The sequence below is a fragment of the Medicago truncatula genome, chromosome 7 (genome assembly GCF_003473485.1).
Source record: "Medicago truncatula cultivar Jemalong A17 chromosome 7, MtrunA17r5.0-ANR, whole genome shotgun sequence".
Classification (NCBI taxonomy): Eukaryota; Viridiplantae; Streptophyta; class Magnoliopsida; order Fabales; family Fabaceae; genus Medicago; species Medicago truncatula.
Window position 1 is genome coordinate 32,822,447 of NC_053048.1, and position 72,089 is coordinate 32,894,535.

General features: G+C 34.9%; 3 protein-coding genes and 2 long non-coding RNA genes across 5 annotated transcripts in view; 4 read left to right on the forward strand and 1 right to left on the reverse strand.

Annotated features, from left to right (window-relative positions):
- The window catches only part of LOC11405654 (uncharacterized), a 2,152-nt gene extending 1,391 nt beyond the window's left edge, over positions 1-761 (reverse strand). The window contains exon 1 of the mRNA XM_003623368.4: positions 1-761. This exon is cut by the window's left edge and continues 1,391 nt beyond it. Coding sequence (XP_003623416.1) covers positions 1-366 — 366 coding nt within the window. The 5' untranslated portion in view covers positions 367-761.
- Positions 762-17,320: 16,559 nt separating this feature from the next.
- On the forward strand, positions 17,321-18,183 carry LOC11412162 (uncharacterized). The gene is made up of 2 exons (XR_003006743.2): positions 17,321-17,500; positions 17,584-18,183. It is a non-coding gene; the product is annotated as an uncharacterized lncRNA (long non-coding RNA).
- A 7,038-nt stretch (positions 18,184-25,221) lies between these two features.
- Positions 25,222-40,567, forward strand: LOC25499962 (soyasapogenol B glucuronide galactosyltransferase). Its single transcript, XM_013593747.2, is given in 5 exon segments — positions 25,222-25,590; position 27,360; positions 30,641-30,840; positions 30,842-31,573; positions 40,317-40,567. Coding segments are annotated over 5 exon segments (1,497 nt in total). The 3' UTR covers positions 40,512-40,567.
- A 6,649-nt stretch (positions 40,568-47,216) lies between these two features.
- On the forward strand, positions 47,217-48,967 carry LOC11426461 (soyasapogenol B glucuronide galactosyltransferase). Its single transcript, XM_003623374.3, has one exon. The coding sequence runs from the start codon at positions 47,266-47,268 to the stop codon at positions 48,766-48,768; it is 1,503 nt and encodes a 500-aa protein (XP_003623422.1). The 5' UTR covers positions 47,217-47,265; the 3' UTR covers positions 48,769-48,967.
- A 17,626-nt stretch (positions 48,968-66,593) lies between these two features.
- LOC11410089 (uncharacterized) lies at positions 66,594-69,711 on the forward strand. Its single transcript, XR_003006862.2, has 3 exons — positions 66,594-66,814; positions 66,912-67,031; positions 69,393-69,711. It is a non-coding gene; the product is annotated as an uncharacterized lncRNA (long non-coding RNA).
- Positions 69,712-72,089: the final 2,378 nt, after the last annotated feature.

Below are 72,089 nucleotides of genomic sequence, written 5' to 3' on the forward strand. Positions count from 1 at the left end.
ATCACGTCCGGTAACGGTTTCAACACAAAGCGACTTCGACTCCGTCGTCAAGTAACCTCCGCCAATCAAGTCACGAAAAACTGACGAGTAAAAAGCCACGGCCGGCGATGAAGTATTTGCGCCGCCGGAAGATGATTCATCGGAGAGAGGTTCATTACCTGAGATAGCGAGACTGATTGTTTCCGGCAACGAGAAGAAGCAGAAATCGGCGACATTGCAAGACTCGCCGGCGATGGAGATGACGTAAGCAAATCGAACAGCGATGACGAAAACGCCGGTGAGAAGTAACCGTATCAGAAGATTCTGGAAAGAGCTAGGTTTCGCTGCGGCGTGTTCCATTGTAGCCACCGTGCACTTCTTTTTCATATATAACAAAAATTAAAAATAAAAATGGAAATAATTTGAATATTTTTTATCGAGAGCAGAATCTTGATGAAGTATGGTTAGCTCCGATTAAGGGTTTTGGTTCAGTGGCAGAGATTGGGAAATGGAGAAGAAAGCGAGGGTTAAAACGGGAATAATGCATGGTTTGGTATGTTTTCTGAGTCCGTGACCCGGTGATGGTGGTGTTTAGTTTAGAAGCAGGAGAATAATAAAAGGGATTGGTGAGTGGTGACCAGTTACCGGAAGGAGCGGTGGTGAATAGCGAAAGTGGAAAGTGGAAAGTGAAAAGTGAAGCGGATTGTGATGCGTGGATGAAGGAGTCTAATCTCTTTCTTATTCTAACAAAGTTTCCTAATTTACGAGGTGATATCTCTTGCAGAGTTTGAGGAAATATATCAATTTCTATCTTTTATTTATTAAAAGATTACTGTATTTGCATCTAAAAGATATATTACTACTATATGTTGATCTTAATTAAATAATTTTATACTGTTATAATGTTAAATTAATTAAGTAACTATTGGTCAGGAAACGGCTTATAATGGTAATCAATTGCATAATACATGTTGGTACACCAAATAAAAATAGAATTAATTACACTTTTGATTCTACCATTTCGACCAACTCACGAAAATGGTCATATCTTTTTTAAATCGAATAAAATTGTCCTTAAACTATATGTTTTGTTGCCTATGTCCCTATTTCCAACTCCAGAAACGCACAGAAATGACAGTTTTAGTCCAACCACCTATGCTCAACCATGAAATAAACAAAGAATAAAACATGTGGTACAAGAAATCTACTTTATTCAGCACACTAAGCTAATTTTCGAGACATGTTACAAACCTGAAACATGTCTTAGAAATTAGGGTTTTTCTTGGTTTGTGTGCTAAACAAAGTAGATTCTTTGTACCCATATGATTTATTCCTTGTTTATTTCATGGTTGAACATAGGTGGTTGGACTAAAACTGTCATTTATGTGCATTTTTGGAGTTGGAAATAGGGAGATATGACTAAAACTGCAAAAACATATAGTTTAAGGACAATTTTGTTTGATTTAAAAGAGGTAGGACCAATTTCGTGAGTTGGTCAAAACGCAAGGAACAAAAGTGTAATTAAGCCATAAAAATATGGAAAATGTTAACGAGTGCCCCGGGGCACTCGTTAAGGATTATAAGTAGTAACTATTCATGAAAAAATGTGTAATCAAAATGCATTGAAAATCGAAAAATTTAACTTTTTTTTTTAAATAATTTCTTCTTTTAGCATACTCGTTATCAAAGACCTCATTGTTTCAGCATGCTTAAAGAGTGAATTAGAGATGTGACTATTTTTGCTAAAGTATGAGTGACCTCATTGTATCTTCTTCGACTAAACTCAATAAGATAGTTTGTAAAATAAGAAACATAATTACGCTTACAATGTAACTAAACATGGTGTCGTTTTCGGTAGGAGACTTGAATGGGTCTCCTACGGTATGAGACATTATAAAAGGTTGTTTTTTTTTTTTTTTTTTAACAAAAATGACATATGTTACTATTAGATTGATGAAGAACATTGGTCTTACTATAATCCCTCCACACTAGAATTTTTTTCACACTTTCTTCAACCTCTCAACCAAAACAAAACAACACCACGAAAAAAAATACTTTCGTCTCTTTCCATTCTTTCCTCTCTTCCACCGCCGACAACATCCTCCGTCGCTTACTTCCACCTCTCCCTCCCTTTCTCTTTCCCCCACATCCACCCCCACCACAGGCCGTGTTCTTAGTTGCAAATGTGTTATTTTTTTTGCAGATGTAATCTTTTCATTTTAATGGTTATGAAAGTGAGAATCCTGTTTGATTTATTACTTATTATATGTCAAAGATTTGTTCTTTTACTTTTAATGAATATGAAAGTGTGAATTTGAGGATTAATTTATTGAGACATATGGACAGTTATTTGAATATAACAACACAGAATGGTGAAAGAACAAATTGTTTTCTACATGATTGAGAAATTTGCACCGAAAAGTGTTTATAGCTTGCTACTGTGAAAGAAAGAAAAATAGTGTAGGGGAATGAGATTGCAAAAGGGAAGGGATTGGAAGCATGGATGTGGTGATTGAGGATTTATATAGCTAATTGATGGTATTGATTGGTTGAATTTCTGATCCAAATATTACATTTGGGAGACTGTTGTTGGACGTTGGTGGTGGGTAGGTAAGTAAGCAGAGCCATGGAGGAGGGGGGGAGAGAATGATGATGGAACATGTGTAAAAAGAATCTAGTGTTGAGAGAGTGTGATAATACTATGGTCTTTAAAATTTTTCAAGTTCATCCTATGGTGGATATCCATTTTACAAAAAAAAAAAAAAAAAAAAAGCTAAGTCTCCCACGGTATGAGACCTAAAGAGGTCTCCTACCGTAGCCTTTGCCACTAAACATAACCAAATTATGTGATAAGATTTCCTCCATTATTAAAGTGGTCAACGATTTTTCTGAATCAATAACAAAATCAACGTTATCAAGATGTAAGTCGTGGAACTATTAGAAAGCATGAAATAGGTTTGGAGCTTCCACTAAATCCATATTACAAACAGGTGATGCCCAGATGGTCTTGGCAAGAACAAATGCACTTTCATCATCTCTAATAAATATACTAATTTCAATACGATTTTGTTGCGATGAAAATTATGCATCAATGTTACAATTGCTTATACATCTTTACATGGGCGGATCCAGACATTTAATATATGTGGGGCTAAAATTTTGAAGAAACAATAATGCAAATTATATTAAAAATAAGAAGAGTTTTTTCTAGGGTTAATAGGTCTTTACCCCCTCTAATATAGGTCATTTTCGGTTTTTCTTCCTTAAATTTTTTGTTTTGATTTACCCCTGTAAAATATTTTTGTTTTGATTTACCCCCTAATAGGCAAAACAAAAACGAAAATTTCTTGAAAAAAAAATAAAATTGGTTTTTGTTTGGCCTATTAGGGGGGTAATTCAAAACAAAAGTATTTTACAGGGGGTTGAATCAAAATAAAAATTTTACAGGGGAAAACCAAAAAGACCTATATTACAGGGGTTAAAGACCTATTAACCCTTTTTTCTATCATGTGCAAATTTGCACATGTTAAGAAATTTAAAATGGTAAATTTGTCTTGTAACTTTATAATAAACAATTGGTGTTTTTTCAATGAAAAGTTACTTCCTTTGCGCATATAGTGCATCCATATCACGCACATCAATATCATGCTTATTGCAAATTTTAATAACTTTAGATATAAGTTCTTCTCATCGCTCATTTCTTATAATTATTTTTTGGCATCATTAACAAGTGACAAAACATTCAAAAGATCTTATTTTTAACATGTTTTATTTATAAAAAAAAAAGGAAAATTTAATGTGGAACTTTAGCTCGACATTGTTGTTATATATCTTGTTTGTTGGGAAGAGGCTGCTGCACTTGAAACCTGAAATGTTTAATGATCATGCATGTAAAACTCAAAGCGTATGGGGTTGCCACACTAACCTTTAGGTTCGATTCGCCCCCACCAATAAATGTATATTGGATGCAATAGGAATGACCGGCGAATCCCCTTCAGGATACTATGAGTTCCTTGACGTGTATTGCACAACCACACCAAGCGTATCTCCTAACAGTATTTTACAGATTTATGGTTCCAGCAATTCACTCATGCATTAGAGAATTGATGGATGATTTAGAATAATAGAATGGTGAAGAATTATGTTGTTAATGTAACAAAATTCTGTCCAAATTGTGTGTAGTTGTGTGGTTTTTGTATATTCAACTAATGCCTAAATGTCAAGCATTTATAGTGCATTATATGACTCTTCACATGAGAGAAAGCACCTCTTTAACTTGAATCAATGCCATGATTCATTAAGCACCCTTTTGCCAAAGGTTATAACCATATATACTTGAATCAATGTCATGGTTCATTATTAATAATAAATAATAATGTTCCAATGTATATGAATGGTTCCCATGAAGAGTTACAACTTTTGGTTCTAAAGTGATTCCATTATTTTGGAAATCACCAACAATCCCCCACCATTTTCAAAATACTAAATCACATAAATCCGGAAATTCCATGCCTTCAGATAATGGTATCTCGCGATTTGAACCATTACTTAGTAAGTTAAGTTTTCGCTCATTCCCAAATAGTATGGTAGGCAAGCTTTGAACCAACTATCCATTAGAACAAGTGTGCATAACTTACACATAGAATCTCGGTACCATTGATAAAGAGACTTGTAAGATGACACATTAAGATGGCCTTGTGTCATATATCCCTTTTCATGAGAATTTAAGAGTCAAGCCCTTGAACTCCGTGAAGCGGCCAAACTTCATTCTCACATAGGTAGACTATATCGGGAATGCCCCATAAGTATGCATTCCAGCAAATATATGCTATATGTCCATTAAGAGGAAAACCTCATCCTACCTTTTTTCTTCTTATGGTCCAAGTACTTTTACCTTTGGGATGTATCTATTGTCAAGTACTACAATTACTCTAATAGTGTACTTTCACCATTGAACCCAAGACTTGATGCTACTCAAGTGTGGGTTGAGTTTCCACTATTGGTAATCAATTAGATATGGGCTTGAGTCCCATCCCCAATGATGTCTTCAACACCATATCCTTTGTCAGACCTTTCGTCAAAGGATCTGCAAGATTCTTCTCTGTTCTTACGAACATGATGGAAATTATTCCATTAGAAATCAAGTCTCTTACATAGCTATGTCTTAAACCAATATGCCTTGATTTCCCATTATAAACTTGGCTATAAGCTTTTGATAGTGTGGATTGACTATCACAATGTATGGATACTGGCGCCATTGGCTTTTGCCAAACTGGTATGTCATACAATAAATTTCTTAGCCATTCTGCCTCTTTACTCCCTGCAGCCAATGCAATAAATTCTGCAGCCATGGTGGAGTCGGTAATGCATGTTTGTTTCTTTGAACCCCAAGAAACTGCACCTCCACCAAGGTTGAAGATCCATCCACTTGTGGAAGCATGATCTTCAACATACGTTACCCAACTAGCATCTGTGTATCCTTCCAAAACAGAAGGGTCTCCACTATATGTTAAACAATAATTCATTGTTCCCTTTAAGTATTTTAATACTCTTTTCACAGCGTGCCAGTGTTCTTTACTTGGATTGCTAGTATACCGACTTAACCTTCCAACAGCATATGCTATGTCAGGTCTAGTACAAGTCATAGCATACATCAAGCATCCGATTACTTTAGAATATTCAAGTTGTGCCACAGGACAACCTTTGTTTGGTTGCAAACTGACAGTTTGGTCAAATGGGGTAGAGATCGGTTTACAATCTAAATGATTGAATTTCTGAAGCACCTTTTCTATGTAATGAGATTGGGATAAACCAATATGGTTACCATCTCTTATGATTTTAATTCCTAAAATCACATCAGCTTCTCCTAAATCTTTCATATCAAAATTGTTGGATAAGAAAGCTTTAGTTTCTTCAACCTCATTTATACTTGTACCAAAGATCAACATGTCATCTACATATAAGCAAATCATGACACCTTTTCCATTTTGGAATTTACTGTAAATACACTTGTCAGATTCATTTATGATGTATCCGTTGGCTAACACAACTTGGTCAAACTTTTGGTGCCATTGTTTGGGTGCTTGTTTCAACCCATATAAAGACTTAGTTAATTTACACACTTTATCTTCTTGACCTTTGATCACAAACCCTTCCGGTTGTTTCATATATACCTCTTCATCCAACTCTCCATTTAGGAAAGCAGTTTTAACATCCATTTGATGGATTACAAACTTATGGATGGATGCCAGTGCAATTAGCATTCTGATTGATGCAATTCTTGCAACAGGTGCATATGTATCAAAATAATCAATGCCTTCTTTTTGCGTAAACCCTTTAGCAACTAGTCTAGCCTTGAATTTATCAATGGTACCATCCACTTTCATTTTCCTTTTAAAGATCCATTTACAGCCTATCGGTTTGGATCCGGGTGGGAGATCTACCACTTTCCAAGTTTTATTACCCATAATTGAATCCATTTCTTCTTGAATAGCTTCTTTCCAAAAAGCTGAATCTTGAGATTTTATAGCCTCTTCATATGTTACCGGATCACTCTCAAGGTTAAAGCAAATTGGTCCATAACTATTTATGGATTTACCTGTTCCTTCTACAAGAAACATGAAGAAATCAGATCCAAAATCTTTCTCTTTCCGGATCCTCTTACTTCTTCTAAGTTCTGAACCATCCAATGTATCTATATCAGATTCATTGTTTTCTAAATTTTGAACATTAGAATGAACAATATTCTTGGGATAAGAAATTGAGTTAAATCTATCTTCTTGAAAAATTGCATCTCTTGACTCAATTACTGTATTAACAGAATATGAGTCATTCGATTCAATAGTCAAGAATCTGTATGCTTTGCTATTTTCTGCATAGCCTAAAAATACACATTCAATTCCTCTTTCACCCAATTTCTTTCTTTTTGGTTCAGGCACTTTCACAATTGCTCTACAACCCCAAACTTTCAAATAATTAAGAGTAAGCTTTCTTTGTTTCCAAAGTTCATATGGGGTTATTTTGTTCCTTTTGTTTGGAACCCTATTGAGGATGTAACATGATGTTAGCATTGCTTCACCCCAATATCCTTTAGATAATCCAGAATAGGACAACATGGCATTAACCATTTCTACCAAAGTTCTATTCTTCCTTTCTGCTATTCCATTTTGTTGTGGGGTGTATGGTGCAGTTACTTGATGCACAATACCAGTGGATTCAAAATAACTCGGATGATAGAACTCTCCTCCCCTATCACTTCTAAAGCATTTAATGAAAGTTTCATGTTGAAGTTCTACTTGTGCTTTAAATATTTTGAATTTATCTAAAACTTCATCTTTTGAATGCATTAAATAAACATAACAAAATCGAGTGCAATCATCAATGAAAGTAACAAAATACTTTTTACCACCAATGGTGGGCCAACCATGTAAATCACATACATCTGAATGAATTAAATCTAGCACCTTAGAACTTCTTTTAACACTTTTAAAAGGTTATCTTGTAATTTTAGTCAGCATGCAAGTAGTACATGAATCAAAATTTTTATCAAAATTAGGAATTAGATTTGATTTCATCATATCCTCCAATTTTTTAAAATTAACATGTCCCAATCGCATATGCCATAAATCACAAGACTCAACAATATAAGCAGAAATCATATTATTATTATTATTAATATTTGCAACATTACATTTGAACATATTCTCACACAAATATCCCTTTCCTACAAACACACCCCCCTTTGAGAGGATAAATTTATCTACCTCAAATACAGATTTGAACCCATTCTTATTAAGTAATGGTACAGAAATCAAGTTCTTGCTAACTTTAGGAACATAAAATACATCTTTAAGAGTAAGTGTTTTTTCAGAAGTGAATTCAATCTCTATGGTCCCTTTTCCTTGGACTTGCACAGTTGAATCATTTCCCATGTACAAAACACTCACATCTTTATTGATGGTCTTGAACATTTTCTTGTTTTTGCACACATGGCGAGTAGCACCAGAGTCTATCCACCATGAATCAACATCTTCAATCATGTTGATTTCAGAAATGACCGCAACAAAATCATCATTTGTTTCCCTTGAATTCTTTTCTTTGTTCTTCTTTTTAAAGAACCTGCATTCATTCTTAAAGTGTCCTTCTTTCCCACAAAAGTAACATTCACCTTTCCTTTTCTTTTTGTTGTTATTACCATTGTGGTTATGATGAGACTTATCATTTTCATGATTTCTCTTTTTGGAAGATTTGCTTGAATTTCCTTCTTCCATAACATGAACCTTCTCTTGAGTAACATGCTTCTTAATACCTTCTTGTTTTCGGTATTCTTCTTCTAAATGAAGGTGATTGCCAAGTTGCTCAAGAGAAATGGCTTCCTTTTTATGTTTCATGGTTCGTTTGAAATCTTTCCAAGAAGGAGGAAGTTTGTCAATTATGGATGATACAATAATTGTTTCATCCATATTCATGTTATGTTGTTTGTAGTTGTTAAGAATACGTTCAATCTCATATAATTGTTCCATAACAGACTTATTATCTACCATTTTGTAATTATTAAAATGAGAGACAAGGAATTTCTTACTTGTTGCATCTTCACGCATGTATCTGGTTTCCAATTTGTCCCATAAGTCTTTTGCAGAAGGGCTGCTCTGGTAGATATCGAACAAAGAGTCAGACATACCATTCAGGATGTGTCCTAAGCAGATGTAATCATCGTTGTCCCATTTCTGTCTGTCTCTTGTCTCAGCAACGGTTTCATCATCCTTCTCCTCAGGCCTTGCCATGTTCAGAACGTATGCCACTTTCAATGTTGTAAGAAGAAACTTCATCTTCTTTTGCCAGCGGATGAAATTTCCCCCATCAAACTTTTCCAACTTAACAAAGTCAGAAGTCATTTCTTTCAATGAAGCAGCCATAGAAATCGAACCTAAAGATTGTTATATATCTTGTTTGTTGGGAAGAGGCTGCTGCACTTGAAACCTGAAATGTTTAATGATCATGCATGTAAAACTCAAAGCGTATGAGGTTGCCACACTAACCTTTAGGTTCGATTCGCCCCCACCAATAAATGTATATTGGATGCAATAGGAATGACCGGCGAATCCCCTTCAGGATACTATGAGTTCCTTGACGTGTATTGCACAACCACACCAAGCGTATCTCCTAACAGTATTTTACAGATTTATGGTTCCAGCAATTCACTCATGCATTAGAGAATTGATGGATGATTTAGAATAATAGAATGGTGAAGAATTATGTTGTTAATGTAACAAAATTCTGTCCAAATTGTGTGTAGTTGTGTGGTTTTTGTATATTCAACTAATGCCTAAATGTCAAGCATTTATAGTGCATTATATGACTCTTCACATGAGAGAAAGCACCTCTTTAACTTGAATCAATGCCATGATTCATTAAGCACCCTTTTGCCAAAGGTTATAACCATATATACTTGAATCAATGTCATGGTTCATTATCAATAATAAATAATAATGTTCCAATGTATATGAATGGTTCCCATGAAGAGTTACAACTTTTGGTTCTAAAGTGATTCCATTATTTTGGAAATCACCAACAATTGCTCTCAAATGCATCCGCCCTTGCCTCTTTATGGTCTGTGCCAATGCACTTTGTTTGATCTTATTGTTGTACCTCTGGTATTCACAACATCAAGAGCTGCATTCGTTGTGGGTGCATTTATGTAGTTTCAATTATTGGTGCAATTTGTCAAAGTCCAATCCTCGAGTAAACTCATGACTCAGTCTAAAATATGTTTGGCTGTTTCGACTACATCTTGTTATAACTTCAGGTTTCTATGCTTCCAAATGCTTCACATGATAACGACTACATGATTTGCATTAAACTATGATAGGTGCTGGAGTAGTGAAAAAATTGCAGTAACTACATTTTTTTATCCCTATCACTGCAACCTTTGTATCATTCCACATACCACTAACACACCATATTGAATAGATAACGAGCATTCAAAAATAATGTGTGCAAGATCTTCATATTTAGCATTGCACAACTCACACAATTAGATGAGCATTGTAAACCTTTAGATTGGAGTCGTGCTCTTGCTGGGAGACACCCGCGACACATACGTCAAATAAGATTCTTGACTTTCAAAGAAACTCCCACCCTCAAAATCTCAAACCAGTATCTGAGTCTTCGAAGATAGAGGTGTCGATAAATTCTTCAACACAAAGTATATAGCAAAATTTTTATTGAATAGCACCCATTCATTTGTGTTTCTGCATATTCTAGTGTCAAGGATGTCTCCGCAATCCTCAACTCGATGAATGAGAGACGAGAGTACTTCAACACAAATGATGAACATGTACAAAAATAATAGGGGTCTCACTGTCTTAGACCTCTGCTTTGAATAACATGTACAACCATATCTTTATTTACAATCACTAAATAGTCAACTAATTCCACACACATCATTATCCACTCGACATATTGTTGTGAGAATCCCATTTGTCCATGACATCTTTCAGATGATATTTCATATTGTTGGGTGGGGGTTTGTTGCCTCCTCCTTTCCCGACCTGATTCCCTGGGTTTTCCTTGTGCTTCGCTTGAGTGGGGCGGTTTCCTTTGGGTGGCCTCTCCTTGGGGCTGTTATCTTTCTTTTTGTTGTTAGGTGCTTGTGGTGGTGCCTTTCCGGGATTTTGGCTGTAGGTGTTTTCTTTTTTTTTTTTGGACATTTTTGGATGACCTTGTGGTGTATCTTGTACAATGATCTTTTTCTTTCTATTTTATATATATGTATATTCTGCTATTAAAAAAAAAATCATAATAATGATATAAATACTATAGATTAATAGTTTTTATTTTTATTTTTATTATTAACAAGTACTATGGATTAATAGATGTAACATCGTTCATCTAGAAAAGGAATTTAAGTGTACTTTGCGATTAAGAAAGAACTGAACTACATAACCATTATTTTGTGGTTGGTAGCAGGGTAAAAAACAAAGAGTGGGGACACTGGGTTGTGCTTTTGGTAGCTTTCCAATCCAAAAGACATCATATGATATAAATGACCTGAGGTTATGAAAGTGACACATGAGTTTTTGCTACTATACTTAGATGTTTTAAAAGATTTAATTTTTGGAGTACATATTTTATTTTTGAAGTCTCTCATCCATTACAAAGAAGGGAGAAAGAGGACTTAACTCCAAAACTTGGTCTAGAGGTAAAAATACATATGTTGAACCACAAAGTAATGAGTTTAAGTCTTCTAATGTTTTTGGAGAGAGAATCTAAATAATTTTATAGGCGTTTTTTGAGTCCTAAGGTCTTCACTACGTTGGATAGGAGCATCATCCTCTCATTCTAAACAGTGGTGTTGTCAGGACCTTGAGTCAGCGGGTTCAGAATTTTAAATTTTAATTAATAATTATAATAATATAAGTAAAAATAATATGTATTTAAAACATTACACCGCACTTAAAAAATTATATATATACTCTACAATTGTCCTATTCACAGTTTTATATTTTGAAATCGTCCAATAATCAACTCATTACTAATGTCGTCGAACACATCTCTTCTTGCAAATTGTTTAATTTTTTTTAGGAATTTATTTTTTTGGTAAAGAAATGATTAAGTGAGTTGGATATCCAGGAGCTCATCGTTACCATAATACTAGGTTTTAAGACTCTAAGGCCCCTAACATATGTATTTAGAGATTATCCACCAACAAGATCTTTACGTTGTTAACTTGAGTTAACTCATACCTGTAGGATGTCAGTTTCTTTTATACTAATTGAATCAATCTCAACAACGATTGTTTCATCATATCATTTTACTTTTACATATGATTTTGATGTTATTCTAAAATAATGCTTAGAATATGCTATTTTTCTACTATCTCTAGATGAGATAAAGAAGAATGACTTCCTATGTATGACTTAAAATTAGAGTGCCATTAGGTGAAAGTTATGTCGTGGAGGTAGATTCTTGGTCGAACCAACATTCCGGCATGCATGTTTTATGAGTGGAGTTGGAGCCCTTGGGAGTGTATGGTACGTTAGTGTGCTGATGGCCTGTGGTGTGCTCACAGCATCAGCGTGTAGGGATTTGGTAGCAGCGCTGCACTACTGCTGTCTTGACAGTCGAGCACCTGTTGCTGCTGTTTTTGGCGCGGATGGTAGAGGTTTTTGGGCTCTCTTTTCACTACCGGAGCTTGGATTTTGGTGGTTCTTGGCTAGTTTGTTTGGAGGCTTAGCTATGGGTCTGAATTTTGTTGATCCGCACTAGATTTCAGGGTCATAGCTTTCGTCTTGGTGGTTTTGGCTGGCAGCTGTTTTGTGTTTTTAGCCTTCCACCTTTTGTCTTTGGTTTCGAATTGGGGGGGGGGGGGGGGGGGGGGGGGGGGGGGAGGGGGGTGTTACTAGGCATGGCAATGGGGCGGGGTGGGGATGAGTTTTGTCTTCCCCATCCCCTACTCCCATATACTTACCCGTTACCCTAAGCATATCTGTAACAGCCCGATTTTTCGTTAGATTTATTTTAATTACTTTTATTACGTGTTATATGTGTTTGTGTGTGATTATTCATCATTGACTGCATTTTCATGGGTTTTCGTGTTAGAAGGGTATTTTAGTCATTTTGGACTTAGGGGTATTTTGGTCATTTTATGAGAACGAGTAAAATTATAAGTTCGATGAGAATTACTTTTAGAAAGTGGTTAGTGAGAATAGTTGTTTTACTAAGTACTAGAGTAAAATTAAGATTTTACCGTTTGGTGACCGTTAGTGATATTCTACCGTTATTAGTGATTTATCGTTTGGAGTGTAGAAACATTTTTGGTTTGAATAGAAATGGGTTAAATCTATTAAGTTGAGGGTTAGGCCCATTTATGGGACTTACTACAAAAATCTAGTCTTATGAGAAATTTCCTCACACTTTCATTCATAAGATATTTTTGAGAGGGTTAGAGAGAGAAAGTGGGAGCAAAAGGAGAAAAGGGTTAGAGAGAAGAGGACTTGAAGAATCAAGGGTTGGGAGAAGAGCTAGGAGCAAAATTGAAGTCTAAGCTAGAGAGATTAACCTAACTAAGGTAAGGGGTTAGAATTCATCATAATCATTATTGCAATTTTTCAATTATGGTATGAATAAGTGCTTAATTGTGTAATTGATTAATTGTTCATAAATGATGAAATTCGTGCTCTAATTATGATGACATGTTTGGATGTATGAAGTTATGGATAATTGAATTGTTGTTAGTTGAATTACATGTTCAAAGTATGAGAAAATGGTATATGTTGAAAATATGCTTAATTGGTGAATTATGTTATGTTGTTGATGAATTGTGATAAGTTTCATGATCAATTGATGTTGTTGTTGCTAAGTGATGTTGTGGATGATTATTCATGGCTTGGGTATGCATGATTCATGATTTGTTGTTGAGAAATAAGTTGTTGTTGTTAGTTTGGTGAAAATGGGTACTTATGAGTTTTGCTCAAATTGTTGGATTGAGATATTGTGTTGTTGAATTATGGTTGAATTCATGTCTAAATGAAGTATTGTTGATTTAGATATGTTTTTGTTGTTGAATGATACCATGGGTATTCCATTTTATGAAGTTGTTGTTTGTATTGGTGAAGTTGTGCTAGATGTTCATGTGAAGGACCCAAAGTGAAATTTGATATACAAAGTTGTTGACTGAGTTGTCTATGTGGTTGGATGAGTTAAACTTGATGGAATTTCTGTTTTTATGTTGTAGTTGTGATAGTCGAGTCGTTTGGGAAAAATCGGGGGTTTCGGGTGAAAATTCAATTGTTAACCGTTTTGGAAAAATGAGTGTTGGGTAAGGCTTTGGAAAATGAATTTGGGAATGTTGAAACTTGAATTTTTCTGTACATTAAGATAGGGCTAAGTGTCATGAACACGTAGGTGAAAATGGCATCGAAAACAGATTAACGGTTTGATTTTTATGCGCGAAAACGTTGAGGTTGAAAATCTGGTGCTGTCTGTCAAACTATGAACGTGCCACGATTTTGATCAGGATTTCAGTCTTTCTGATCTTGAAAAAATCGTGTCACGATGGGAAACCAACGTGCCACGATGCTGTCTTTCTAAAAACCTTAAAAATGCAATTTTCTTTGATCCAATTGTTTCCAAACTTATTTCTAAGTATAGGGACTTTATCCTAATCATCTAGGGGTGTTTTTATGAAAGAATTAACCTTGTGTAAAGGGTCTAGTGAGTCCTTGTGTTGCTTTGTTGTGAGAATTATCAACGTCGGCCGTTTGCCACTTGATACAATATTGTCGGAAATGGTTCTTTCAAGTCAATTACCTTATGAATTATTGTGATTACTCTTATATGACTAAGTGAAGTTGTATGAATGAATGATTGTATTGGATATGATGTTTATCATGTGATGTGTATGCTATCTTGATTAGAATGTAAGAAATGCTTGAAACGGTGAAACTATATGAGATAGTTAATGTTGAATGACATTGTTGATTATTGATAATCATGTGATGTGTGATGATGAATACTATGAATTGATTGTGTATGGACATGTTTTCTTGATAATGCAAATGTTGTGGAGATAATCAATATAATTGGGCGTGGTCCTATATATTGAGGTGAAAATTGTGGATTGTTGTCGCATTATCGAGTCCTTGTACATGTCCATGCATCATAGTCGTGTTGAGATTGTAGTTGTAAAAGGGTTGAACTCTTTTACTTCAGAGATTATGTAAGACGGGTGTGAAATCTTACATACGATGTTTTTGTTGCATCGAAGGTGACGACCTTGAGGTGATCCGATACCACATGCATATATGTGTCGATAGGTGCATATCATGACATGAGTCTTATTGATATATGTGATTGGTGATTGTGTATGAATAATTGTGAATTGATATTTGTTCAAGACACATGTGATTGGTGATTATTGATGTGAGATATTGGGGTCTTGATGTAAGTATATGTATGAGAATATTATTATTGATCAAGTGCATGATGTTTAAATTGAAATATCCATGTTAACTGTTATTTGGATTATGATGATGTAATACTTACCCACAGTCGTTTTAATCGCCTACCTGTTTGTATGGATGGGTAGACGTTGTGCAGGGTTAGTTGCTCGGTGAGTTTTAATGCTTGGTGGATATCGGGAGCTTTCTCCGATATCGGTGTTTAGAGTTTAGTCGGCTTTGATCTAGGCTTCGTTGTGTCGGTCTAGATTATCTTTTACTTTGGATTTTGTTATGATTGGAGACTTACCCGTATGTTGGGATTTTTTGAGATTCATCTATGTTGATGTAATAATTGATTCATGACATGTATATGTTGAGTACTCTGGTTTATATTCCGCTGCGATTGTTGAAGTTTATATACATGTTTATTGGTTTTGAATTTTTGTATGATGGCGTAGCCTCTATTTCTTGAATAAATGTATTATTCGCATGTTTAATTGCTTTAATAGAAATAGGAGTGTTACAATATCCAATGGGGATGAGAAATTGAATCTCATCCCCGTCTCCAATGGGTTCGGGTAATCCCGCCTCATCCCCTTCCCCGCAGTGAATCAATTTTTTTTTAATAGAATATAATATAGCTATAAATAGTACAAAATTCATGGTGACATCATTAGAGACATCCATTGCATGAATAGAGGCGACTAATTCATTTTTGGGAAGTTGTGTTGAACTGGATGGAATATTAGTAGACTAATTACTTAGACACCCACTCTTACTCTTTCCGGTTGGACATGATAACTTGGATTGTGAAACTGGTGCATCTGAATGCAAAAATTTTAAATTATCAAAGAAAGACGGTGATCACTTGATTGACCGTTCAAAATGATCATCTTGAGTAGATTATCCCTCTTTAGTGAACCTTTGTATATATTTTTTTTGGAGTTGGACACATTGAGTTTTTTTTTGGGAAAGCAAATTGACGAAATTGCATTTGCATATGTACCTTCATATTGTAATCATAAACGTTAAATTGGACATGCAGAGTATAATCATGTGTTAAAATTCATAAAAAAAAAAACCAGAATTTGGTTATTTCAAATTGAGTAAACCACCAAATTGGTTCATGTCTTTGTACCAAATTTTCAAATTGACCTCTAACTCTATTAATAACTCAAAATGGTCACTTTCTTTGTCAAACGTTTCTCAGATTGGTCCCTGCCTCTATTAGTTGTTTTGCATTTTAAGCCATTAACGTACCAAATAAGATCCAAAAGGCATTATTCCATAAACCAGTAAATAATATCCAAAACACGTTGAATCGATAACACTCAAAATACAAAACAATTAATAAAGGCAGAGACCAATCTAAGAAACATTTGACAAAGACAGAGACCATTTTGAATTATTAATAGAGTCAGGGACCAAATTGAAAATTTGGTACAAAGACAGTGACCAATTTGATGGTTTACTCATTTCAAATTCTATAATCTGAAAAACCGCATAACAAAAACATATGAGAAACGAAGTCTTCACTTATTGGACTTCATTTGGACATCTTTAATTTTAGATATGATTTAAATACCACATCAAATCTAAGTTGATTTGACAATAAATCTCAGCACTGCGATAAACTAAAGAAAGAAAACAAAACTACATATGAAAAATTTCTAATTAGTAACGACAACATACATCTTAATAAATTCAAAAAATAAAAATAAATAAACTATATCAAATAAATCTCAAAATTGACCAATGAGTAAAGACAATTAAAATAAGTAAAGACAAAAACAATAAAAAAAAATACACATATGAGGGATAATTATCAAGATTTTCAATTAATACATAAAGATATTATCATCTTATATTATTCCTAAAACAAATTTTATTACCATTATACACTTATATTTACTATTTTGTGATTTTCGTTGTATTTCTTTACCATATTACAGATGCAGAGTATCCATTGGTAATGAATAACTAATCTCAACACGAAAATCTTATTGGTCATCTTTAATAGAGTCTCCCTTTCTCATATGTAACCCTGAAATTTGAACATGCTACTTTATTTCAGACATGTGAGTCTAGTTACAGCCATACCAACATATATAATGTTGGGTGTCCTCTCCCTATTACGAAAGTCTAGACATGAAATAAAAAAATTGAAAAATAAAAGGTTTGTAAAAAAATAAATAATGAACTATAATTACAACCAATATTTTCATGTGAGATCTATTCGATGAGTTAAAAGGACAAACATGATACATCAATATACCAAAGAGATATTTGATCATTATTCTAAATATAATGAACGCTTTCTTGCAACAACATAACTATCAAAAACTATTTTTCCTAAAAAAAAACTATCAAAAACTATTTAAGTAATTTAGATTTTTTTTTTACCAAAAGTAATTTAGTTAAATATATTACGAGGGTTTTTACTATATAAAGTAATAAAACACATTTATATTTGTTACATTGTAAAGTTGAAAAGCAAAATATGGCTGACGTTCTCAAATTTGTGTATATTGTGTTCTTATTTGTTTCTCAATTTTGTGCTGAACCCGACGACAATCAAAGTACGCTCTTTATCATTTTTTAGATTAATGCACAATATTTCACCCCTTTTCAATAATATTTATTTTTCTTATTTATGTTACAGAAAATTGTGTTTCTGACTCCGATTGTTATAAAAAATTTCATCTTCCCCGTCATTTTATTATGAAGTGCATTAAAAATCGATGTACTTTTGTTTGAATTTAAGGTAAAATCTATTTATCTATTATGTCTTAGCCTTTCATTCTTTTTGTTCATCATAATATTATTAATCTTACTATTTCTCTCACACTTTCATATATTTCTATGAGCTTGCAATTTCTTTGATAGCCTTCAGTGGCGGATCTTAAGTAAATTTTTTGGGATGTCAAATTCCTATGGAATATATATTAAATGGTTTCAAGAAGTATCAATAATTTATAACCGGCCTAGTGGTATAAATCCTTTTAAAGGAGCAAGAGGGTGTGGGTTTGAATCACTTCAAAAATGTTTTTTTTTTTTAATACAAATATATAATCGTAGAAGATTGAATATGTAATAAGAAGACGAAGGTGTTGAACCACACTAAATCTCATCCCTTCAATTTGATTACCTTAAAGACTTGAAAGCAATCACCAAAATGATTAATAAGGTCACATATTTCTTGATTTATCTTGCTATATGTTTCCTTTAATAGTTGATTTTACACTCTGAATTTATTTTCTCATATATGCTCATTCATTTCTATATCAAAATATTCGTCTTTATCTGTTCCATTGATCATTTCTATATTGCTACCACTTCTTAATTTTTTGAAATTGATATTTGCAGCAATGCTAATGTTTCTTTTGTATAATGATAGACTATTAGCAAATGTATTAGAAAAGAATCGAAATAATAAAATTTATAAGTTCGTATCCATGGTGAATAGTTAGCTTAACAATCATAAAACAAATAGCGAAAATGTAAATAAGTGGTAAAGAATTAAGGAGAAAAATGATGAGGTCTTTCGAATCCTCTGTTCATCAGTGATTGCTAAATTGCATCTATTCTCTAAAAGTGCTCACCTAATTTAACGATTAATTAACAAAATGGTTCTAATCAATCTCTTGACTCAGAACCCTCTTATAAAGTTACAATACATTAATCTCTTAAGTGCATCCGTAACCGTTAAAGGTTATAGTTGTGCGTTAATTCCTATATCATAACTCAATAATTTTCTATCTCTAACTTAATATGTTAAGCTAAACAAATTTACTACGTCAGATTTAACTGCTATGACTAGTAGTCAATTAAATTCTAAGATCAATTTATATAATTAAGAAGTTAGGTCTAGTAGTCATACATAAACATATAAAAATCTAGACATAATTACCAGAATAAACAACATAGGAAAAAAATTAAACCTATAGAGTTTTGTCGTATCGACGTTGTTCCTCAATTTCATTGTTGAATGTTGAGTTTCCAAGTGCCCAACCGTGATCACTCATGTATCCAAAGCGTGATAGCCCCTTTTATCTTCTCCCCAAAACGTCCCCTTGATAAAACGGGAATCTCTTCCTTTTATATGTGAGGGGCAACGAAGACGGTACCTGATTGAAATTTCTTCTCTTTTCCGGTCAGCATGTCCATGTTATCTCCTTGGCCCATTATTTAGAAGACAATAACTTTTCACTTACCAAATAATGCATAAAACCATGATTTTGTCTTATTCTTTTTGAGTAATAATAGATAATTACTCACTATTTGACTCAATAAACAAAAGTGACAATTTATTCAAATCGACTCTAAATTAAATACTAAACTAATATAATTAGACCAAAAATTTAATTTAAAATATTCTAAAAATATGACATGACAACTGTCATAAAATAGTACAAGCTATTGTTGTTGTTGGATAAATTTATTGAAGTTTAATTATCATTTAATCTAATTTTACTTTTCATTGTTTTCATTCACTATCAAGTAATGGACTGATTTTCAAACAAATATAAAAATATCGAAATTGAAAAAAAATCAAGGGAAATACATAAGAAATTTCATCACTGTTGTTGCAGTTGCTAAATCCAAAAATAGGGGAAACTTGATCACCTAAAACGAACATGACATAGTAGAAGAGTAATACCACTTCGACAAATGAAATAGTAACTGAGTTAATCAGGAGACAAAGATAATGCACGAAAAATTAGCAGGGAGAAATTTTTGGTAAGTAGAGAAGATGGAATAAATCATTTCTAAAAGTACAATGTGGGTCATTTGATCAAGCACATGAGCGATCAATGAATTAAAAAGTGACGTTGGATTAAAGTTGTATTAGTGGTCAGAATTTGGTGTCAATTTTAATTTAACACCTTGATGTCATTTGATTATATATATATATATATATATAAGTTGGGATATGTTGACTCCATAAATACTTTTGAGATGATTTCATTGATAACTCATTGTAGACAATGAATTTTACTAATCTAACCCTTGATCATTGCCATTATATATTGATGATCAAGCACACGATGTTTTATATAAAACTTAAATTTGTATCTATGCAGCTATCGTAGTGAGGGTATACAAATCCCAACATAAAAAAAAGGATGTTTCCTGCAATAGCTCCCGACTCATTTACAACCTTACCCTTAGGAATCCCCTCCTCAAGTAACTCATGTGATATAATTAGTAGATCATTAATATTAGGCCAACAAAATATGTTTTCTCAAACTCTTAGAATTATCCAATGGTTCCTATACAAGAAACACATAAACACATTTCACTTATACTAAAGTTCGTAATACGATATTTTTCTCCTTGGAGGCTTAAGTCACTTATGATAATACAGAACAATCATTGGTTAGGGATAGGACTAAAACTCTTCAAATATATGACACAATGCATATTTTTCACAACAAACACACTATTCAAACCTCAAGGTTCACATAATTCACGGTTCAAGACGCACAAAATTCTACACATCATATTATTCACATTAAGATATCACATTGGACAATTAGAATACATATCACCAATGACCAATTACATATATGTCACATCAATTTCACAATATAACATCATTCAATTCACCATATATCACATAATTAGCGACATAGGTGTATATTTAATGTAAAACTCAGAACAAGTAAATATTTATTATAAACTAATATTTTATTCATCACTTGTCAATTATCATATTTAAACATCTAATCTACTCTATGGAATCAATAGCTGGTCAAATCCTATATAATGTGAGAAATTAGACAATAACTATTTGTCACCATTTATCATTATATATCTAATTCAATCGAAAGTCATCTCACCCTTACCTAAAATTAGAGATTTAACACTTAGTTGACTTTGATCTTAAAGGATAGGCTTCAAAGGAACACTTGTTAGAACTCCCAAAGTATAGTGTTGTTTTTGTGTTTTTTGATATAATAAATAATTGTTGATATACCAACAAAGATGATTGTTAGTCTTATTGTGTGATATTCTTGAAAGATGTAGGGTGATTGTTAGTCTTTTGGTATGAACTTTATATATAGACCATATGTGATAACTACATTTTCTATATTGATATGACAATTTTATATTACGTTCATGGATTCTTGCATGAGCATGCATGTTAACCTTATGTGTAATTTTTTTGATATTTGATATGCGAGGATTGTGTTATTTAATGAAACAACATAACTAATTATCTAGACTATCATTTAAGGTGCCATATTTCGATATTAGACAATATAGAAATTTAGTCTACAATACAAGTTGAAACCAAAACCTTGTCTTAAAATCAAGTGCAAGGTACAAATTTTAGGGAATACATGACACAGTTGAATGTACACATTCTATAAGATATTATATTTCATTCAATTATCTATTAAGTTCAACCTCAATTGTCATTTAACATTAACATCAAATTCCTAACCACATGCTATTCACTATAATAAACACTTCAATTCAATTTACTAACAAATCACATGATAGCTTGATGCAACAGGATGCAATCCAGTTTACATTAAAGTAGAAACATAGAAATATCTGAAACAGTAAAATTCCAATGGGTTCACATTTGTAGCGCACGCAAGTTCCGAACCAAATCAATTTTTCTCTTTCTTGCACATCTTATGCGTCATTATAGGAGCAGGTGCGGCTCTGAATTGGCAAAGCTAAAAGTTCGTGTCTACAGTTAATCTGACTATTGTGTACCTGGGTGATGTGGAATGATCCTAATAACCGTATGTTTAATAATGTTGTAACTGATATCCCTAGGTTGTTTGATAAGATTAAACTGTTATTGTTAGCGTGGCTGAAAGCTAAAAAAACCACATTTGTTTTTGGTACTCAGAGGTGGTGGTCAAGTCATATGACTTGTCTGGGCATTGGCTAACCACTATTGGTTTTGTTTTGTTTTTGCTATTGTTCCTCTGTAAATTGGTAGTGGTCTCCTAAGCACACCTTATGTTTGGGAACTGCTATTGGTATGGTAATAAAATTCCATTTTAGTTTGTTAAAAAAAAAAAAATTCTTTAAATAAAACTACACCAATGAAGGTTAAATGAACGATTTCTAAGGCATAACTCCTAACTCAACTAATCAAAATAAATTATGGGATGTTACATTTAATGTGATATTTTCTTGATGTTATTATTTATCTTGATTGTATTTTTATGTGAAAATAAGTGTGTTGATCATCTTTATGTAGAGTCCATGTTCTTAGCTTTGTAAAACTTTTCATAAACTGACCCTTGTACAACATTTTAGGTGCAACTTATTTAGAAGGATTTCAAGAATAATGGGAAGATAACAGGGATTTAGAACTTCCTCTGTTTATTTTTGGACCATCGTGATACTTTTATTTTCAGTTTGTATAACTTGGTTTAAAAGAAAAAATTCTATTCAGAAATGGGTTTGTTTGCTTAATAAAATCTATTGTTGTAAATGCAATCATTTTTTTTTTTGGTGAATTAAATTCAATCATTTCAACTCCGCAAATTTTCTCCTGAAATTAATTTATATTGCGCATTTATTATTTTTCTAACAAAAATAATAAATAATATTTTAATTTCATTAGTAAGTCCTGCACTGTTTATGAAAGCAAAGAATAATTTTTTCAGCATAAAATAGAGTCTTAGGTAATAGGTACAAAGATCTTTGAGGAAAAAACAATTTTTGTGTTTTCATTGCAATTTAAAAATCTTGCATGTTGATTTTGAACTTTGATTAGTAAGATTCATGAAAAATGATTTATGGAAACCGTGCATGAATCTTTGACGGAAATTGTTTCTTTTGCTTGCTTGCCATATTTAAATTTTTGTATGGTTATTTTAATCTCTTTCACGTTGAAGTACACCAAAGTGTGTTTGGATGGAGAGTTTAGGAGGGAAAATGATAAGAAGATTTACCTTTTTTTTTTTAATTACAGACTATATTTAACATATTTTTTTAAAATAAATTTAATGTGATTGAAATATTATATGATCTTTAATTTTTAAAAAGAATATTTTATACTGTTCGTAATTTAAAAACAAAAGGTAAATTATCCTCTCTCTTCTCCTCTTAAACCCTTCATCCAAACACATTATAAGTGGACTAGAATATTTTCTTTTCTTCTCATTCTTTCTCTCAACTGCCAACATCCACTAAAATTCACTCTTTTTTTTTTATTTTTATTTTTAAATTCTCTTTCAATTTTCTCATGTGGACCTTCCTTCAACCATATATTTGTCTTTGTCTCTCTCTCTTTTTAACTTGAAAAGCTTCTTCCCCACCAAAACATCCTTTCTATTTTTTTTATTACTTATCCCTCATAACCAGGTGATAAAAGAAACTCCGACAAGATATCTTCCTTCTTTCTTTGGGAATTGATCTATTATCTCTAGTGTGTGAGTTGTTAAAATATAAGACCACTCCTTCAAAAAAAATAAAAATATATAAGACCACATATTTTCCTAATTTAAAATTTCTATCACTCAGACAAGATATCTTCCTTCTTTTTTTGGGAATTGATCTATTGTAGGAGTATATTGTGTTTGTGTTGTTAAATTTATATTTTCCCTCATATTTCTAACCTAACTTAAAAAGCTATATAATTTTTTTGAAACTCCAATTTTCTTACGCCTCATCTAATTTATAAATCACATTTCCTTTGAAACAAATTCATTTTTATTTTAGTTGCTCATATTTTTTTTTGTCTCTAACTTGAACTATAGTTATTGTTGCTCTAGAGATTGAAGAAAAAATAAATTTTAAATTAGGGTTTTTGAAAATTGATGTGTTTATGTTGATATTGTTGTAGTGGGAGATTGGAGAAAGGGATTACTGTTATTTTTAAAAAAAATGGAAGAATAAAGAAAGGATAACAAATAGCATATTTTAATGTGTGTAACACTTTTATTAAGGGTCATGTTAACTCGTGCTCTAAGGGCACATGTTAAGGAACCCAAAAAGAACAATTTTGCATTGTAAAACATAATATTTTAACTTTTAAGAAGTTGACGGCACAATTTTTAATATGTATATTTCTATAATGAGTTCCTTAATATGTGCCATTGAGGACACAAGTTAGCATTTGTCTTTTATTAAATTGTCACCTTAAAACTGTTGCAAAATATCATATGTTTAGTAGTGAGAAATTATGTTCCAAATTCCAATAAAAGTTATATAGAAGAAAACATCGAAAAGACAAAGAAACATGCGATTACACGCAAAAAATAGTGCCGGTGCGCCCCCGAGTGTGATCCAGGTGCCCCCGGGTGCGCAAAAATACACTCGTGCGCCCTCGGGTGTGACCTGCGCGATCGCGGTTGTTGTATTTTAGGAATTAACTGCTTTTTGCTACCTTTTCGTGGAAAACTCCAGTTTTTAGCCCCAAACAAAGATGAAAACTTAGCCTATAAATACAATTCATCATTTGCTAGAAAAAGTCAAGTTACATTCTTTTTGGTGGCTGAAAGCTTATAATGTCTATCTTGGTGCAAACTCTCATATATGTTGCTCAAGCCCTTTTGTTTGTATGTGCATCGGCTAACTTATTTTTGTTTTCCTTTGTTTACTATTGTTTGGTTGTAAACTTTTGAGGTTCTTCTTGGGACACCTTGTGCTACTAAGGACTCTCTGCTGTTGTAAATATAATCCATTTTTGTTTGTTAAAAAAAAAGCTTAAAGCTTAGTAAACTTTAACTTGAGAGGTAATTTTATAATATTATATATTTTGAGTTTTTTTTTTTTTTTTTGAAGAAAGATATTTTGAGTTTATTTGTTATCGAGTTCTTACTTTTTTGTTTCATGATTGACAACTCTTGATGTTTCATGTTAATGCATCTTTAGTTTCAAGGGAGGTGTTAGATAATAGATTAGTAGTAGACTTATTTTACTTTAAGGAACGGACTGTTTAACCCACTTTACACTCTTTTGGAGATATTTTTTGTTTTATGTTTTTTATGTTGTTTTGGGACAACGGTGTTTATTCTGCTACAATTACTATTTAATAATCTCTCTTACCCCGTGTAGTTCGTGTCATTATTTCATAATCCTCGTGATAGATAAGGTTAAGCATTGTTTACCCCTTTAGGGCAAACAAAGAGATAATGGTTCATTTGTTTATTTTCGAAACCATTCTATCTGTGTGGGGTATAAATAAAGTGCCCAAATCTTGTGACTATCCCATACTTTCTCTTGAAAAACATTCTATGTCAGTCACAGAAACTAAAATTTAAATATCAATTCTCAAAGGAATAAAAACCACACATCCACCTCATAGATTCCTAACCCAACAATGGAGTCTCAACAATCTCATAACCAACTTCAGATAATTTTTGTTCCATATCCAACTCCTGGCCATATGAATCCAATGATAGCCACAGCAAGACTATTTGCCATGCATGGTGTTAATGTTACCATCATCACTACACATGCCAATGCTTCAACATTTCAAAAAGCCATTGACAGTGACTTCAATTCAGGATACTCCATCAAAACTCAGCTTATTCAGTTCCCGTCATCTCAGGTAGGTCTCCCTGATGGTGTTGAAAACCTCAAAGATGGAACTTCAACAGAAATTATTAGTAAAATTGCCCGTGGAATAGCCATGCTCCAAGATCCGATTGAGGCTAATTTGTTTCAAGAACTTCAACCTGATTGTATTGTTAATATTTAGAACACAGTAGAAAATAGAAAGACAAGTGATATATAATTCTCATTGATCTGTGTGTAAAAGTACATGACAGGTTTATTTATACACTAAAATAAAGAGAAGACTAATCAACATGTATAAATACAATTGAATAGAATACTAATAAGCAGGCTAACTAATAGGTTATAGTTAATGATAATTAAATTAAATATTAACATGTAACATCCCCCCACAAGCTGGACTATGAAGATCACATAGGCTAAGCTTGGAAACCAAGGAATTGAAAGCTGAAGACAGAAGTGGTTTTGTCAACAAATCTGCTATTTGAGAAGAAGATGGCACGGGAAAGAGATGAATGAGACCACTTTGAATTCTTTCGCGCACAACATGACAATCAATCTCAATGTGTTTTGTTCTCTCATGAAATGTTGGATTATGAGCAAGATATATGGCTGATTTATTGTCACAATATACTGAAGCTGGTTGTTGAAAGTTGATATGAAGATCCTTGAACAAATAGGAGAGCCATTGTAATTCACAAGTAAGGCTGGCCAAGGCTCTATACTCAGATTCAGAGCTGGATCTAGAAACAGTTGTTTGCTTCTTAGACTTCCATGAGATGAGGGAAGAGCCAAGAAACACACAAAAACCGGAGACAGATCGTCTAGTAGAGGGACAGCTAGCCCAATCTGAATCAGCAAAACCTGCAAGTTTGACGGGAGATGAAGATGAATAGAATAACCCTTTGGCTGGAGAGTTCTTGAGATACTTCAGAATCTTTGTAGCAGCTTGAAAGTGGACTTCACGGGGCTTGGAAACAAATTGACTAAGTTGTTGAACAGCAAAAGCAATGTCAGGCCGCGTGAGTGTCAAATAGAGAAGTCTACCAATCAAACTTCTGAAGGAGAATTCATCATGATATGGAGGGGAATCAGAATTATGCAACTTTAAGGAGGTATCATAGGGAGTGGAACTAGGCTTAACAGCCATGTGACCACTATCTTCAAGAAGCTCAAGAGTATATTTGCGTTGATTCACCGAAATTCCTTTGTTTGATCTTGCTATTTCCAAGCCAAGAAAAAATCTTAGCTTCCCAAGGTCTTTGATGCGAAATTTTTGATCCAAAAACTGCTTAACATGCTGAATTTCAGCATAATCATTTCCTGATAAAACTATGTCGTCCACATAAACTAATAAGGCAGTAAAATTGGTACCTTTTAGCTTAGTGAACAAAGAAGAATCAGCAACAGAAGGAGTGTATCCGAGAGAAACCAACGCTGCAGAAAGTTTGGCATACCATTGCCTACTAGCTTGCTTCAAGCCATAGAGACTCTTATTTAACCGACAAACTTTAAGATCATTAGAATCTGAATTTTGAAGCTTCAGACCAGGGGGTAACACCATGTAAACTTCTTCATTGAGGTCACCATGGAGAAATGCATTATTGACATCAAGTTGCTCAAGAAACCACCCTTTGATGGCTGCCAAAGAAAGTAATGTTCTAACTGTAGTCATTTTTGCAACCGGTGAAAAAGTATCAAAGTAATCAACTCCTTCCATTTGAGTATAACCCTTTGCAACTAACCGGGCTTTATGCCTTTCAAGAGTACCATCAGAGTGGTATTTAGTTTTGTAAACCCACTTGCATCCAATTGGAACTTTTCCTGGTGGTAAATCAACAATTGACCAAGTATTTGTGGCTGCAAGAGCATGTAACTCAGCTTTCATAGCTTCTTTCCAACATTCAATCTTACAAGCTTGATTATAGGTCTTAGGTTCAGGGTTAGAAGAAACAGTTAGACAAAAATTTTTATATGAAGGAGTGCAATGATCATATGTCAAAACAGAAGAGAGAGGATATGCCGATTTACCTGAGTCAGAGAGTAATTGTGATTCAGAAGAAGTAAGGAGACTGCAGTGATAGTCTTTAAGATATGCCGGTGTTGTTTTAGGTCGTGCAGATCGTCGAATAGGTACATCTGTTGTGGTCTGATCTGGAATAGCTGTTGCAGAAGATGTAGCATTAGGAGGGGTAGAATTATGTGTTGTAGAAGTATTAGAATTATCAAGGTTTTGAGAGAGAGGAAAAGAAGAATTTGGAATAACAGATGATTGGATGGGTTCATGATAGGAAGAAAGATGTGAATTATCAACGGAGACATGAGGTGTAGAGGAATCAGGGGAACATCGTTCATGCAATGTAGAAAATGGAAAAGATGATTCATGAAAGATGACATTTCTTGATAAGAAAAATTCATGTGAATGAAGATCATAAAGAAGGTAACCCTTGGTGCCTTCTCTATATCCAAGAAAAACTGATTTTCTTGCTCTAGAATCAAATTTGGTTCTATGACTTTGGATGGTGGAGGCAAAAGCAAGGCAACCGAAGACTTTTAGGTGAATTAAAGAAGGTTGTTGTTGGTGAAGACATTCATATGGGGATTTATTTTGTAGAAGGGGAGTTGGGATTCGATTAATGATATGGACAACTTGTTGAATTGAAAAATGCCAAAAATTGGTAGGGATATGAGATTGAAAGGAGAGGGCTCGAGCCACATTAAGGATATGTTGATGCTTCCTTTCTACAATACCATTTTGTTGAGGAGTCTCAACACAAGACCTTTGATGAATGATGCCTTTAGAAAGATAAAATGAAGGCATGATGAACTCAAGTCCATTATCACTTCTCAAGCATTTAAGTTTCTTATGGAATTGAGTATCAATGAAAGAAATGAAATTCATGAGATGATTTCTTGTTTCACCTTTACATTTCATAAAAATGACCCATGTAAATCTACTAAAGTCATCAACCAAGGTTAAAAAATATTTAAATCCGAAAACAGAAGGGGTAGCATAGGGTCCCCAAATATCAACATGTAGTATATCAAATATTTGAGTGGAATGAATAAGACTATGAGGAAATGATGTTTTCTTATGTTTTGCATAATGGCATATATCACAAGGAGAGTGGGTACTGGTGTATTTTACAATGGGAAACTGAATGGAAATACATTTGTGTATGGAATCCGAAATGTGACCCAATCTATAATGCCAAACATTTGCAGAATCAGTTGACTTAGACGACAAACTTGGAAAAACAGAATTACAAATTGAAGCAGAAACTAAACCATTATTTTGAGATTTATTTAGCAGTGAAGAATCCAACACATACAGTCCTCCAAACTTCTTAGCTGTACCAATCACTCTCTGATTCAAAATCTGCACAATAGAACATGTATCAATAGAAAACAAGAAACTGGCATTAGAAGTTTTCAAAAATTGAGATATTGAAAATAAATTGATGTTGAAATCAGGAATGTAGTAAACATTATGAAGGATAAGTGAATTGGATAAGGATACTGTGCCTGCTATGGTTGTCACTATTTTATTACCATTTGGTAGTGACATGGAGATAGGTGGAATGTTGTAGAAAGAAGAAAAATTTTGCAAACAGTGAGTGATTTGATCAGTTGCTCCTGAGTCTATGACCCAAAGAGTAGATTTCTTACCGATTATGGGAGTGGATGTGGAAGTATAAGCTGCGGGAAGTGAGATAACTGAATTGACAGCAGGCTGAGGTATAGTAGCATTGGTGTTTGACGTTGAAGCTTGCAAATTTGGATGTTGTAGAAGCTGCAAAATCTGATTATATTGCTCATGGATAGAATTCAGTGAAGGGCTGCTAACAGATCCTTGGTTCTGGACAGCATCAGTATACTTTTGTTCAGAAACCGCAAGATTCGCTGACTTAGGACCTTTGTTTTGATAACCAGGAGGATAGCCATGGAGAAGGAAACAAGTCTCAATTGTATGATTATGTCTTCCACAATGACTACAAGTGCGAGTAATGCCTTGATTCTGTCCTCTTGTTCCATTATAAGATCCTTTACCTCGACCTCTATAGCTAGAAGAACCACCACGAGCAAAACCTTTGTTAGAATTGGTTTGCTGAACTTGATTAACAGCTGATTGTTGATCAACAGGAATTTCACCAAAAACAGGAATATGTGTTTGTCTTTCTTGTTGAAGTACAAGAGAAAAAGTCTTATCCAGTTCAGGCAAAGGATTAATTAGCATAATCTGAGAGCGCACATGTGCATATTGCTCATTCAAACCTTTCAAAAACTTAATTACTTTGTCTTGCTCATTATACTTTTTGAGATCAGAAGCAACACCACAAGTGCAAGGGATGGCACAAGTGCAATCACGAATTGGCCGGAAGTTCTGAATTTCTTCCCACAAAGTGGTTAATTGTGTAAAATAGGAGGAGATATCAAGATTACCTTGTTGAAATTTAGCCAATTCCTCAAGAATATCAGCAACTCTGAAAATATCACCCTGTGCAAAACGGTTCTCCAATCGCTTCCAAACCACGGAGGCTCGATCACACCAAATGATTGATTTCACAATGGTTTCAGAAATACATCGTTGAAGCCAAGACAGAACCATGTTGTTACATCTTAACCATTGTTCATGAAGGAGATCTGAAACAGGAGGAGGATTTAGGGTGCCATCAACAAATTTCAATTTGTTCTTGGAAATTAAGGCGACCCGCATAGATCGCGACCAAGTCTGGTAATTCTTGTTATCCAATGATGGAGTAACAAGAACAAGTGATGGATTTTCATTAGGATGCAAGTAGTAAGGATTTGAAGGATTGGTTGCAAAATCAAAAAAATGGTGGATTCTCCATAGAGATGAAAGAAATCAAATAATCAAGGAATCAAATGAACAGCGGAATGAAAACTGAAAATAAAAAATCAGAAATTGAATAATAAAGAGGATTCTTGAGATGAATCGATCAACAAGAGAAATTGATGAAGAGATTCACAACTGATACCATGTTAATATTTAGAACACAGTAGAAAATAGAAAGACAAGTGATATATAATTCTCATTGATCTGTGTGTAAAAGTACATGACAGGTTTATTTATACACTAAAATAAAGAGAAGACTAATCAACATGTATAAATACAATTGAATAGAATACTAATAAGCAGGCTAACTAATAGGTTATAGTTAATGATAATTAAATTAAATATTAACATGTAACATGTATAGTGACAAATATGATGTTTCCTTGGACGGTCGAAGCAGCTGCAAAACTAGGTATTCCAAGAATTCACTATTACAGCTCAAGCTACTTCTCCAACTGTGCAGAACATTTTATCATGAAGTATAGACCTCATGATAATTTGGTTTCTGATACACAGAAATTTACTGTTCCTGGATTCCCTCATTCAATTGAGATGACTCCTCCTGCAGCTTCCTTTTTGGTTAAGGACAAAGAAACCTGCCACTGCCTATTTTGAAACAATTTTTGAATCAGAGAAAATTAGTTATGGAACACTATACAATAGTTTTCATGAACTGGAAAGTGATTATGAAAAACTTGGAAGCACTACAATGGGGATCAAATCTTGGAGTGTAGGGCCAGTTTCAGCTTGGACCAACAAGAATGATGAAAAAAAGGCCAATAGGGGACACATAGAGGAGCTTGGAAAAGAGGAAGAGTGGCTAAATTGGCTTAACTCAAAGGAAAATGAGTCCGTATTGTATGTAAGTTTTGGAAGTCTAATTAGGCTTGATAATGCTCAGATTGTAGAAATTGCACACGGTCTCGAAAATTCAGGTCATAATTTTATCTGGGTTGTAAGGAAATATGAGAGGGATGAGAGTGAAAACACTTTCCTTCAAGATTTTGAGGAAAGGATGAAAGAAAGCAAAAAGGGCTATATCATATGGAATTGGGCACCACAACTTCTGATATTGGATCATCCTGCAACAGGAGGGATTGTGACTCACTGTGGTTGGAACTCGATTCTTGAAAGCTTGAATGCTGGTTTGCCAATGATCGCATGGCCAATATTTGCTGAGCAATTTTACAATGAAAAGTTGCTTGTTGATGTTTTGAAGATAGGGGTCCCAGTTGGAGCAAAAGTAAACGAGTTCTGGAATAGCACTAGTGAAACCGTAGCGGTGAAGAGGGAAGATGTAACGCCCTAGTTATTTATTTAATTATTTTATTATGTGGAGTATATATATATATATATATATATATATATATATATATATATATATATATATTTATATATGAGGTTTGGTGGTTTATGTGGAGTATATGCATATATTTATATATATATGTGTGTGTTTTTGGGTGATTTATGTGGTGCATTATTTTATAATATGATTTATTTAATAATAATTAGAATAAGTATGAAATAATGATTATTTTGGAGTTTGGGAAATAATAGGAGTTACTAGAAATTATGGGGAGTTAAGTGTAATTAGAAGGGAGTTACCTTTGAGTAGGGAGTTAGGAAATAGAAGTTAGATAGTATTGTACGTGAAAAACTGTTTTACGTGAAACCAAGCCAAGGGAGAGGAAACCAGGAACAAGAGAGAAGAACCAAGGGAATCCATTTTTGCTGTGCATTTTCATTCTGAACTAAGGTAAGGGTGAGGTTTACTTCATTAGTGTAGATTTTAAAGTCTGATTTTGGTTTTAACAGGTTTTGGAGTGAAATTGAAGAATTGGGTATTAATTGAATTTATGGTTTTTGGGGTAGATACTGCTGTTCTGATGTTAGAATTCGGTTTTGGTTGCATAGAAACATTCAATTTTCATCTGTAAACTGATTTGGGGAGTGATTGAAAGGAAAATGGGATTTTTGGGAAAAACTAGTTTTCTGCCCGTACAGAAGTTCATCGCTCGCCTCGCGAGTAGCTGTGCTCGCCATGGCGAGTGAGCAACTTCATAGCTCGCCTCGCAAGCAGTCCAACTCGCCATGGTGAGTAGCCCAGATTAAAACTTGATTTTTGAAAAGTTGTTATAAGATGTTTTGGGGATGGTTTAAGGTACCTAGATGATAATAAAGATGAATGGTGGAAGTTTTAGGTTAAAAAGATGAATAGGGAACTTAGAATTGGGATTTGAGTGAGAAAATGACATTTTTCCCGAGAGCACCTGATTTTCACTCGCCTCGAGTTCGCCTTGAAGTCGCCATGGCGAGCTAGTGTTTTTTGTGAACTCGCCATGGCGAGCAGATGTGCTCGCGAGGCGAGCTGCATAGTTCCTGAGTGTGGTTTTGCTAGCTTTAATAGTGGTGGTTGAATGTTGTTGTATTTGGGCATGGTTATATATAATTATGCATTATATTGGTTGTTTGAACTGCTGGATCGATGATTATTGATGATGGTTGAATGTATGTTATTTATTGAATCATACATATTATTATAGTGGAGTCACATGGAGTTGCATTGCATGGTCAGTTGTATGTAGATATACACAAGTAGGTCCATTGCATATGCATTAAACAGCGGTGAGGGCTTCGGTCCTGGAGTACTAGTTGCTCAACAGCGGTGAGGGCTTCGGTCCTGATGAATGCTTTAACCATTCAAAAGCGGTGAGGGCTTCGGTCCTGTTTGGTACCACATGCATATTGCATTTCATTTAAGAAGTCTAAGATGGTGTCTTAGCAGTGGTCATGTCAATTGCATGAGTCTTGGTTGTTGATTTCAGTTATTAATTGATGGATGATGTTGGTGTTGAATATACATTTATATATGTTCATTGTGATCATGGTGTATTGTTGTTGTTGTTGTTGCTTGTAACTTATATATATATATATATATATGTTTACAAGATGATAAGTTTGTTGATTAGGGTGTTAGATTCAATTGAAGATTTTAATATCTATATTTATTGTTGTGAATCTCACCTCTTCTGCTTGAAAATGTTGCCCTTCCTATGGGTAACTTGCAGGTGATCCTGAGTAGTTGGTGGTGGCTCAAGAGTCGTGTCTAGGGCTCTGATACGTGGGATGAGAACTGTCATTTATATTATTGTTGTTTCTTTTCCTTTCCATGTATCAAATTTTGGAATTGTGATGTGGAGCCTTTACTATCTTTTGAACAATGTTGTTGGATTATGCCAAGGCCTTTAATGCCGTAGGCTGATGTTGGATTGAAAACTATTCCGCTGCTATGTTTCCATTTTTATCAAGTGGTTTAATTAAATAGTTTTATTTTCTATTTAAGAAATTTTGAAATTGCAATGTAGCATACCCGTTTGGTGAAATCCTCTGATGATTATTTGTTATTTAATTTGTTTTGGGTAACGGGGTGTTACAATTTGGTATCAGAGCAGGTTGGTCCGTCCGGCCAAGTAGTAGAGTCGTGTTGAGCCACCTATGATAGAGTGTCAACTTTAATGTTGCTTTTTGTTGTTGTTCTGAGTTGTTGTTTGTCGTGTAGAATCTCGAGATGACTGGAAGTAGTGATGCTGCGCTTGAGGCTGTAGCTCAAGCTGTTCAACAACAACCTAAAGTTGAGACTGGTAACGATGGAACCAGAATGCTAGAGACTTTCTTGAGGAATCATCCACCAACTTTCAAGGGTAGGTATGATCCTGACGGTGCTCAGAAATGGCTGAAGGAGATTGAAAGGATATTCAGGGTCATGTAGTGTTCTGAGGTTCAAAAGGTGCGGTTTGGGACGCACATGCTAGCTGAAGAGGCCGATGATTGGTGGATTAGTCTGTTGCCTGTGTTGGAACAGGATGATGCTGTGGTAACCTGGGCCATGTTCAGGAAGGAGTTTCTGGGCAGGTATTTTCCAGAGGATGTCAGAGGTAAGAAAGAGATTGAATTTCTGGAGTTGAAACAGGGTGACATGTCTGTCACAGAGTATGCTGCAAAGTTTGTGGAGCTTGCCACATTCTACCCTCATTACAGTGCGGAGACAGCTGAGTTCTCCAAGTGTATCAAGTTTGAGAATGGATTGAGGGCTGACATCAAGAGAGCCATTGGATATCAGCAGATCAGAGTCTTCTCTGAGTTGGTTAACAGGTGTAGAATCTATGAAGAAGACACCAAAGCTCATTACAAGATAATGAGTGAGAGGAGGGGTAAGGGATAACAGAATCGTCCTAAGCCTTACAGTGCTCCTGCTGACAAAGGAAAGCAGAAGATGAGTGATGATAGGAGGCCCAAGAGGAGAGATGCTCCGGCTGAGATTGTTTGTTACAAGTGTGGTGAGAAAGGCCACAAGAGTAATGTTTGTGGAAGAGATGATAGGAAGTGCTTCAGGTGTGGTCAGAAGGGTCACAGTTTAGCTGAATGCAAGCGTGGGGACATTGTCTGTTACAATTGCAATGGAGAAGGTCATATTAGTACACAGTGTCCTGAACCGAAGAAGACTAGAACTGGTGGAAAGGTGTTTGCTTTGACTGGTACGCACACTCCTAATGAGGACCGACTCATCAGAGGTACTTGTTTCTTTAATAGTACTCCTTTAATTGCTATTATTGATATTGGTGCTACTCATTGTTTTATTGCTATTGAATGTGCATATAAGTTGGGTTTGGATGTATCTGATATGAAAGGGGAAATGGTTGTTGAAACTCCAGCTAAGGGTTCAGTAACCACTTCTCTTGTTTGTCTGCGGTGTCCTATATCTATGTTTGGTAGAGATTTTGTGATTGATTTAGTTTGTCTGCCGTTGACGGGTATGGATGTTATCTTTGGTATGAATTGGTTAGAGTTTAATCGAGTCCATATCAACTGCTATAATAAGACGGTGCATTTCTCTTCTGCTGAAGAAGAAGGTGAGGTTGAGCTTCTGTCTACAAAACAGATGAAACAGTTTGAACGTGATGGAATTCTGATGTATTCTCTAATGGCACAATTGTCGTTAGAAAATCAAGCTGTGATTGATGGGTTACCTGTAGTGAATGAATTTCCGGAAGTGTTTCCTGATGAGATTCCTGATGTGCCACCAGAAAGGGAGGTTGAATTTTCAATTGACCTTGTTCCAGGAACTAAGCCGGTGTCGATGGCACCGTACCGTATGTCAGCTTCTGAGTTAGCTGAGTTGAAGAAACAGTTGGAGGACCTGTTAGATAAGAAGTTTGTAAGACCCAGTGTTTCACCTTGGGGAGCACCGGTGTTGTTGGTCAAGAAGAAGGATGGTAGTATGAGATTGTGTATATATTACCGTCAGTTGAACAAAGTTACGATCAAGAACAGGTATCCGCTTCCTAGAATTGACGACTTGATGGATCAGTTGGTTGGTGCTAAGATTTTCAGTAAGATTGATTTGAGGTCTGGTTATCATCAGATAAAGGTGAAGGATGAAGATATGCAGAAGACGGCCTTTAGGACACATTATGGTCATTACGAGTACAAAGTGATGCCTTTCGGTGTTACTAACGCGCCTGGTGTTTTTATGGAGTACATGAATCGAATCTTCCATGCTTTTCTGGATAAGTTTCTTGTGGTGTTTATTGACGATATTTTAATCTATTCCAAGAATGAGGAGGAGCATGCAGAGCATCTGAGAATTGTGTTGCAAGTGTTGAAGGAAAAGAGGTTGTATGCAAAGTTGTCGAAATGTGAGTTCTGGTTAAGTGAAGTGAGCTTTCTGGGTCACATTATTTTTGGTAGTGATATTGCAGTGGATCCTTCAAAGGTTGATGCGGTATCACAGTGGGAGACTCTGAAGTCGGTAACTGAGATCAGAAGTTTTCTGGGTTTGGCTGGTTATTACCGCAGGTTCATAGAAGGGTTTTCGAAATTGGCTCTTCCGTCGACACAGTTGACCTGTAAGGGTAAGTCTTTTGTGTGGGATGCTCAGTGTGAGCGTAGTTTCAATGAGTTGAAGCGAAGATTGACAATTGCTCCTGTTTTGATTTTGCCTAAACCAGAAGAACCGTTTGTTGTGTACTGTGATGCATCTAAGCTGGGCTTAGGTGGTGTTCTGATGCAAGATGGTAAGGTGGTAGCGTATGCTTCTAGGCAGTTGCGTGTTCATGAGAAGAATTATCCTACACATGACCTGGAGTTAGCTGCGGTGGTTTTTGTTTTGAAAATTTGGAGGCATTATTTGTACGGTTCCAGATTTGAGGTGTTCAGATTTGAGGTGTTCAGTGATCATAAAAGTCTGAAGTATTTATTTGACCAGAAGGAACTGAACATGAGGCAGAGGAGATGGTTAGAGTTACTGAAGGATTATGATTTTGGCTTGAATTACCATCCGGGTAAAGCCAATGTTGTGGCTGATGCTTTGAGCAGGAAAACTTTGCACATGTCTGCTTTGATGGTGAAGGAATTTGAATTGCTAGAACATTTCAGAGACATGAGTCTTGTCTGTGAATTGTCATTCCAGAGTATACATTTGGGAATGTTGAAAATTGATAGTGACTTCTTGAACAGTATCCGAGAAGCTCAGAAAGTGGATTTGAAGTTTGTTGATTTGATGACTTCAGGTAATGACACTGAGGATAGTGATTTTAAGGTTGATGATCAGGGTGTGCTGAGGTTCAGAGGTAAAGTTTGTATTCCTGATAATGAAGAGTTGAAGAAGTTGATTCTTGAGGAGAGTCACAAGAGTAGGTTGAGTATTCACCCGGGGGCTACTAAAATGTACCATGATTTGAAGAAACTGTTTTGGTGGTCCGGTTTGAAAAGAGATGTTGCTCAGTTCGTTTATGCCTGTTTGATCTGTCAGAAGTCCAAGGTTGAGCATCAGAAGCCTGCGGGGTTGTTGACACCGTTAGATGTACCGGAGTGGAAGTGGGATAGTATCTCTATGGATTTTGTGACGAGTTTACCGAACACTCCGAGGGGGCATGACGCTATTTGGGTTGTTGTCGACCGGTTGACAAAGTCGGCACACTTCATTCCTATCAATATCAATTATCCGGTAGCGCAGTTAGCAGAAATTTATATTCACAGTGTAGTGAAACTTCATGGTGTTCCGGCGAGTATTGTGTCGGATAGAGATCCGAGGTTCACTTCTAGGTTCTGGAAGCGTTTACAGGACGCCTTGGGTTCGAAGTTGAGGTTGAGTTCGGCTTATCATCCTCAAACAGATGGTCAGTCGGAGAGGACGATTCAATCATTGGAAGATTTGTTGAGAGTGTGTGTGCTTGAACAAGGTGGAGCTTGGGACAGTCACTTGCCTTTGATTGAGTTTACTTATAACAACAGCTATCACTCGAGTATTGGTATGGCACCGTTCGAAGCCTTGTATGGTCGGAGGTGTAGGACTCCTTTATGCTGGTTTGAGTCGGGTGAAAGTGTTGTGTTGGGACCGGATTTGGTTCATGAGACTACTGAGAAAGTCAGGTTGATAAGAGAAAGGATGAAAGCTTCGCAGAGTCGACAGAAGAGTTACCATGACAAGCGAAGGAAGGAGCTTGAGTTTCAGGAGGGTGATCATGTTTTTCTGAGGGTCACTCCTTTGACGGGTGTTGGTCGTGCTCTGAAGTCGAGAAAGTTGACTCCTAAGTTCATTGGTCCGTATCAGATTTCAGATAGAGTTGGTTTGCCACCACATCTTTCGAACTTGCACGATGTGTTTCATGTTTCTCAGCTTCGGAAGTATGTTGCGGATCCTTCTCATGTGATTCCAAGGGATGATGTGCAGGTTAGGGACAACCTGACTGTGGAGACTATGCTGTTGAGGATTGATGACAGAAAGGTGAAGTCCTTGAGAGGTAAAGAGATACCTCTTGTGAGAGTCGTTTGGGGTGGAGCGACTGATGAAAGTTTGACTTGGGAGCTGGAGAGTAAGATGCGGGAGTCGTATCCGGAGTTGTTTGCTTGAGGTAAGATTTCGAGGACGAAATTCTGTAATTTGGGGAGAGTTGTAACGCCCTAGTTATTTATTTAATTATTTTATTATGTGGAGTGTATATATATATATATATATGAGGTTTGGTGGTTTATGTGGAGTATATGCATATATTTATATATATGTGTGTGTTTTTGGGTGATTTATGTGGTGCATTATTTTATAATATGATTTATTTAATAATAATTAGAATAAGTATGAAATAATGATTATTTTGGAGTTTGGGAAATAATAGGAGTTATTAGAAATTATGGGGAGTTAAGTGTAATTAGAAGGGAGTTACCTTTGAGTGGGGAGTTAGGAAATAGAAGTTAGATAGTATTGTACGTGAAAAACTGTTTTACGTGAAATCAAGCCAAGGGAGAGGAAACCAGGAACAAGAGAGAAGAACCAAGGGAATCCATTTTTGCTGTGCATTTTCATTCTGAACTAAGGTAAGGGTGAGGTTTACTTCATTAGTGTAGATTTTAAAGTCTGATTTTGGTTTTAACAGGTTTTGGAGTGAAATTGAAGAATTGGGTATTAATTGAATTTATGGTTTTTGGGGTAGATACTGCTGTTCTGATGTTAGAATTCAGTTTTGGTTGCATAGAAACATTCAATTCTCATCTGTAAACTGATTTGGGGAGTGATTGGAAGGAAAATGGGATTTTTGGGAAAACCAGTTTTCTGCCCGTACAGAAGTTCATCGCTCGCCTCGCGAGTAGCTGTGCTCGCCATGGCGAGTGAGCAACTTCATAGCTCGCCTCGCGAGCAGTCCAACTCGCCATGGCGAGTAGCCCAGATTAAAACTTGATTTTTGAAAAGTTGTTATAAGATGTTTTGGGGATGGTTTAAGGTACCTAGATGATAATAAAGATGAATGGTGGAAGTTTTAGGTTAAAAAGATGAATAGGGAACTTATAATTGGGATTTGAGTGAGAAAATGGCTTTTCCCGAGAGCACCTGATTTTCACTCGCCTCGAGTTCGCCTTGAACTCGCCATGGCGAGCTAGTGTTTTTGTGAACTCGCCATGGCGAGCAGATGTGCTCGCGAGGCGAGCTGCACAGTTCCTGAGTGTGGTTTTGCTAGCTTGAATAGTGGTGGTTGTATGTTGTTGTATTTGGGCATGGTTATATATAATTATGCATTATTTTGGTTGTTTGAACTGCTGGATCGATGATTATTGATGATGGTTGAATGTATGTTATTTATTGAATCATACATATTATTATAGTGGAGTCACATGTTGTTGCATTGCATGGTCAGTTGTATGTAGATATCCACAAGTAGGTCCATTGCATATGCATAAAACAGCGGTGAGGGCTTCGGTCCTGGAGTACTAGTTGCTCAACAGCGGTGAGGGCTTCGGTCGTGATGAATGCTTTAACCATTCAAAAGCGGTGAGGGCTTCGGTCCTGTTTGGTACCACATGCATATTGCATTTCATTTAAGAAGTCTAAGATGGTGTCTTAGCAGTGGTCATGTCAATTGCATGAATCTTGGTTGTTGATTTCAGTTATTAATTGATGGATGATGTTGGTGTTGAATATACATTTATATATGTTCATTGTGATCATGGTGTATTGTTGTTGTTGTTGCTGCTTGTAACTTATATATATATATATATATATATATATATATATATATATATATATATATGTTTACAAGATGATAAGTTTGTTGATTAGGGTGTTAGATTCAATTGAAGATTTTAATATCTATATTTATTGTTGTGAATCTCACCCCTTCTACTTGAAAATGTTGCCCTTCCTATGGGTAACTTGCAGGTGATCCTGAGTAGTTGGTGGTGGTGTCATTTATATTATTGTTGTTTCTTTTCCTTTCCATGTATCAAATTTTGGAATTGTGATGTGGAGCCTTTACTATCTTTTGAACAATGTTGTTGGATTATGCCAAGGCCTTTAATGCCGTAGGCTGATGTTGGATTGAAAACTATTCCGCTGCTATGTTTCCATTTTTATCAAGTGGTTTAATTAAATAGTTTTATTTTCTATTTAAGAAATTTTGAAATTGCAATGTAGCATACCTGTTTGGTGAAATACTCTGATGATTATTTGTTATTTAATTTGTTTTGAGTAACGGGGTGTTACAGAAGAGATAGCGAAGGCCGTAGAGATTTTAATGGGAAGTGGCCAAGAGAGCAAAGAAATGATGATGAGAGCAAAGAAACTTGGTGAGGCTGCCAAGAGGATTATAGAGGAACGTGGACATTCTTACAACAACTTGATTCAGTTGATTGATGAGCTGAAATCATTGAAGAAATCTAAAGCACTTGGTGAGAAAGCAGATTAGATAAGTCAAATGAAGGAGTAATGTTTGATGCTTCAGGAGGTGTATCTGATGAAGGCTTTCAATAAGATGAAAGAACATCCAATTTTTTTTCCTGCTTTTGTTTAGCTTTTATCTGGAGTCCAATAAAGAACATCCAATCATTCTTGTGCCTTGCAATGATGATAAAGGACGTTAGTTTTTAATTTTACTAAGTAATTATCATATTAAGCTCTGGCTTTAAATGAGCCCCCACAAGTGGCAGTGGGATTGGTACCTTTAGATTAGTCGGTTCTTAGATTGGATATCGAGTTTTTAGAAGAAAAAAAAATCATATTAAGCTAAGAAAATAATGTCATGAGCCTTGTATTATACTTCATTCTCGTATTGGTTCATCGCTACAAATATTTTAGTGTTTCATCGGTACAAAGTGCATAGGAGCAACAACTCAACAAATGTCATTATTGCTTCTAAATCTTACGCTACAATGGTTGTAAACTGATGAATCGTAAATATTCCCTAGCTGCCATTGATCCAATAGTTCACTATGAAACACCGATATAAACATGAATAACGGGACATGACACTGATAAATCGACATTGATAATATATTAAGAATATCCTTTGGCCTTTACCATATCCATATCCCATATACATTTCTACCTTAATTAGTAGTAGTAAAGCCGGGGTTCGAACCCCGGACACTCCACTTCTCCACAATTAAATTGTGTGAGCTCTAACTAGTAGGCTACTTGACAAAAAAAAAATAAAAAAAAAATGAACTAAGATATTCCAAAGTGATCCAGTAATACTAAAAAGAAACCATGCTAGAATTTTCACTTCTATATAAGCTACAAAAGCATCAGAGTTTGCATTTTTCCAATTTTCACACAGCACACTTGTATCAAAAGCTCGATCGTCACACACTTTTTGGTCATGATGCAATTGCAATCTTACCAACAATCTGTAAAAGGGAAATAACACGTGATCGTTGTGTAATAGTCACATTTTAAGGTTTATAATCCCCAAATTTATCCTAAACTCAATAGCTTTATCTTCATCTATGTTTGATTCATCATTGAAAAGAAGACAAAAGTCATTGCGGTGCTGAGTCTCTGCTGGTTACTGCTTGGAGTGATGAGAACCCACGTAGGAAATTGCGTGGTTGTGGTCGCTAGTATGATGATAACGTAACATGCATGAGACAAAAGAAAAACTTTTAATCTGTGTGCAGGTGATTGTTTTCTTTTTCCATCGTTTTGTCAATAGTAGCAACCTAAATGATAAATTTATTGCAACCTAATATGCTTTTGAAAGCTAGCATTTAGGTAGTTACGTTAATCTATGATTTATTTTTTGTTATTAGAACTCAACGTTCAAATAAATAGATGTGAGAAAAGAAATGAAACGTGTTCATGAATTTACTAACCATTTTGGAAAATTAATATGTAGATATGTACAATTTGCTAATAATATTCTTTATCTTATTTATTTATTCGATACTGCACTTGAGTCTACTTGCTCTTTTACTCATCCATTTGAGTTTTCCTGCTCTTTTTTTTTAACAATGTATGTTCTCATTTCTATTATTATTTATCTTTGCTTGCAATATATGCTTTTGTTATTCAGCTTGAGAGTTTCTTTTGTTGCTTCATATATATATATATATATATATATATATTATGATTATGTTGATTTTTTCATCTGTAATCACCAATGAATTTCTCTGTCCCTGCAGAATTAAATGAGACAATGGCTTGCATAACTTCTTCACTATGGTTTGGAGCTTATCAGGTTATCCTCTGTAACTTTAGGTTTGTGAATCAAGTAGAAAGGATACACATATCATCTAAATTAAGCATCAATTATTTTTTAGTAGTATATGAAGTTTATTTTTCTAGAAAATACCAATGCTCTTAAACCAAATAGGTGTTTATGTGTCAATTCCTTTATGTAAATTATATTTCTTGAAGAATGATATTTGTACAACTATTTTTTTGACAACTTTTAGACAACTTTCTCTCTCATATTCACATTATATTCTTACTCTCCCTCTTTTTTTTTTTTTTTTTTTTTTCTCTCCATCGTTTTTCACCAATAAAAAAAGAGAAAAATGAGGTTGTCGTAAAAGTTGTTAGTTGTCATACCCCAATTTTTGACCCAAGATGCCATTGACACGTGTCCTTTAACCCCGACTGATGTCAGCCTTTTCATTAAAAATTTCGACAGGAAAGTATTTTAAAATACCTCATATTTTGGTTCCGAGTCGGGCCCTCTTCTCTCAATTTTCAATTTTTTATTCAAATTTTATGTTTCCATCTTTTTATTTAGAATCCTTTTTTTTATTAACTTTAAATTCATTTTTTTTAATCTTTATTTTATCTCATTTATATTCATTTTTAGTCCTTTTATTTTATTTTTAATATCCAAAGAAAAAACTAAAATGCTGTCCGATAATATCCAAATAAACAGTACAAAGCCTCATGCTTCCTCTCCAAGCCACAAAACGGCTTCCTCTCCAAGCCACAAAAACAGCCTGTCATGTTCCTCTCCAAGCAACAAAATTGTCTTAATCACAAGCTCTATAAATATAACATTACAGGCACAACCACAAAGGGACAGAATTTCAATTGCAAAACCTGCAAATCACATAACACAACAATCGTTTTCTGAATCAACACAACACAATTTTTCATCATCATTTCCGCACAATGTTTTAACCAAGAACCAGCAACCAAAATCCAACACCAAACCACCACAACCATCGAACCAAGATCCAAAGTAAAAGAGGTATAAAGATTTTTCTTTTTCTTTCTAGATCTAGGATAAACAGTGTTTGTTTTAGAAGTTTTGAACCTAGAATAAAAAAGAGAAGAAGAAGAGGTCTTTAAAAACGTTTTTTTTTTAAAAAAAGGGGAGTTTTTTTTTACCGGCGCGGTGGCGCCGCCGCGACAACTCGCCGGCCACCGCGCCGGAAACTAAGTTTCACGGTGGTGTTCTTCAACACTCACCGGAAACTTCATCAAAAAAAAAGAAAGAAGGAGAAGATAAGAAGAGAGAGAAGAGAGAATACGTGAAAGAAAAAGAGAGTGAAGAGAGAGAAGAGAAAAAAAGAAATGAAGGAAAAAGAGAGAAATGGGTATTTATACCCCTTTTATTTGGCAGATTAAATCAAGGCCGTTGATCAAATCAACGGCCGAGATTCGATCTCTGAGGTCCAGCCTTGTTCTTGGCCCATCTTTTTCGTTTTATTTTCTGCACCCTCCTTTACTGCTCACACACACCCCAGCATCTCATTTTTCTAATTTCTTTTTCATGCATTTTAATTCTCGCTCTATCTGTTAATCCAGAGTGCTCTGGTCCTCAGTTAACTGTTAATATTATAATTATTCTCCAGAACAATCTGGTCCTTAATAATTAAATTAATCCAGAGTGCTCTGGTCCAAAATTAACTTAATATTATATTTTTGTTTAATTTAATTATTCTCCAGAACAATCTGGTCCTTGTTAATTAAATTAATTCAGAGTGCTCTGGTCCTAAGTTAATTGTTAATATTATATTTTTGTTCTCCAGAGTGTTCTGGTCCTATATATATTAAATACTATTTATCTTGTTGAACTAACGTAAACTAACAATCTTTTCTTCACACCCACACACTTTTATTTTCATTGCTCTGTTAGTTTAATTTTCATTTACTATTCAAAAACAACAAAAACATTCAAATATCAAAAATCACAAAAAACATTTTCATAACAAACCCTGACTTTCAATCAAGTGATCGTTATTTTTATTTTCTTTCTTAATCAAATTTCAAATCAATTCTAATTTTACTTCAAGTCTATTTCTTTCAATATAAAAAACACAAACAAATTCCAATTTGCCACTTGGCTTTTTAGTTTAACTTTTTTTCAAAAACTAATAAAAAACACAAAACAAATCAAACGTCAATTTCTACCCCGAACTACGAGGTTTTGATCCCTCACGGGTACGTAGGCAGAGGACCTTGTCCTTCCAAATCAATTAAAAAAACAATTTTCTTTTTTTCTTTTCAACTTTCAACAAAAAAACATTTTTCTTTTTTCTCTTCAATTAAAATCAATTTTCTTTTCTTTTTTTCAACTCATCATTCAATTCCATTTTCATCTCTTTAAAAGCAAGCAAGTTTAAGCACAAAAAGTTAAATAAAATCAAGAGGTTCTCGTAGAGTACTACGAATATTTAGGGTGCTAATACCTTCCCTAAATATAACCAACCCCCGAACCCTAAATCTTTTCAAGATGGGTGGTTTGGAACATTTTCCCCTAAAAAAAATTTGTTCAGTCGTGAGATAAAAAGCGAGTCAAAAGCTAATCAAATGGCCTTGACCTCCGAAAAATGGCGCGACATTAGTAAATGATTGTTCAATATCATTGCTCTTCTAAATTGTATTTCTTGCAAGATCTTTGAATTTTTCATTTTCCTTTTCATTCCAAAATTGCTAGAAGACATGGACTTAAGAGGTAGAAAAAGAGAGAAAATTTAAAGCACCAAAGACTTCTAAAACGAGACTTGCTTTTGATTGATATAGACTGTCAATAATTTTTATACATTGGTGTGTGCCTTTGTATAACTTTTGCGCCACAATTATGGAGCGGAATTCTTCGCATAAACCATTTATGTGGACTACATGTAAACATGAAATTTATATTGCTAATATTGTGTATAATTCTTCCTATTTCATGTCATTTGCAATTTTATTTTTCTTTTGGGGAAAATTGTTCAAATGTAATGTTGATCGAGGAATAAGACAAAGGTACTTCATCTGTTCAATTTGTTTGGATTGTTTATTCGACTTAACCATTTGTTTTAACTATTTCTTTGGCTAAATTGCACTTTTGGCAGCCTAAGTTTGAAAATGTTGCGATTTTGACCCTCTATTAAAAAAAATGGAAATTTTGGCTCCCATGTTTAGGGAAATATGCTTTTTTGACCCCTAACATAAGGGAAATATGATCTTTTGACCCCTTATCTTCTCAAAAAGTTGCGATTATGGCCCCTGTTTTGGGACACGAGACATCTTCTCTGCAATTTTGGAACAAAAGGGGCCGAAATTGCCATTTTTTTAATAGGCGGCCAAAATTACAACATTTATAAACTTAGGAGGCGAAAAGTGTAGTTTAGTTTTTTTTTTTTTTTTTTTTTCTTTCTTCAATGAAAGTTGAATGATTTTGAGTTTTGTTGCCAATTTAAAGACAAAAAGTACTTCCTTTTTGGAAGCAAAATTTGTGAACAAACCACACTTTCCAAGCTTTGTGCTTCTTATCAAGTTGACTTATTTGGAGGTCTTTGCCACTTATGTTTATATTCTGTGTTGGAGTGACTTTTCTTTCATTTATCATTCTGTAAGTATAAGTTTATTGTCTTTTTATATTGATTACTTTTTCTAGAAAAAATAACATGTTAAATAGGACCCCTAAAAAAACATGTCTGGGTTTTCACAAGGTTCACCGTAGGTTACAGTTTCTAGAGTTACTTCATTAGAAAGGTTGAGGATATTGATAACCAATGAAGTGGTTAATATATTAATATAAAGGGAAATATGGTTTATTGAGAAGTATTTCTTAATTTATGATAACTAATTATGTATGTAAATTTTCCAAAAATATGAATGTGTTGGGTCACGCCCACATTTGTCTAGAGTAACCACACAAGTGTGTAAGAGAGTGACCAAACTTTAATCCAAAATTTTAAGGTAACGAGTTTATGAGTTCTCTTACTTACATCGTTCAACCTCCGATTTTTTAAATAATGTGAAATTTTTAACTGACACTGAAAAATGTTAATGTTAATACATTTTCATCATATGACTTATTTGACATCGTTTTTTTTTACGGTATAATTTATTTGTGTATTTTATAGTTGCTAGAACTCGTGCGTAGCACGGGTCAAAATAAACTGGATAACAATCTGGTGTGGCTATAGCCACACTTAGTCATACGATGGGTCCGCCCCTGCAATCATAAGGAAGAAACAATTCATCAGTTTTTGGGCAAAATAAAGCTACTATCATTTTGATGGCTAAGACAAAACATGTAAATCTTGCTTTTAGGTTATCATAATCGGTGTTCTATTTTGGTGCATCTTATGTTAGGTAGAATGTTTTTTAGAGCCCGTTTGTTATAACTTTTTTTAAGAATTTATTTATTTTTATTTTAAAATAATCACTTTTAAGAGTATTGCATCCATTTATTACAACTTTTTACAAAAATCAGAATCTAAAAATAGCTTCGAATGAGAAGTTGTTAAGAGTTGCTGCTTCTCAAAAAATAGATTTTTGTTAGAGGAGAGAGAAAATACAAGTTAAAAGATTGAATTGATTTTTAACAAAAAAATCCCTATATAGATGTATCTAAACAAACGAAATTGTTTTTTTGTTAAAAAAAAAAGTGGTTTTTTGCGCTAAACAAACACAAAATAGATTCTGATTTTTTATAAAATCTCTAAAAATTAATCTCTAAATAATTTTATATGAAAACTATTTTTATTTTAATCCATAACAAAACAGGTCCTTAATTTGTAATATATATTCAATTTTGGCTTCTTAAAAAAAAAATTGCGGAAAAGAAATATTCACATTTTGGTACCAAGGAAAAATGTTTTGTGCTGGTATTGCTTCATTCATGATACTCGTGGGTCTCGCCTCTAACGAGACAAATACTTATTATACACTATTAAATATCAATTCTGCTAGTAATAGAACCAAGCAACAATTTGCTAAAAATAAAAAAACAAGCAACAATGGAGTCTCAATCTCTGCAATTCCATAACCAACTTCATGTTGTTTTTCTTTCATATCCAAGTCCTGGCCATATGAATCCTATGATTGACACAGCAAGACTATTTGCCATGCATGGTGTTAATGTTACCATCATCACTACACATGCTAATGCCTCAACATTCCAAAAAGCCATAGACAGTGACACCAGTTTAGGATACTCCATTAAAACTCAACTTATTCAGTTCCCTTCAGCTCAAGTTGGTCTCCCTGATGGTGTTGAAAACATGAAAGATGGAACTTCAACAGAAATTATTGGTAAAATCGGCCTTGGAATATCAATGCTTCAAGATCCAACTGAGGCTTTGTTTCAAGACCTTCAACCTGATTGTATAGTGACAGATATGATGCTTCCTTGGACGGTCGAAGCAGCTGCAAAACTAGGTATTCCAAGAATTCATTATAACAGCTCAAGCTACTTCTCCAACTGTGCAGAACATTTTATCATGAAGTATAGACCAAATGATAATTTAGTTTCTGATACACAGAAATTTACAATTCCTGGTTTGCCTCATACAATTGAGATGACTCCTCTGCAGCTTCCTTTTTGGATAAGGTCACAGAGTTTTGCCACTGCCTATTTTGAAGCAATTTATGAATCACAGAAAAGAAGTTATGGAACACTATGCAATAGTTTTCATGAACTGGAAAGTGATTATGAAAACATTTGTAACACTACCTTGGGGATCAAATCTTGGAGTGTAGGACCAGTTTCATCATGGGCTAACAAGGATGATGAAAACAAGGGGAATAGGGGACACATAGAGGAGCTTGGAAAAGAGGCAGACTGGTTAAATTGGCTTAACTCAAAGCAAAATGAGTCCGTACTGTATGTAAGTTTTGGAAGTCTAACTAGGCTTGATAATGCTCAGATTGTAGAAATTGCACACGGTCTCGAAAATTCAGGTCATAATTTTATATGGGTTGTAAGGAAAAAGGAGAGCGATGAGAGTGAAAACAATTTCCTTCAAGATTTTGAGGAAAGGATGAAAGAAAGAAAAAAGGGCTATATCATATGGAATTGGGCACCACAGCTCCTTATATTGGATCACCCTGCCATAGGAGGAATTGTGACTCATTGTGGTTGGAACTCAACTCTCGAAAGCTTAAATGCTGGTTTGCCAATGATTACATGGCCAAGGTTTGGCGATCAATTTTACAATGAAAAGTTGCTCGTTGATGTTTTGAAGATAGGGGTTTCAGTAGGAGCAAAAGAAAACAAGATGCGGACTAGCACTGAAAGTAAAGACGTAGTGGTGAAAAGGGAAGAGATAGCGAAGGCTGTAGAGATTTTGATGGGAAGCGGCCAAGAGAGCAAAGAAATGAGGATGAGAGCAAAAAAGCTTGGTGAGGCTGCCAAGAGGACTATTGAGGAAGGTGGAGATTCTTACAACAACTTGATTCAATTGATTGATGAGCTGAAATCATTGAAGAAATCTAAAGCACTTGGTGAGAAAGCAGATTAGATAAGTCAAATGAAGGAGTAATGTTTGATGCTTCAGGAGGTGTATTTGATGAAGGCTTTTAATAAGATGAAAGAACATCCAATTTTTTTCTTGCTTTTGTTTGCTTTTATCTAGAGTCCAATAAAGAACATCCAATCATTTTTGTGCATTGCAATGATGATAAAGGACGTTAGTTTTTAATTTTACTAAGTAATATTCATATTAGTTGCTTTGGCTTTAAATGGGGCCCTCACAAGTGGGCAGTAGAATTAGTCGGGTCTTGAATTAGATATCAAGTTTAAAAAAATAAAAATAAAAATTCATATTAAGCGAAGAAAATAATGTCATGATGAATTAAATTTCCTTTCCTACTCTGGTTTGCCTTGTAATACTTGATTTTCGTATTGATTCATCACTAAAAATACTTTAGTGTTTCATCAACTCAACAAATGTCATTATTGCTTTTTTTTTTTTGTCAAGTAGTCTAGTGACTAAAGCTAACACAATTTAATTGTGGAGAAGTAGGGTGTTCGGGGTTCGAACCTCGGCCCCTTTATGCATTTGTATTTGAAACCAACACTCAGCACCACCACCTATATGTATATGAACTGTATCATTAAGAATTTATTCAACAATTAATCTACCTACAGAGAACTTAAGTAAACACGACAGTTGTTATTATCCTATATCTTGCTTAAGCTTAAGTTGTGATCGAAGGAATATGAATTGTTTCTATATTGAGATCACAAAGTAATTAGATATTGATGTTGCATATTTATAGGAACCAAAGGATCCTACGAATGAATTAACAGTAACACAAACCAACAAGAAGAAGTAACAGATATTAAGGAAAATAGGTTGCTTTATTGATATGAATGAAAATAGTAAACTAGAGGAAGAAAGAGTTTCTCTAACTACTCCCAGAGCAAAGCTCATAGAGGAATCCTACTCTGGCCCTAAACAAAACTCAATCCGTCATACTCTAAACTCCTAAAAATTCCACTTTATATACAAATAAAGAGAACATTCTAATATTTAACTCTAATGGGCCTCTTATTATTAAATCCTAATCCTAACAGGCCACTTACTAATAATCTACTTAAATCTAACTAACTAACTACTAATTACTTAAAACACCACCTTATTGGATCCTAACACATATTCCATTATAAGTTTTTTCTTGACCACCTAAAATCTATCATAAGTACAAAGCAAATAGGGAGTTGAGATCACATGTGTGAGTTGTGACCAGATAAATGTATTCTAGCATTTTGCAAAATTTGAGCATCATCATTTTACATTTAATTTAACAATTGATTTCATTTCCCTCCATTTATACTCAAATTTAAAGAATAATTAAACAAAAACTTTCATTTAATTTAAGGGGAATGAGAAGGTGGGTGGGATTATGAAATAACGATGAGAGAAAACGTGTCACGTAAGTTCTTTTCAATAACGAATACAATTAAATTGTATCTTGGAAAAGGAAAGCACGTCAAAATAAAATAAAATATTAATCACAATCGACAATAATAATTTGACATTTTATTTAGATATGTGTTGATTTAAACTTAAATTTAAAATTATTGGATCCATATTCAATATCTAAAGTTAAAAAATTCAAAATTCAATGAAAAAGAAGTAAAAAACAAATAAATCAACCCGCAGGAAAGGCCATATGAAAAACGCAGGAATATCCTCAGCAAAATAAAAGTTTCCCGCCAATTTTCCTACGGTACTTGGATTCGTAGGAAACTTCGGATTACCCTAAGCAAAATCCTCAGGTATTCCTGCGGATTAAATTGCGTATGAAACTCCGCATGAAAATTAAGAGTTTCTACTGTGTACCTTAATTAGTAGTAGTAAAAGTGAACGAAGGTATTCCAAAGTGATCCAGTACTACTAAAAAGAAATCATGCTAGAATTTTCACATAGCACACCTGTATCAAAAGCTCGACCGTCACACACTTTTTGGTCATAATGCAATTTCAATCTTACTAACAAATTGTAAACGGGAAGTAATACGTTTTGTGCAACAACCACATCTTAAGGTTTATAATCCCAAATTTTATCTCAAATTCAATAGCTTCATCTTCATCTATGTTTGATTCATCATTGAAAAGAAGACAAAAGTCATTGTGGTGCTGATTCTACGTTGGTTACTGCTTGAACCGATGAGAACCCACTTAGGAGACTGCATGGTAGTACGAGAACTGTTAAGAGGAAAGATGCATTGAAAAAGGGAGAAATACAGTTAAGTGTTCCGTCAACGGGCTGAAACTCTTGTACCAACTAAAATGGAAAAGAACACAAAAAATGGCAGTTTGGATTATTTATACTTCAAAAAATTCTTTAGTTAACTCCAACTTGACATTCTTTTAAGAAAATGATGATATGTTTATATTAGTTCACCATAAATATGATTGCGAGTTCAGTTTAAGGAAAATAAAAGGTAAGGGCGGGTGCGAGTCGGCCAACATGTTTATAAAACCAGAAAATTCAGTTTGGCACATTGATGACATGTTATCTTATTCTTAGTGTATTGATTTTTTTGTTGGGTATTTGTATCGGTACATTATTGCTAAAACAAATATCCATGTTTGTGATATTGGATACTATGTTCCAACATGTTTCAGGCATCTCTGTAAGATGTTGGATATGATGTTCCAACATCCTGGCACGGTTCAGTGTGCCTGTTTGTACGCGTGCGTTATCTTATTAAGGAAACCACTTTCCCATATCTTGCTGAACAAGCATCGCACATATCTGCACATAATCAGTTGTACTTTTATTCCCAAAGGAGCAATAATATTTTAGGAAATAATTGGATATGTATGGACGTTCCGAAAGATGCTCCTACTTTTTAGGATTTTCCTTATTTGTTACTGATTCGCTGGACGATCTATTTTGTTCTGAAGCCCAACAAGGTTAATCAGCCCATATTTCTTCAGTATATAAGGAAGACTTCAAGACCTAATTAGGTATTCAAGCCGTCATTCTAAAAAGTCTAGTTTTAGGGTTTTGAGTCTTTGTGTGTCTACTCTTGTATCGTGTTGATGCAAGTTTAGTACTGTTTGTTTGTTGTGATCCTTGCTTGTATCTTCTTGATACATGTTAAGGATTGTGTGTTGAGTTGTAACTCGTTGTGCTACACCAAAACTTTTAAGCAAGGTTGTAGTTGTTTGTTTGAAGGTAACTTCATCTTTTGTGTGTTTGAATCTGACAGGGGATGTGATTGGTTGTAGGATAGTGAGATGAGATCTCAGATCTAGGAGTTCCTAGGTTGAAATCAATACGGGTAGGTCTTAGGTCTTGTGTTGTAAATGTGGTTTGCTGAGAACATTAGAATAAGGACTACACTAGTGGATTTCCTTCCTGGCTTGATAGCCCCCAGAGTAGGTGTCTTTGTCACCGAACTGGGTTAACAAACTCATTGTGTCTTTTACTTTCTTGTCATTTATTTTTCTGTGTTTTATTTGTTTGCATGATGTTGAAACATTAACCGGAACATCTGCCTACTGTGTGACTGACGTTGAAACATTGCATAAAACATCTTAAAACTTGTACGCTAGAATTTCATTTTTCAATCATTTTTTTTTCAGTTTTGATCAAAGTTATAGGAGATTTAGAAGAATTGACTATGGTTTTCAGGACATTTTGTAATGTTTTCATTTATAATAATGTAATTATATTTTTCCCGAAATCAAGCAATTATATGTTGTTTTTGATGTAATTCAAGGCAAAATCATGCAAATCGACAAAGCGAAACATTTTGTGAAGATTTGGGGAAGACAATGAATGAAGATTCAAGAGATCTCTGAAGACATTACAAGATGGAGAAATTCTAATCCAAGTCCCAAGACAAGTTATATAGAAGAAAACATCCAAAAGACAAAGAAAGATGTGATTACACGCGAAAAATAGTGTCGGTGCACACACGGTTGTGATCCAGGCGCTCCCGGGTGCGCAAAAAACATTCATGCACCCCCGAGTGTGACCCGCGCGAGCCCGAGTGTTGTATTTTGGGAATTAACTGTTTTTTAATACTTTTTGGTGGAAAAACCAGTTTTTAGCCCAAAACCCAGATGGAAGCTTATAAGTTTATAAATACAACTTCTCTTATTCATAATTTTTCATTCAGAACAAAGCAGTTCAAGAGAAAGGCAAGCACTATGAGTTTCAAGGGAGGAGTCTCTCTCCTCACTTTAAGACTCTAGGGTATGTTTTATTTCTTTTGTAATTTGTCTAGTTACCATGAGTAACTAAACCCTATTAGGGTATGGTTATAAGATGAACCTCTGTTTTATTTTGTTGGATCTATTTAATTTAACACTTTTTATTCAGTTATTTTATGAATCCTGTTTAATTTTATGATGAAAATTCTTAATGATTTCACCCGAAGTGAGGCAACTCTGAGATGACGGTAATTAGGGAAGTGACATACCTAATGTTTGGTGAAAACCTACCCGAATTAAGGAGTAACTAAGAAAATGGTGTTAACAACCCGAATTAGGGAAAGTGTAATAACATTAAATGAACCTAGAAAATAACATAATAATCTTACTCTTCGTTCATCCTTGGTAAGGTAGACGAGATATGGTTGTCCGTTTGTAGAACTACCGAGAGGGAGAGTATGATGCTATACTTCTAAGATTCATAGAAGAGTGAACTTTTAGGACCATTGAGAATTTAAGAACTTTTATTTAAATATATACTTCAATTACCTCTGAGAGAATAACAAACACACGTATATCTGCGTACGAAGGTGCATCCCCCTATATGATTGACGACCCAAAGCATTAACGTGCATAGAAACTCTTGTGTAATGGTTGCTACTCAACGGTTGGAGGGGAACAAAACCCCACGAACTCATGACCTAAATGGGAAACATTTAATCAATCCATGAATAACTTGACTGTTACATAATTCCAACAAATAAATAAAGGGGATTCAAAGAATTCTAACTGCCGTTAACATTCTGTAATAAAAAATAGGTTACTTTTAGACTCACACTCTGAAAAAACCAATCAAATTTCCAAACTCCCCCCTTTTATTTTAATTTTATTTTATTGTTTATTTATTTATTTTTTATTTGAATAAGTAACGTGAATTGTCTAGTTGAAATGACAGTCTATGTGGATACGATACTCTACTTACATTTTATTACTTGGTAAACGATTTGGTACACTTGTCTAAATCCAACCATCACACACTTAATGATGGTCGAAATTGGATTTGTAAAACAACAACCATCGGAGACCACATCCGACCAACTTATAGGTGTTGCTAACAGGTGATATAAAATATTCATGACACATATGAGAGTTTCACGCGCTTGTGTGTTTCTTATATCTAATTTTACGAGTATCCACAATGAAGAAATCAATTTTGAATACTTAAATGGATCTTACGTGTGCACATCACTCGTTTATCATTTTTTAATAATAGTAACTAGTAAGTGAAGGGAAATCATGATCAGAATGGCAGCGAAAATATAAAATTTGACTTCCTTTTCTATGGATCATTATGAATTTGACATAACTAAGTAAAAATATTGTTACCTTTTGAAGTGGAGAAACAATTTCTTGATCACAACAAAGCAACGTAGTAGTTCCTCTATGTGTTCACACGAACAGATCTCCTTTGGTTCCCGATGCTAGCCAAACGATCAGAGGTTCAGAGAGAACTATGGTTTGTAGTTTGCATTTTATGGTTTTATAAAATGGTACACGAATTCTGTACAAATTAGTTCTATTTATAGACTCACTTGGACGCACCATAGCCTATGGTGTACTAATTTCCACTTAAAACGCATACAATGCACTGTGTTCTATAATTTAATTAATAAATCTTATTTATTAACTTAATTACAAATAAGTTCTTACTATTAATTTATAAATAAGTCTCCCTCATTTATTTTCTCTCATCTATCTGTCATATGTGTGTTCCCTATAGGTTACTGTCACGTTGGTAATAATATTATAGGCTTAATTGGACTTTTGGTCCCCTAACTAATTTGATGTTTTCATTTTGGTCCCATAACTTCTAAAATCAACGTTTTGGTCCCTTACAAATGTCTCCGTTAGTCAAATTAGTCCTATTATGTTAATTTTAACATCAAATGTCTAAGATGGACCGACATGGTAAGTGGTCCACCATAGACCTTATTAATTTATTTAATCTTAGCTCTTAGATAATTTTAAAACAAAATAAACCCTTTAGATTATGCAAGACCATTGAATCCTGATAGAATTTTGGCAAGTGTACCAAATACTATCGAAGTAGTAAAAATATCGTTCCACAAGGACTGGTTTTAATCTCAATAATTCAATTACGTTGTAACTTAAGATGTATAAAGGTTCTTTTAATTTGCCGCTAGGCAGTTGATTGATTTGTTTGCATAAGCAATAACAGAAAATAAAGATTGGTTTAAAGAATAAGAGAGAGATGAGTTTAGGTCTTTCGAATCATCTATGTTCCCCTAATTGGTATACTGCACCTATTCTTGTGAAAGAGTCACTAGTTTTACGATAGTTAACAAAATAGTCCTAATCAATCCCTTCAGTTAGGACCCTCTTCTAGGGTTAAAGCCCCTAATTCCTTAGGTGGTCTAATAACCTTTGAAGGTTTAAGCACGTTAACCTAATATCACTAACAAACGATTATCCATTCCTAGACTAACCATGTTTATTAGAACAATTCAATTACGTCTAAGTCGAAAGCTATGGTCAGTAGTCATTCGTTCTCACTAAATCATGTTTATATTTGATCAGGATATAAAAAGCATTAAGAACAATTGAATTGAATAAAAACTAGATTGTCATTCACAAATAATAGAGTTTCACAGCAACATGTTTCAATTAGGGTTACAAAGAATCATCTCAGACCTAACCTCTAATGGATTTAGCTACTCATAATGGTGTTTACAAATAACATAATCATTAGAGGAATCAATACATACATGAACTGGTAAAAGAGTGAAGAAATTGCCCTTCTTGCCGTCTTGTAGTCTCAAAATCGCACTTTGCTCTCTCCAAATCGTCACCCTGTTTTTAGAATAGTCTTCAGCTTAAATAGGCACAGAATTTCGCCTAAAATCGTGTCACGATTTAAGTAAATCGTGGCACGATCCTCTTTGAATCGCAAATTACTGAATTAGGGTTTCCTCCAATCGTGTCACGATTCGACCATCGTGACACGATTTCTTCAATGTCGAAACTGGATTAAGTCTTCTCGAATCGTGGCACGTTTTCTAGAAATCGTGACACGATTTGCTTCTTTGTATTTTCTGCAGAATTTCTGCTTTTCTTGCTGCATAAGTTGGTTTGTGAACTCCAAAATGTGATAAAAAGTACATAAAATTTACGTAATGACAAGATGTCATCACAACCCCAAACTTGAACCGTTCCTTGTCCTCAAGGAATTCACTTGAAAATTTGACAAATGACAGTAAAATAACAATTACCTGGTCAAGTGATAGTACTCCAAAAGTTCAACACCTTACTAGCTAAAGATGAGCTAGTTTGACTTGTTAGCAACCACCAATTCACAACTCCACGCAAACAAATGAAAGGGTTCACACACAGACGACATGCAATCTACATATTACCATAAGCTTGAAAGGTTTCTAAACGTCAATCAAAATCATTTGTCATATTGTTTTCATGAGACTGTTTTTTTTTCTTTTTTCTTTGTTCTCTAGTACCCCCACCCCAAACTTAGTTGGTTGCAAATTCCAATAGCAACCCCAAACTTAATATTTAGCAACATTCTACAATGCCTAACTCAGAAAAACAATAAGGGATAAATCCTAAAAGTCTCTAAGCTTGTAATGTAGTTTGTCACCGAACAAAAAGATCTAAACCTACCGGCTCAAATTGGCTAAAGAAAGGATAATTATTCAAATATAAACAGGGTAGGCTTCAAAAGGCTCACAGGACCAAGCACTTTTGCCTCAGTGTGCTAATGACAAAGATCAATCGACAGTAGAGAAAAATTGCAAGTTCTAGAAATGTAAATGCATGGAACACTCTTTATAAGTAAATTGGAAAAGGAAAATTTGGCCATGAACCTTACAGTTATGATTTCTGGGAGTTGTGACTACCTATCTTTCGCTGCCGTACACTTCGCCCTTGAATCACAAGTCACTCCTCCTTTTGAACTTTTGGAATACCACTTGAACAACTATTTGTTACTAAACTGGAAAATGTCAAGTAAACAAGCAAATTCATTAATAATAAACAAGTTCAGGCACAATTACATCAACGGGGATCAAACTAGATAAACTAAAAATGCAAAGACAAATTGTTCGAACATAAAACAAACAAAAGTACTGAAACAAAAACAGAAAAACTCAAAATGAGTTGGACCATCAGTAGTCCACTCAATCCTGCATCTGATCCTCCGGAATCCATGTGGCTCGATTCTCCTCTGCAAAAGTGTCTTCCCCCAAGTGATACCTAGACTGACGAGAACCAGCAGCAAAGTCGTTCCTGATCTCCTGCTCTCTATCTTGAGCTCGACCTCTGGTTACATTAAAGTAGTTATCCATAGCCTCCTCAGACCCATCAAATCTCTCAAAAGACCCGGTCATAGCCCTCCTGTTGAGGCACACCGCCTCAGTGAACTCCTGCCCGAACCTAGGACGGTTCCAATACTCCTGAGCAGATACCTCATTCATCCAGATAGCATGGCCGAACATGTAGTCCAGCATCATAGGATGAAGAGGTGCATAAGCACCTTGTTGGCTACTCCCCTCTCCATGTACAGTCTGAGTTGGTGGTGGTTGTGACCGACGCACTGGCTGTGGCTCTGGCTGTCCTGCTGCAGCCGCTTCGGCGACCTGAATAGCGTGCAGCCGCTCTTGGTAGTCCTTAGTGAAACTATCCAAATAAGTATCATTCAGTGGCTTCATCATGGCTGCACTTAGATCATTAGCGAACAGATCGCAATCTTGACTTTCGCAGAGCCAATTGATAAGGCTCAAGTGAGGAATAGCTTTCTTTGTACCTGAAGCAAACATATAAATATTGTTGGCAATCAACTCACCAACATTTATGGGTAAACCATCAAGAATAGCAGACACAGTAAGCAATCGGGCCAGTGGAATCTCTGAAGTACAAGAGGTGCCCTCCAAAGTTTGCACCACAAAAGATGCCCAAGCCTTTGCGTAAGGTTTAAAATCAGCCTTCAACAGCATATGTGATCCTCCTTGCCATTTGGCACCCTCTACACAAAGTTGAAGCAACAATTCTTCCCACCTCTCATCACTCCAGTCTTTGCACTCCTCCATCATTCTCTTGACCCCACACTCCTCCGGTGGCACAATTTCCAGCAAAGCATTAATCTTCTCCGGGCTATAGTCAATCTCTTTTCCTCTCACAAAGGACACATACCTCTGCCCCATGAGCCGAGCATTAGCATAGAATTCAATCCCCAATGTTTTGTTGGCTTGCTAAAAAATCATGGTGTTCAAAGACTCCCAACCTCTCATGGTGAAGACTTGAAAGAACTCAGGGTTAGATATGAGTTTAGGGAAATCAAAACCCCTCTCGGGAATCACCCTATAGCCACGGATGTCTCTGAAGCGGTCTCTCGCGGCATTGTTGTTGAACCTATGGTTGACGGATGGTGGTGGGGGGGCGTTTGGGTTTGGTTTGACTGGTTGTTGACGCTTGGGAGTGGGTTTGGCTTTCTTTGATGGTTGAGTTGATGCTTGGCTCTTGCCTTTGTTTCTAGTCTCCACCATGGTTTTGGGTTATGAAGGGTAAGTTTAGGTTTTGTGATGGAGATGATGAAATTGGGATGTTTGTGGTTGATGATAAAGGGTTATGGTGATGATTTGGTGATTAGAAGATGAAAAGATGAAGAATTTTGATGGAAAATGGGTGGTTTTTCGTAGGCTAGGGTTTTGGGAAAATTTTGGCAGAGTTTGGCTACTTTTGGAAGTGAATGGAATGAAAATCGTGTAGGGTGTATTTATAGGCTGAGAGAATCGTGTCACGATTGGGTTTTGTAACGGTCAGAATTTTTGAAAACCACCAAAATCGTGTCACGATTGGGAGAATCGTGTCACGATCCATCTTTTTTTGAAAAAATATTTTCCCAGAAATCGTGTCACGGTTTGGCCATCGTGCCACGATTCTTGATGTCGAGAGACACAAAAATTAAACTTAGAAAAATTTTGGAGGCCAAAATTCGTGTCACGATTTCAGTATCGTGTCACGATTTGGCAAAAGTCGAATGACCCCAAATTTTAACTTAGAAAAAATTTTAAAATCGTGCCACGATATGCCCAAATCGTGTCACGATTTTCCCCAGAGTTGACTGAAAATTGATTTTTTTTTCTCTGTTTTGTTTCAGCAAAAAAAAAAAAAAAAAAAATTTACCTGCAATAAAAATGGTGGGTTGCCTCCCACCCAGCACTTCTTTACCGTCACTAGCTTGACTGCCAAGAACCTTATAGGTCCTTTAGAACGAGTCCTACCCTCTCCTTGGGTAGGTCGCCACCCAGATATGGCTTAACTCTCTGCCCATTAACTTTGAAACTTCGGTCACCTTCAGGTGTCATCAACTCAACAGCTCCGTGAGGTAACACACTTTTTACCAGGAAAGGTCCAGACCACTTTGACTTGAGCTTTCCAGGAAACAGCTTCAACCTGGAATTATACAACAAAACTAGTTGCCCGGAGTTAATATCCCTAGAAACTAAGTTTTTGTCATGATACCTTTTTGTTCGGGCTTTATAGATGAGCGCATTTTCATACGCTCTAAGCCTCATCTCCTCAAGTTCATTAAGTTTCAAGAGTCTTTTCTTACCAGCGGCTAATTGATCAAAATTCAAGGCCTTAATGGCCCAATAAGCTTTATGTTCTAGCTCAACTGGAAGATGACACGCCTTCCCATAGACTAACTGATAGGGTGAGAACCCTAGATGAGTCTTAAAGGCTGTCCTATATGCCCACAGTGCGTCATCTAATTTCTTAGACCAATCCTTCCTATTTGACGCAATTGTCTTTTCTAGTATCTGTTTCAGCTGTCGGTTTGAAACCTCTACTTGAGCACTAGTTTGTGGGTGATAAGGAGTCGCAACTTTGTGCCGGATGTTATATTTTTTAAGCACATTTTCCAGAAGATTATTGCAAAAGTGCTTCCCCCCATCACTGATCAAGACTCTAGGTGTTCCAAACCTAGTGAAAATGTTCTTCTGCAAGAAGCTGACAACAGTTTTGGCATCATTAGCAACACAAGGTATCGCTTCAACCCATTTAGTGACATAGTCCACACAAACAAGTATATGGAGAAAAGAGTAAGAGGAAGGGAACGGTCCCATAAAGTCAATGCCCCAACAATCAAATGGTTCAACTTCAATGATTCCTGTTAGGGGCATCTCATTCCTCTTAGAAATACTACCTGTCCTTTGGCATTTGTCACACCGTGCAACAAAGTCGTGGCAATCCTTGAAAAGGGTGGGCCACCAGAATCCACTTTGCAACACCTTAGCGGTTGTTCTTTCTCCACTATGGTGGCCTCCATAAGCTGAGCTATGACAGTGCCACATGATACTATGAGCTTCCTCACCTGCAACACAACGTCTCATCAACCCGTCAGTGCTTACCTTAAAGAGATAAGGATCATCCCACACATAGTGGTTTGCATCCTTGAAAAACTTTTTCCTCTGATGATACTCAAAGTCATCAGGCACTATGTTACCGGCCTTAAAGTTCGCCATGTCAGCAAACCAAGGTCTTTCTCCAATAGCAAACAGTTTTTCGTCGGGAAACTCAGCCATGATTGCTCCTTTTTTCTTAGTCACCTCCTTGTTGTCCAACCTGGAGAGGTGATCAGCCACCACATTCTCGACTCCCTTTTTGTCACGAATCTCTAGATCAAACTCTTGCAACAAGAGAATCCACCTCAACAGTCGAGGCTTCGAATCTCCTTTGGTCAATAGATACTTCAATGCTGCATGATCTGTAAAAACAATGACTTTGGAGCCTATTAGATAAGAACGGAATTTTTCCAATGCAAAGATTACCGCAAGCAACTCCTTTTCAGTTGTGGCATAGTTAACTTGATTTTCATTTAACACTTTGCTTGCATAGTAAATTGCATGGAAAAATTTGTTCTTCCGTTGGCCTAGGACTGCACCAACAGCATAATCACTTGCATCACACATAAGTTCAAAAGGTAAATCCCAATTGGGAGCAATGATTATTGGTGCAGTTACACAATCAAAGAAAAAGCATTTACACAATCAGAATCAAAATTAAACTCATTTTCTTTGGTCAAGAGGTTACAAAGGGGCTTTGAAATTTTTGAAAAATCTTTTATGAAACGCCGATAGAAACCGGCATGCCCCAAGAAACTCCTCACCACTTTAACATTAACAGGCGGGGGAAGTTTTTCTATAACCTCTATCTTAGCTTGATCCACCTCTATGCCTTTAGCACTTATTTTATGCCCCAAAACTATAACTTCGGTCACCATAAAATGACATTTTTCCCAGTTTAAAACAAGGTTAGTTTCGGTGCATCTTTTAAGGACAGCATCGAGATGAAACAAGCATTGACCAAAAGACTTACCGAACGCAGAGAAGTCGTCCATAAATACCTCGATGTTCTTCTCTATCATGTCAGAGAAAATGGAGAGCATACACCGTTGAAATGTTGCCGGTGCACCACATAACCCAAAGGGCATTCTCCTATAAGCAAACACACCGAAAGGACATGTAAATGCGGTCTTCTCTTGATCTTCCGGGGCCACCGCTATCTGATTATACCTCGAATACCCATCCAAGAAACAGTAAAACGCTTGGCCAGCCAACCTCTCAATCATTTGATCCATGAATGGTAACGGGAAGTGATCCTTCCTAGTTGCGGAATTCAACCTCCGGTAGTCTATACACATTCTCCAACCAGTGACGGTACGGGTAGGTATCAGCTCATTTTTGTCATTAGCTACCACCGTCATTCCACCCTTCTTAGGCACCACATGAACCGGACTCACCCAAGAACTATCAGAGATAGGGTAAATCATACCTGCATTCAGCAACTTGAGAACTTCCTTTTTAACCACTTCTTTCATTGTTGGGTTTAGTCTTCGTTGAGGTTGAACCACAGGTTTATACTCAGCTTCCATGTGAATTCTATGCATGCAATAAGCCGGACTAATACCCTTTAAATCAGAAATTTTCCATCCCAAAGCTCCTTGGTTTTCCCTTAACACTCTCATCAATTTTTCTTCTTCTAAAAGTGTCAAGGTGCTGCTGATGATTGCTGGTTTAGAGGTGTCCTTGCTAAGGAAAACATACTTTAAGTTTGAAGGAAGTTCTTTTAATTCTGGATTTTTTTCTTCCTCCTTTCTTGAAGATTGCGGCCCTTTAGAAATTTCACCAAGTATCTCTTCAATTTTTACCGGTCCTAGCTCTTGTTTGCTTGCTTCGAGTTGTTTGATGCATTCCTTCACCTCAAGATCTTCGTCAAGGTCACAACTTTCTAAAGAGTTAACAATTGTTCTCTCTAGAGGCTGTGTTGGTTGAGGTGCACGAGAGTCATCTTCTACAATTTCATCAATAACATCAATCCGGTAACACTTAGGATTTTCAGCCCGGTGCTTCATAGCTTCAAAGATATTGAGCACCACTTGCTCGTTATGGAACCTCAACATCAGTTGTCCCATCTCAACGTCAATCAAAGCACGACCGGTTGCAAGGAAAGGTCTTCCTAGAATGAGTGGCATATCTTCATCTTCAGCCATATCCAGAATTACAAAGTCACCAGGAAATATTAGATCATTCACTTTAACTAGTACATCTTCAAGCACACCAAACGGATAGGAGATTGACCGATCAGCTAAAGTGAGGGTCATTCTTGTAGGTTTTGGCTCTCCACCTCCAATCTTCTTCATCATTGAAAGGGGCATCAAATTGATGCTTGCCCCTAAATCACATAAAGCACGTCCAATGTCAATCGGCCCAATGGAACAAGGTATAGTAAAAGCACCAGGATCTTTAAGCTTAGGAGGAAGTTTCCTTTGGAGAATAGCACTACAATTCTCGGAAAGAGAGATGTTCTCATCATCTTTTGGCTTTCTTCTCCCCGTTAACATTTCTTTCATGAATTTAGCATAAACCGGCATTTGATCAAGAGCTTCACCAAAAGGAATATTCACCTGAAGTTGTGAAAAGAGTTGCATGAATTTCTTGAACTGTCCTTCCTCCTTCTTCTTCTTTTTGGCTAGATGAGGGTATGGAAGCTTCACATAAGATGGGATAATTTGTGGTTTATCCCCATCCTTCAAAATTTGGCTTTTAGACTTTTTCAAGATCGAGTCTTCATCAATTAACTTCTCACTTTTTTCTCCCTGTTTTTTTCTTCCTTTCATTTTCAACTACACCTTGATCACTCTCTTTTTCAACTACTTCCTCATCTTCAACATCTTCATCTACCTCCACAACATTTTCATCAACTTTCGTGGGAACTTTTGGAACTAAAGGTGTCAGAACCTTCTTGCTCCTTAACTCAATAACATTGCAAGTTTCATTCTTAGGATTCTCTTGAGTATTACCTGAGAATCTCCCTTTGTTCTGTTCAGCCAACTGCTTAGCTAATTGCCCAAGTTGTGTTTCAAGCATTTTTCTTGAGGCTTCATTGTTCTTATCAAGTTTTTGGCGCCGTTGCCGGGGACTGGTTTTAATCTCAATAATTCAATTACGTTGTAACTTAAGATGTATAAAAGTTCTTTTAATTTGCCGCTAGGAAGTTGATTGATTTGTTTGCATAAGCAATAACAGAAAATAAAGATTGGTTTAAAGAATAAGAGAGAGATGAGTTTAGGTCTTTCGAATCATCTATGTTCCCCTAATTGGTATACTGCACCTATTCTTGTGAAAGAGTCACTAGTTTTACGATAGTTAACAAAATAGTCCTAATCAATCCCTTCAGTTAGGACCCTCTTCTAGGGTTAAAGCCCCTAATTCCTTAGGTGGTCTAGTAACCTTTGAAGGTTTAAGCACGTTAACCTAATATCACTAACAAACGATTATCCATTCCTAGACTAACCATGTTTATTAGAACAATTCAATTACGTCTAAGTCGAAAGCTATGGTCAGTAGTCATTCGTTCTCACTAAATCATGTTTATATTTGATCAGGATATAAAAAGCATTAAGAACAATTGAATTGAATAAAAACTAGATTGTCATTCACAAATAATAGAGTTTCACAGCAACATGTTTCAATTAGGGTTACAAAGAATCATCTCAGACCTAACCTCTAATGGATTTAGCTACTCATAATGGTGTTTACAAATAACATAATCATTAGAGGAATCAATACATACATGAACTGGTAAAAGAGTGAAGAAATCGCCCTTCTTGCCGTCTTGTAGTCTCAAAATCGCACTTTGCTCTCTCCAAATCGTCACCCTGTTTTCAGAATAGTCTTCAGCTTAAATAGGCACAGAATTTTGCCTAAAATCGTGTCACGATTTAAGTAAATCGTGGCACGATCCTCTTTGAATCGCAAATTACTGAATTAGGGTTTCCTCCAATCGTGTCACGATTCGACCATCGTGACACGATTTCTTCAATGTCGAAACTGGATTAAGTCTTCTCGAATCATGGCACGTTTTCTAGAAATCGTGACACGATTTGCTTCTTTGTATTTTCTGCAGAATTTCTGCTTTTCTTGCTGCATAAGTTGCTTTGTGAACTCCAAAATGTGATAAAAAGTACATAAAAATTACGTAATGACAAGATGTCATCAAATCCACTAATGAACGATCATCACATGATTTTTCTTTTCTTTCTTCATCTTCTTCCTTCTATTTCTTCATCTTCATCCATCTTTATTCATCTTTATGCTCATTTAAACCCAGAACACCTATACTCATTTAAACTCAAATCTTATTATGACAACAAGTGTAATAACACAAATCTTATTTTCCTCCTCCACCGCGTCGAGCCCCGACGGAGGTCCTGCGAGATCCTCGCCGCACCGGCGCATCTGTGCAGCATACTATTAGATCTCTTGAACGTCGATGATGCCAACAAGAAGAAGCAAACTCAGATCTTCATTCTCCTCTCTCTCAATTTCCCAAGCTACAACACTTAACCAAAAATAAAAACATAGAAAAAAAAATCAATTGTTTGAAAGAGTGAAATGGAATTTGATGAACAAGCGGAACAAGAAGAGGAGATGGAGATTCCAAAAACACAAACACCAGTGCCAACGAGTTATGATTGACTTGGTAATTCAGCTTCACGTTCAAAACTCACCGTCGTAGTTGACGGAAGGAAAGGTAATGGCAACGGCGGTTTTGTTTCGACGATGAGGTACCTAGAATGTCAGAAGAATCACGCCGTTAGCTTCGGTGGCCACGCTGTTGACGGTTGTTGCGAGTTTATCGCTGCCGGTGAAGAAGGAACACTTGAAGTTGCTATTTGCGCCGCTTGGAGAATTCAGAATTCTGGAATCCGAATTCTTATTCCTCCTTCCTGTTTTTGTGTTGTTGTGGTGTTGTGTTGCACGAATCAGATTCGCTTATGTTGGTGATGGAACCCAGGTCCGAATTCTTCTTGGCTATGATGAGATTATGTGTTGTTGTGTTGATTAATTTATGAATTTGTAAGTTTAAAATTAAGTAATTTTGAGATTTATGGGTTTTGGAAGAAGAAGAAGAAGAAGAAGAAGAAGAAGAAGAAGAAGAAGAAGAAGAAGAAGAAGAAGAAGAAGAAGAAGAAGAAGAAGAAGAAGAAGAAGAAGAAGAAGAAGAAGAGATGAAGATTGAAAAAAGAATTTGATTTTTTATTTCTTTTATTTTTCTGGGCTTAAAGGTATGAAGATGGATGGAAGGTGATGAAGATTGAGAGATGGAAAAGGTTTATTGTGGTGTGTTTTTTTTTTTTTTTGAAACCGCAAAAACACACAAAAGAGAAAGAGAGAAAAAAGTGAAAAAATTAGGTGATGAGAGTTCACTATTAACTACAATGGACATGCAATCGGGTGGTTAAAATCATATCAAAAAGTTTAGACATTAAAAAAATAACGGAGGGGATCAATTTGACTAACGGTGACATTTGTAAGGGACCGAAACATTGATTTTAAAATTTATAGGATCAAAATGAAAACAACAAATTAGTTAGGGGACCAAAAGTCCAATTAAGCCAATATTATAACATATTATAAACAACAATAAATATTTAGCAATATGTTATTGTCACCCAATGGATGAGATTGTCATATGATCGGACGAAACTTTATATGTGATAATGATCATGTGTATAATTACCTATTTGTCCTTATGATATTGACCACAAGACATAGATTGTGTCATCCTTAACTTAATTCGGCATATGGTCATACCATTTTTTTTTTGAAGGAAAGGTGTTCAATTTTAGAATCATATTTCATCAAAAGGTTCAATGATCCAGAAGTATTGCTAGATATTCTAAACACATTATAATCAAGAGGCCCTAAATACATGACGATGGTCATATGATGGTGTGCATTTTAACATCATATGTACTTTTTGACAGATTAAAGTTAAAAAATAGTTTATTTTCGTGTAAGAGAAAACAGTCTATCCACCAACGTCAAAGTAATAATATATTTTTCTTCTTTTGCTAAAAATCAATATTTAATTTGAAACAAGCCACCTCTTTTTTTCCCGATGTCTATTACGAAAGGCTAGAAGAAAAATAATAAAAGATTCGTAAAAAAATAATGAATTCGAATTACAAATATTTTTATATGAGATATCTATTCCATGAGCTAAAGGGGTAACAATCTTTTTATGAAAAAGGGACAAAAATGATTCATCAATATACTTTAGAGATATTTAATAATCCACCTGTTTTTTTGTTCAAATAATTATTCGAAATTTACTGAAGAATTTCTTGAAAAACCATAATTATTATAAACTATATAATTAAGGTAAACACACAGATTAAAAACCAATTCTATATTTTTTAAATGCAAAGGTGAAAAAAATGACAGTAATCCTCAAGTTTGTCTATATTGCGATCTTTTTTGTTTCTCTAATTTTTGGTGTAGTCAGCGGTAAAAGTAAGCTCATTCTCTTCTTTTTTGTTTTGTTTATCTTCTACACAATTTTCCACCCATTTTTTTATTAACATTTATTTATTATTATTTTACATTACAGAAAAATGTGCTTCTGAATCCGATTGTTATACGATGTTTCCAGTTCCCCATTTTATAGTTATGACGTGCATCGAAAAGAAATGTCATATTACTGGGATTTATTACTAATTAATTAATTAAGGTAAACAAAATATTGATCTATTATTACCCCTAAGCCTTTTTGTATTACTTTGTTCATCACACTTTCATATATGTATGTAAATGGGGATGCATTGATATTTAATCCATTAATAAACCAACTGTTGCGTTATTATCATTATATATTGACGATGAAAGACAAACTTTTATATAAATCCCAAATTCGTAGCTATGTAAACTAACGATTACATATTTTTTCCCAATAATCTTAGTGTCTAGAAATTAACTTTTTTTAAGGTGAATATGTGACGAATTTGAGGTTCAAACCCCGATATATGTATACTAAAATGTTCATGTCAATTGTGTTATACTCACGAAGACAATATTTAATTATGTTTTTTTAAAATGCATATGATCATTTAAAATTATGCAATTATGTATCAAAAGAAAGGAGTACATATGCTACTCCAACAAATTCAAGACAATATAGCGAAATATAAAAAAGAATCATATAAAATATATTATAAATTTGTTGTTATCTTCATTTACTAGTGAAATGGTATAGAAATGCTTAAATATAAATATGATCTACGTGTTTGATATATGGCCTAATAAAATTAAAATTCAATTATAGAACTCAACATAGGAGAATAAATGATTGAGTTTTACCCTTCAGGGTGTAATCACGAACAACTAAGCGTGGGAATAGGTCAGACTAACCTACAGAGGCTCATTGTCTACCTTGCTTAGGCCTGATCTGATCTGTTTATTAAAAACGTTAGGCTTAGGGTTTTTAAAAAACCTAATTAAGTAAATAGATCAGACATGGGCTATAAAAAAACCTAAGAAGCCTGATAGGCCAGCCCGTTTATGCATATTTGTTATACTTATTTTTTAATTTATATTAAAATATAATTTATTTTAAACATAAAAATCAAGGAACAATTCAAACAATGAACTGAAGTAGGTCTTTAAAGCCTTACAATGATGGACATGTCTTACATTAAAATAGAATTTTTAATAGACTTAAAGACTTGTTTAGCCTATTTAAAAGTAGGTAAAATAGAAAATTTAATGGCCTTAACGTGAAATATGCATGTAAATAGGTTTTTAAGTCAGACCAAACTTTTAAATAGACTAGACTTAGACCTGTAAATTTTTTTAGACCAGGCTCCGACCTTTCTACGCATGGCCTAGCCTATTCCCGCTGCTGCGTATAATCACCTAATATTTATCATCTTAGTGAGAGTGTGAGATGCCCAAGTGTCTAGAGATGAAATCTTAGTAACTAACCTAACATGTAATCGGTCCCGCAATTGTAGCCGTTTTTGGTTCTTATCACTGCAAGTTTTTTTTGTTGGGTTTCAATATATCCAATTTGTAAAAAATTTGATTATGGTCCTTCCTTGCTATGAGTGTGAGTCATACGTTGAAAAAAAAAGGTAATACTAAGAAAGTGATTGTGGCATAAAATAATTGGGTGATGTGACACAATATATTGTTTAAATATTGTGAGTGTGAGTCATACATTTAAATATGTTGTTTATTGCAAAAAATAAATTTCACGAAAGCATCCTGATGGTGTTGCAAGCTAACACTCTTAATTTTCTCCAACCACCCATGTTTTCCACTAAACAAGATCCAAGGATGCAAAAACATTGAGATTGATCGTGATATTTATATGTCCTATGAATATATATGTTTTTAATTAAATAAAATCTTCAACATAAATCAAATCCATCAAAAACAACATCAAGATCATCATTATCATCTTCTTTTTCCTGCACAACATCAAGATCACTCTTTTCATCCTCATCATCTTCATTCTTTTATGTAGAAATAAAATAAATATTTGTTTACATAAGTAGCTCAAAAAAAAAAAAAAAAACCAAGGTATTAAATTCTATTATATTCTTCATTCATTCAATGAAATAGGGTTTCAATCGCAAATTCTCCACCTTTGAGTTCTCTTCTCTTTTCTCTCCCCTTCTGTTGTTTTCCTTCTTCAATATTCTCCAAGATTGCTGATAGTTGTAACCTAAGGTGACGATCTTGAGGTGACCGGTACCACATATATATAGAGTCGTCTCTAAGCGTATAACATACATTTGATAATTGGTGAAATGTGTCATGTTTTGATTATGTGCTTGATGAATAGTTGAATTGGTGAAACTTGGTGACTCGTATACTTGGTGAAATCTGATGAATTGTGGAAATGTACTTGTATTCCATCATGCTTGTATATTTTGTGGATTGCTGATGATATCGAGTTATTTAAATGCTCTTTAATCAATGGAATTTAATTATGTCGTTATTTTTCATTTGATTAAGTTTAATTGTGAATTGTGAACTAACCCCTAGTGATCGTTTGATTGACCACCTACCTTATTCTCTGAATGGGTAGACGGCGTGCAAGACTAGTTTGCTTTGCTTTGGTGAGTAGCTTGAGGATAGCTTGGATGCTACCTTGTTTTACTGCTTTTGGTGTCTTAGACTTTAGGGCTCTGATTAGGGGTCGGTCTTTGATGTTATCTTTATTATACTGTTGAGAATTTTGAGACTATGTACTGATGATGATACGTAATTTCGAGACATGGTTATTTGGAGACGTAATTTATTATGGATGACTGTTGAGATGATTTATTTAAATGTCGATGTAATGATGTTTTTGTTCCACTGCGATGTTTGAAGAAATTATTATGCATGCTTGGTGATTTATTGAAGAAGTAACATATAAATTCTTTATATGGTTGTATCATTAGCGTAATTTATCGCTTTTAAAGTTTAAGGTGTTACAAGAATCTACCGCTAGGTTATGTGGACAACATATATAATGAATTGTTTAGGTTTATTATATGAAGAAAAAAAAATTGGGTAATAATCTGGTGTGGCTATAGCCATACTCAGCCATACGATGAGTCCGCCCAGCAACCATAAGGAAGAAACAATTCATCAGTTTTTGGGCAAAATAAAGCTACTATCATTTTGCTCGCTAAGACAAAATATATAAATCTTGCTTTAGGTTATCATAATTGGTGTTCTATTTTGGTACATTTTATGTTAGGTAGAATGTGTTTTAGAGCCCGTTTGTTATAACTTATTTAAGAAAAAAAAATCAATTTTTTTTCAAATAAACAATTTTAAGATTATTGCATCCATTTGTTACAACTTTTTTTAAAAAAAAAATCAGAATCCAAAAAAAAAAATCTAAAAAGAGTTTCAAATGAAAAGTTATTAATAGCAGCTTCTAAAAAATAGATTTTTTTTATAGGAGAGAGAAAATACGAGTCAAAAGATTGAACTAATTTAGTAACAAAAAATCTCTTTTATATAGATGTATCCAAAAAAAATCAAATTATTATTATTTAAAAAAAAAAAGGTTTTTATTATGGTAAACATACGCAAAACAGATTCTAATTTTACATAAAATCACTAAAAAAAATCTCTAAATAATTTTATGTGAAAATCACTCTTATTTTAATCCATATCAAACGGGCCCTTTGTTGGTAATGTGTATTCTATTTTGGCTTGGTAATATATAAATTAAGAAAATTGCTCTTCTCTCATCAAAAAACACTCACTGACGAAAGTACCCCTGCGTGACTTCAGTCATGCTCGATACTTTCAGCGTGAGTTAAGTCATCAGTCCCAACTTTCAAGCACCATTTTCATTCCCTCATCACATCCAAATTTCTCTTTCAAGCTCACATTGAAGAATCACAAGATTGGTGAAGCGGAGCAATGCGAGTTTTATTTTATGGATAGAGAAACCTTGTTCAAAGACCCCATGTCTATGGAGCCAAAGACGCCAAAAAAACCAACAAATCAACTAAATTCAAATTATTCCGACACTCCCACCTTGGAAAAATCAAAAGGAGAATTTGAAGTAATTGGAGAAGATGAAGATGATGCACTATCACTAGCTAGTTAGATAGGTTATGACACTTTTTTGTTGGTGTTTGTCCTATTTTTTGTTGATATTACACCGACATATTTTTTGGTGGCTGGTTATATAACACCGATATTTGTGGTCAATATGTAACGAACATTATATATATTATAAAAAAATATGAAGTGAAATATTTTTTTTAGTGACCGGTTGTGTCACGTCAATTATTGCTCGCATTTTTTGGTCTACCTATTCAACTATTTATTTTATCTTTCATTTATTTTTTGGTCTCTACCTATTTATTTATTCTGATACTTGTTATTCCATTATATTTTGTGAAGTGAAACATGTCTGAAGATGCATAGGTTCGAGTTGAAGATCATGTTCAATGAGCCGCGTGAAAAAGAAGATTAAAGTCTTTTTTAACCCCCACTGACAAGCTAGACGAGTTTAAGACACAATTTAAGAGATACCTTTTCCATATTGGTGAAAATTGATGACAGTACGTCATTACTAGTTTTTTAGTCATATTTGTGTCCTTTTTGTAATGTTTTGAGAGTCAAATGTTTGTATACATGGTTAAATCAGCTCAAAGATTCATAAAAGTGAAGTTTTGCACAAATTGGAGAAAAATCAAGAATTTAGCTACTGGATCGTGCCACGATGGACCTGAATCGTGGCACGTTTGAAGCGTGGAATTTACCTGAAGATACTGGAAAAATCGTGGCACGATGGATATGTAACGTGCCACGATGGTTTAGTAAATTTGCTGCCAAGTCAGATTAATGAAGGAATCGTGCCACGATGGACGCGAAACGTGGCACGATGGTGGGCTTTTCTGGAACCCTAATTCTTTGTCTATAAAAGTCAGATGCGACCAGAAGCTTAGGGTGAATTTCGGAGACCTAAACAAAGCATAGACGACACCAGGAAGCTGAAGAACACGCGGTGGATCTCACCCAACTCATAGTTGGTATTGATTTATGTATGTTCTATTATTTTTATGTATTTAATTGTTTAGTTATGAGTAGCTAAACTCTTAGATTGATTAAGCCATGAGATGAATCTTTGTGATCTGTAAGCATGTAATTTGTTAAGAACTCTCTTTGACATCAATGAAAACCTAGTCTTTATTCATAATTATTTGTGCTTAACGCTTTTTTTATGATTCTTTTTATGACTACTAACCCTAACTTCTTTCAATCACATAAA

Bases quoted from the DNA above. Each gene is read 5' to 3' on its own strand.
- LOC11426461 (XM_003623374.3), top strand. From the start codon at position 47,266: ATGGAGTCTCAATCTCTGCAATTCCATAACCAACTTCATGTTGTTTTT.